At 32.1% G+C, this 72,089-nt stretch overlaps 3 protein-coding genes across 3 annotated transcripts in view; 1 reads left to right on the forward strand and 2 right to left on the reverse strand.

Moving 5' to 3' along the window:
* Positions 1-19,976: 19,976 nt before the first annotated feature.
* Positions 19,977-27,296, reverse strand: LOC112091396 (beta-glucosidase 12-like). Its single transcript, XM_024164932.1, has 13 exons — positions 27,155-27,296; positions 26,956-27,019; positions 24,421-24,479; positions 24,021-24,096; positions 23,854-23,931; positions 23,667-23,754; positions 23,301-23,553; positions 22,896-23,011; positions 22,571-22,791; positions 21,164-21,195; positions 20,927-21,029; positions 20,637-20,739; positions 19,977-20,166 (listed from the first exon to the last, which is right to left on the reverse strand). The coding sequence occupies exons 1-13, from the start codon at positions 27,293-27,295 to the stop codon at positions 19,977-19,979; spliced, it is 1,524 nt and encodes a 507-aa protein (XP_024020700.1). The 5' UTR covers position 27,296.
* A 27,950-nt stretch (positions 27,297-55,246) lies between these two features.
* On the forward strand, positions 55,247-62,313 carry LOC112091394 (beta-glucosidase 17-like). Its single transcript, XM_024164929.1, has 13 exons — positions 55,247-55,393; positions 55,540-55,612; positions 57,062-57,120; positions 57,886-57,961; positions 58,138-58,215; positions 58,346-58,433; positions 58,552-58,804; positions 59,169-59,284; positions 59,937-60,157; positions 60,238-60,272; positions 60,440-60,542; positions 60,867-60,963; positions 61,898-62,313. The coding sequence occupies exons 1-13, from the start codon at positions 55,253-55,255 to the stop codon at positions 62,118-62,120; spliced, it is 1,563 nt and encodes a 520-aa protein (XP_024020697.1). The 5' UTR covers positions 55,247-55,252; the 3' UTR covers positions 62,121-62,313.
* A 5,533-nt stretch (positions 62,314-67,846) lies between these two features.
* The window catches only part of LOC21412116 (beta-glucosidase 17), a 4,536-nt gene continuing 293 nt past the window's right edge, over positions 67,847-72,089 (reverse strand). The window contains exons 2-13 of the mRNA XM_024164933.1: positions 71,958-72,030; positions 71,796-71,854; positions 71,082-71,157; positions 70,847-70,924; positions 70,658-70,745; positions 70,287-70,539; positions 70,034-70,149; positions 69,733-69,953; positions 69,619-69,653; positions 69,365-69,467; positions 68,919-69,048; positions 67,847-68,066 (exon numbers count right to left, since the gene is read on the reverse strand). Of these exons, the coding sequence (XP_024020701.1) occupies positions 67,847-68,066; positions 68,919-69,048; positions 69,365-69,467; positions 69,619-69,653; positions 69,733-69,953; positions 70,034-70,149; positions 70,287-70,539; positions 70,658-70,745; positions 70,847-70,924; positions 71,082-71,157; positions 71,796-71,854; positions 71,958-72,030 (1,452 nt within the window). The remainder of the gene's footprint in view (positions 68,067-68,918; positions 69,049-69,364; positions 69,468-69,618; positions 69,654-69,732; positions 69,954-70,033; positions 70,150-70,286; positions 70,540-70,657; positions 70,746-70,846; positions 70,925-71,081; positions 71,158-71,795; positions 71,855-71,957; positions 72,031-72,089) is intronic.

Here is a 72,089-nt window from a genome sequence, read left to right on the forward strand (position 1 = left end):
GAGTTAAAGACAAATTCTAGGCAATTGAACTTTTGTTTCTAGCAATTCTTGGTATGGAGAATTTTTGTGGAAATATGGAGAAACCCTATAATTGTGATGTTATTGAGGATTAAATGGTATGAGAATGAATGTGAATTGTTTTTGATGGCAGAAACAACGGATAAAATGAGCTAAGGGTAGCTTGGGAAACCTAGAAAAATAGGCAGAATTCTGCTGAAATTTAGTTTGAGCATTTTGAACTAAACTAGATTTCATGAGGAATAAGGGATTAAGATGTGAAAAGTAAGTCAATTCGATAATCGGTGATATATAGAAATCAAACACAATGAGAATTCAGAGTTTTGGACCAAAACTGAAAATTAGGCCTATGATCGAGAAAGGTACATGGTTTTAATGCACATTCTTGAGATAGTAAATATTTTTGGATTGAATAACAAACAACGGGATTGTAGACCTTTCCAAATTAAATCTTAGTGTAGTTATTGATCTTAGATTTTGAATCTAACGATCAGAAATTTACGCAATAGGATCGATTAACGATCGAAGTCAGAAAGCATCAAGTGAGACAAATGACGCAACATTAGCGAAACTTCTATAAGTATCAGTAGTTTCTTTTTTCTACAACGCGAATAAACTTATTTTTCTATGTTGCTCAATCCGAGTATATTGCAGACTAAGTGTATGCTAGAATGTGAAAGATGTCTCCTGTATATTAGATGCACTGTTATGCATGTATTTACGAGACTTAAGTAGAGGTATAATTTTATTATGTGAAAGTATGTATCGACGTTAAGTCGAGGTCAAGTTAGGAGAATAAGTTAAACTTTAACGAAAAGTCAATTTCGTGATAAATTGTACAAAAATGAACAAAGTCATAAGATTTAACTAAAGTTACCGTTTTAATGAGAAAGTTGACAAACGGTAAGAAATCAAACATCCTGATTGTACCAGCCTTCGGAGGAAAGGTTATTATGATTATGAAAGAAATAAACTGTGACTAAGTTAGATTGGTTAGCTACCCCAGACCTCACTGGTTATGCGCGCTATAGTACAACCGAATAGAGCCCCTAAGAAGTAAAAGACTAGAAAATGAAAAACGAAGCCGTTCCATAAGGGTACGGTATTTGTAAAGAAGAATGGAATGATAGAAAAATAGAATATGAATATCGTTTAGAACATGAGAATATAATGTGAACGACTAAAAAGAGACGAAAGCATAACAAAGTATGTAATGAAAGAAGAAGAACATAAGCGATATACGGTCTAGAAGTACAAAATGTCTTAGGATATATGGCATGAATGCATATATGGGTATGTATAATTATTGCATTTATTATTACCTACTGTTACTTGCCGAGTGAAAGCTCATTAACTTTGTTTGTGTTGTAGGAAGCTTGGGTAAGGTACCGGCTCCCTGAAACTTATTGCTGGGCATGCAGAGATGATGTAGCAGCGGAGTGTGTGCAAGTGGGTGATAGACACACTGCAGATTTGAAGACACTGCTAAAATGTGTTTAGTGTAAATAAGAACTATGGATGTGTATAATTATCTTGATTATGTAGTAAATGTGAAGTTTATCAGACTTTCGAGTTATGTTTTGTAAACTTAAGTACGGGGTGTGTTCGAGTACCTAAAAGCCTACTATGATAGTAGCCTATGAATGTTGATGGCATGAGTAGAATAGTTTGAATGCGTGATTAAGTCTAGGAACTGATCTTAAGGTTTTATTATGACAAAGTATACATGTATGTTGTTTATCTTACCTTCGTAAGAAAAAGAAAAAAATGGGCATGAATTTTAGTAGTTTATCGTTCCAGAGGAATAGAGATTAGGAAATGGTTTAAGTATGAACGTAGGGTCGTTACAGTTGGTATCAGAGCAAAAGGTCTTGCCGCCCACCCGCATTCTGCTGAGCATCTGACTCTGCAATGTCCATGTAAGTTATTATTTCTTTTGAATTTGGAATTCAGTGTTTGAATTTGGTTTTCATAGGATATACAATATGGTTCGAACAAGATGAACTCAAACGATTCCACGTGGATTTCATAGAAGGAGTATCCGAGCTCCAGAAAGGAAAAGACGTCCACATAGTTTACCCTCTATACCAGAAGCATAGCCTATTCCTTTAGTGGTACCTCTGCAACCTCTACGACTTCAACAAACCCTACAACCTAATAGAATAGCTGAGCCACCCTCGATTCATAGGGAAGTGCAAGTAGCTATGATTAGAGACGCAATAGGGTCTAAGGTCTCTACAATAGCTACTTTTGCACTTTATCAATGACCCACCTACATCGAATTGAATATTTGATGGTAGCCTGTGATATTGATAAGAGTGATTAGGGGATTCTAGCAGCCGGCCTATTGGAGTATGATGTTAGACAATTTTTGAGAGGTGAGGTGGAAACAAGAAATGCACATGAGGTGCCATGGGGCAAATTTTGTAGTTTGTTGTTGGCTTAATTTCCACCAAGAGAGGAACCCATAAGGATAGCATCAGAAGTTGCCTCTACCTCACAGGTTCAATCACAGACCGCGGAGACAGAATTTATGAGAATGGAGAAATATATACATAAGGTCGATTGGTTTAAGATGTGACCTTATGATACCGTAAGTAACTATGCAGAACGATTTCTTAGTGAGATTATGGATGATCACACCATAATGTTAAAAGAACATGATCTATGTTTTGTATTTTGAAGACGGTTAGTAGAGAAATTAAAGATAATGATATTTTCTCAATGGGAAGCTACTTATATCCTTACCCAATTTGTAGAGGAAGTAACGCAGTTAGAAGAAACGTTGGCTAATGAAGAAGAAGAGAGAGACGACGTGCTACTGAACGACGGATGGAGTTTGAGTAGAGACAAAAGGAATACCGGCGTAGACGCATCATCGAAGTTGGAGAGGAAATTGTTCCAGCTTCTTTACAGCAAAGACAAGCAGATGTGGATACTCAAAACATTGTAAATACTAGTAAGGAAGAAGATCCGGAGGAGGATTTTACGGAGGCTAATAGGGAAGAAAATTAGAATTATGAAAATGTATAATATGATGTATTATTTTGAATATGATGTTACATTGTGATAATGTAAAAATGTAATATAAATGTACATGCTAATGATATTTTGTCATATGTGAGTAACAAATGATGGATGTATATATATGTTTGAGCGGATATGTGTATGTATATATGTACATGCATATAAATGAATCAAATATAGTAAAATGCGTTCATTTAAATGATGTATTTTAAGAAAGAAAAGTGTAGTTAAGGTATTACCACAAGAGACGGAAGTTGTATTACTTTAAACAACTTTATGTTATAAAATGTCGTTAAGATTATTTGGTAATATATACATATGCACATATCCAGAAATTTAACTATGATTGCCATTATTTTTCTGGTATAGATACAGGGAAACATGGTTCGGCCACATAGAGGACGTGTGGTACAAGATATAGATGTAGATCTAGTTGCAACGATAGCCAATCTACAAGCCAGACTAGAGGCCCAGGTGCACGAAAATAGGAATTTGCGAGAATAGTTAGAGGAAAGGAATTAAGAACAGGAGCAAAGAAGAATGCCACCTGTTCAACCTGAACCGGCACCACCAATGGCATCTACACTGAGACCAGAGCCTGTGGCGATGATAGAACTGGTGCCACAAGCTATGCTTGCCGCTAATCAGGAACCATTATATGTACAGTTTTATAGGATGAAGCCACTAGAATTCGAAGGATCCACTGACCCACTAGAGGCTGAGGAATGGTTTGTTGGTTTTCGAATCGAATTCAAATGCGGAAGCGTGGGGTTAACGGATCGTGTATAACAAAAATTTTCTTAAAACCTTTGAGATACTTTATAGATTATATTAATTTATGCACGAATAAATTAATCACATTAATTTATTAATTAAGAACTCGAATAGGAATTATACCTAGCGACCAATTAGGATGATAACTTGACTTCTTTGACCTCGAACAAACCTCGCTCTAGTGCTTTGATTAGAAAATTTGAACCTTCCTCGTCAATTCCTTGATTCTACGAATACGTGTGTGTGGGCACACCTGAAACAAAACGGGTTAACAAAACACTTAAGAAAACCCACGAACACCAACACATGCACGACGTGAAATTTTTGGAGAAAAATTTTCTTCTCAACTCTTGGAAGAATACGGCCACCCTCTAAAATCAAGAGCAAAAATTGTGTCAAAAACTGTTTCCAAAAATTGTGTCTCACAACTTTCTACTATCTCCTTATTTATAGAATAGTAGTTAGACTCCTAGAAGAAGTCTCATCTTTATCTCCAAGATAAAGCTTATCAATTATCTCCCATTTGAATTTAGAACAAATTTTCCGTTCACTTTATCCTAGTTTGGCCGGCCATAGGTAGGGAATCTTATCCCTGTGGTAGGCGCCAATATCAGATAGGGAAGGAAGCGAAAATCATCCTTTATCCCGTAGTCCAATTTTGACTCAAATTCAAAATCCAATTTAAGTCAAACTTAAATTAATTTAAATTCTAAATTGAACAACTTATCAAATAAGTTTAAATGGATAATTCTAGATGTGTCCACACTATGTGAACCTCTTCACATAAGTGATCCAGAATTGAAATTGAAATTTAAATAATCACATTATTTAAATAGTAATTAATTCTTAATTAATTGTCCTTGAGTGTTTAATTGTAGAATTCCGTAATTCTAAAACTCCCATTTTGCCTTTTAGTGTCTTGTAGAATTACAAGGATGATGTGGGGACTCATAGACCTATAATTTCAAGCTCCAATAAAATTAATAATCAATTAAACACTTTAATTAATTAACTAATATTATTATTCCAATAGTTACTCCACTATAAACTTGGAATTACACTCTCGTAATTATAGATATAAATTACTTCTAAACCGTGAAGTGTCCATGTGATGTAGTCACTGCATATAGATCAATCCTCCATAAATAATTCATAATTAAAGCTAGGTAACATCCGTTAACATCTCTAATTACATCTTTATCCTTGAGTACCATTGATTCTCTAATGGACAGTGATTCATAAAACACATTCATGAATCAGAGCTCCTACTGGTCCAAGTACTGAATCAACCCTCAAGAGAATTATTTATCTACTTATTTCTCAAGAATAAACGGTTTCCATCTCGTATAATGACATTCCCGGCTACCTACTTCATCATGTCTCTAAAATATAAGGAATAGGATTCAGGATCTCAGAATCCGTACCAAGTAAATAAAAAAACACAAATTCATAAATAAGAGTCTGTTAAGAACTCAGGATTAAGATCATTCTATATATGACCATTGGTAGACTAAATTTGAAGATATATACTTGACGGAAATTATTAAAAATTCATATTGTGTCTGTGTCCTGGTTCCCATAATCTCATTATGCGTAATATACTCTTTCAATATTTTGCCATATTAACTGATACGCAATTTTTTTTATAAATTTATTCCGCAAGCGTACGGTGTCAAGTTTTGAGTATAGGGTGAGTGAGTATCATCTCCACAGGGATTAGGTTTAGAATTGCCGTTAAATACCGCGATTATTGTAACTTAACTTTATATAGACAACCTAAGAAAATGATAATTAAGAAAAAAAGCAAGATAAATATAAAAATCAAAATAAAGTATCAATACACAAATGGTCTAGGGACTTGATTTCGCTTTATTATTCTTATGTTCATCCTATTATATAATCGCTAATCAATTCCATTCAATTCATTAATCAATGCTCTAATGTCATCTCGCAACTTCTCCCGAGTGCCTCATAGGGAATTATATTTAAATACCCAAAACAATATCCCTATTCGAAATGAATATTTAAACACAAATTAAGCTTCACCTTTAAAATTAGAAAATAGGAATATTGATTGCCTCCCAGCGTCACAATGACCTAAATCCTAATTTGATTATATAAGCATTGATCTCCTCCCGGTCTCACAACAACCTAGACTATGTTTCTCAAATTTAGATAAAGAACTCAATCTCTCCCGAGCATCAAATTCGCAATCTAAAAATCATCTAACTCAATGGCCAAATAAATTAGAAGCATTAAGCATAGAGAAACATAAATGAATTGAAAATGAAATTAAATTAACAATTAACAAAATATTCAAAACATAGCTCAAATAAAACTACATCAAGTCCTAGATCTAATGTCTAGCTCAACATGGAAAAATAGATGAAAGAAGATAAAACTCAAAATCCATTGAAGAGCTTCCCAATGACCTCCAAGATGAAGGATTTTTGGCCTCCTTTTGATGTTTTCTTGAGTTTTCGGGCTCCCTTTCTTAAGTGGCATCTCTTTCCTTTTATATTTTTCAGTTTCGGAGCTCAGGCTTCAGACGCGTGCTGTAGCCTATGCATGCCCACTACAACGCGCCACAATGAGGACTAGGGTTTTCCAGACGCGCGCTGCAGCGCGAGCATGTGCACGCTTAGGCGCGCATCTTCGATCTGGAATGCACGCTGTAGCTCGAGCATGTGCGTGCTTAGGCGCGCGTCTTCGATTTGGAATACGCGCTGCAGTGCGAGCTTGTGCGCGCGTCTTCGCCTGGAATGCGCACTGCAGCGTGAGCATGTGTGCGCTTAGGCGCGCATCTTTGATTTGGAATGCGTGCTGCAGCGTGAGCATGTGCGCGCTTAGGTGCGCGACTTCGATCTGGAATACGCGCTACAGCGCGAGCATGTGCGCGCTTGGGCGTGCATCTTCGATCTGGAATGCACGCTGCAGCCCATAAAAGGTGCACTGTAGCCTGCTTTCTTGCATTCCAAAGCCTCCTCTTTTGTGCCTTAAAATCCTCTTTCGCCTCCTCTTGCCATTGATTCACATTTATTTATTCTTCTTTTCTTCATGCAAAATCATCCAAGTTCGCATTTATTTATAACTCCTATAAAAAGCACACAAATGACATTAAACTAACAAAAATGCTTGAAAACTTACAAATATTCAAGCTTAAAAGTACTTGATTTGTTGGTAGAAATACCCGTCATCATTAATGGTGCGGATAACACTGTTCCATTCTAAATGGGAATTACATGTGTTAGTAATGTTTTAATTAAAGATTCCAAATTTAATTAAATTCATTACGAACACCGTTTTTTATTATTATCCTTAAACATTATTCTCTCGCATATGACACTTATATACAACGTTTAAGGTCGCATAAATAATCATGGAATTTTTTATATTCATAAAATATTCATAAATATATGCGCATAAAATAATGAATAAACTATTTTATTAAATAAATAGTAAATATCTTATTACATCTCATACTTCTAGGATACCATTCCCAACATGGTTAACTTCACTCCAAACGATTCTGGATTTCATGAAGCTAACGGAGCAAGAAAAAGTTCTCTGTGCTTCGTATGTGTTAAAGAAAGATGCTTACTACTAGTGGGAGATAGTGGTAATGAGAAGAAATGTGGCAAGAATGACTTCGAATGAATTCTTGGAGGAATTCAATGCTAAATACTATGATACTGTATGTCTCCGAGATCAACAAAATGAACTCAATAATTTGAAGCAAAGTGATATGTTGTTACGGATGCTTGTCGTAAGTTTGATCGATTGGCAAGGCTATACCCTCAGCTAGTGCCAATAGAAATGGAAAGGGTGGAACGAATATTAGTAATGTTTCACCCCGAAATAGCTATAGTAGTAGACAGTGGGGAAAGACCACCCACAACAGTGGCGGATTGTGTTGGTAGAGCAGTCTGAGTAGAATATCACCTGGCCCAAGTTAAGGAAGAAGGAGCCAAATTTTGGGAAGCCAAGAAGAAGGATTAAGCCCAGGCAAAGTAAACCCAAAAGGGGAATCAAAGCAATAATCAAGCTGGTCATAACAACCAAGCTAATAGAACTAGACTTAGGAATCAACCCCTACATAATCGTCAACTAAACAACCAGAACCCGAATAAGAGAAAGAGAAATTTTGATGGAAATCGAAACTTTAATTTCTAGAGTCCGCAATAGAGGCAAGATCGTAACACGAATATAGTTGAGTGTCCTAAGTGCGGAAAGAAACATTCGGGTGTATGCCGTTATGGAACAAACAGCTGCTATACATGTGGCAAAGAGGGCCCTTATTCCTGAAACTGTCTTCAGGGTTCAAAAAGAAATCCCACTAGCCAGGTAAATGTGATGCAGATAAGAGTTGAGGAAATGCATCCCCAACAAGATAGAATAAAAGCCCCGTCACAAACCAATGTTAGATTACTTGCATACACAAAAAATGATGCAGAGGTTGGCACATTAAGAGTAGTGACAAGTCAGCTTACTATGACTCAGCACTTAATATACGCATTATTTGATTCTGGTGCATGACATTTGTTTGCATCATATGGATTTGCTAAGAAATTAAGTTATGCTAAGAATAGAATTGGTCAGACATTTTAGACTACCCTACCTTCTAGGGAAATTCTATTGTCTGAATATAGACTAGAGCATGTACCGATAGTCATTACTGATAGGAAGCTATACACAGATCTAGTCGTATTAAAGATAATCGACTACGGCGTCATCCTAGGAATGGATTTCTTAGGAAAATATCAAGCTACTATTGATTGCCATAGTAGGAAGGTGATTTTCTGACCTGATGGAGAAGAAACTTTTGAGTATGTTGATCGCTCTAAGCGTACTCGCAGACGAATGATTAATGCAATGGAAGCAAGGAGATTACTCACTAGTGGTTGCGAAGGATATTTAGTTCATATTGTGGGTATGACTAAAACTGATAAGTTGTAACCAAAAGATGTGCCAATAGTTCAAGAGTTTTGGAAGTCTTTCTGAAAGAATTATCAGGATTGCCACTGGAACGTGAGATTTCATTTGAGATCAAACTTTTACCTGGAACGACACCGATTTCTAAGGCTCCTTATAGAATGGCTCTAGTAGAACTTAAGGAATTAAAAATGCAACTGCAAGAATTACTGGATAAAGTACTTATCTGACCAAGTTATTCACCTTGGGGAGTCCCTGTTCTATTTGTAAAAAAGAAAGATGGCACGCTAAGAATGTGTATTGACTATCGTGAGCTCAATAAGGTCATGGTAAAGAATAAATATCCTCTGCCTAGGATCGATGACTTATTGGATCAACTTAAGGGGGCAACAATATTCTCAAAGATTGATTTGCGATATGGATACTACCAATTGGAGATTATGGAGCAAGATATATCGAAGACAGATTTCAGAACGCGTTATGGATATTATGAATTTCAGGTAATGCCGTTTGGACTAACAAATGCCCCAACAACTTTTATAGATTTGATGAATCATGTTTTCATGGAATACTTGGATAAATTTATTATCATTTTTATCGACGACATACTAATTTATTCAAAGAATTATAAGGAACATGAGGAACACTTGAGAATTATTCTTCAAATGCTGAACATACATCATCTATATGCTAAATTCTCTAAGTGTGAGTTTTGGCTCAATGCATTCATTTCTTGGGGCATGTAGTCTCAAAATATGGAATCTCGGTAGACCCAGCGAAGATAGAAGTAGTTAGTAATTGGTCTGCACTAAGAAACGTAACTGAGATTCGTAGTTTCTTAGGTTTGGCCGGATATTACAGAAGATTTATGGAGGGTTTCGTAAAACTAGCTGCTCCACTCACTGCCCTCACGTGGAAAGAAAAGAAGTACGAATGGACTGAGAAGTATGAGGAAAGTTTTCAAGAATTGCAACGGAAGCTACCTACTGCACCAATCCTTACTATGCCAAATGATGGAGAAAAGTTTGACATACACAGTGATGCTTCCAAACTAGGACTGTGAGCCGTATTGATACAAAATGGAAAGGTAATTGCGTATGTGTCTTGACAATTGATAACTCATGAGAACTATCCTACACATGATCTTGAATTAATGGCAGTGGTTTTTGCACTAAAGATATGGAGACATTATTTATATGGTGTACAATTCTAGATTTTCACTGATCATAAAAGCCCCAAGTATTTCTTCACTCAGAGAAAACTTAATATATGGCAACGCTGATGGTTGGAATTAGTAAAGGATTATGATTGTGAAATCCTTTATCACCCTATAAAAGCCAATAGGGTAGCTGATGCTTTAAGTCGTAAGACTACCGAATTAAGTCATATGTCATTTGATGGATTCCTAACACTTTTACAAAAGGATATCCATTCATGAAAATTGGAGCTAATTACGGGGAAATTAGCCACTCTACAGATACAACCATCTATTTTTGATAGAATGGCAGAAGCTCAACATTAAGATTCTACTCTTAGCAAGTATTGAAAGGAAGCTGAGGAAGGAAAAGACATAGAATTCAAAGTCTCTTATAAGGGAATACTCACATTTTGAGGAAGGATTTGTGTTCCAAAAGATGAAAATCTTAAGAGTCAAATTCTTTCTCAATCTCATAATACCCCCTATTTGATACATCCAGGAGCGACTAAGATGTATCAAGATCTAAAACAACACTTTTGGTGGAGGTATATGAAGAATGACATCGTGGACTACGTTAGCCATTGCTTAACATGTCAAAGGATTAAACCTGAGCATAAACGTCTAGCTGGAGGGCTGCAACCTTTAGATGTTCTAGAATGGAAATGAGAGCATATAACCGCTTGTATCCATAAAATGACGGTTATGATGCAATATGGGTAACTGTTGATAGATTGACTAAATCTGCCCATTTTGTATCCATAAAAGTGACGTATACCCTAGAAAAGTTAACAGAGTTGTACGTCACCAACATAATTAGACTACATGGAATACCTTTATCCATTGTCTCAAATTGGGATAACCGCTTTACCTCAATATTTTGGGAGTGTACAAGAAGCCATAGGCTCAAAATTAAGATTTAGCATAGCTTTTCATCCTTAGATTGATGGACAATCAGAATGTACCATCCAAACTTTAGAAGATATGCTTAGAGCATGTGTTATAGATTTTAAAGGAGCATGGAATAAGAAAGTGTCATTAAAGATTGCATCAAGGAATGAAGACGGCACATGACCGCTGAAAAGCTATGTTGATAAGCATAGAAGACTCTTATAGTTTAGTGAAGGGGATTCAATTTTCTTGAAGATTGCACCCATGAAAGGTGTTATGCATTTTCGTAAGACCTTTCTAGATTATCAAACGAATAGGGAAAGTAGCCTATTGATTAGCTTTACGGTCGGAATTAGCTGCGGTACATGATGTATTCCACGTCTTGTGTTAAAAAGGTATATACCCGATCTATCCAATGTTATAGAACATGAACCGATTTAGATTCTAGAAGACATGACTTATGAGGAACAACCGGTGTAGATTCCTGCACAAGAAGGGAAGCATCTTCGGAATCGAAGTATTCCACATGTAAAAATACTGTGGAGGAATCAAAAAGTGGAAGAAGCAACGTGGAAATGTGAAGATGAAATAAGAAAGAAGTATCCCCATTTGTTCAGATTTTTAAGGGCTTAAATTTTTAAGGAGGGGTCATTGTCGTGACCGGGAAGTTTATTGAAATTATGGTATAAGATAAAATTTCATGAAATCCTTTGTATTATTAATATGAATATTTCTATGGTAAGTACTTCTTGATAGTAGTACTAAATAGCAAGTTATAAGTTAAAAATTAGAAATTTCTGAACTACGATGTAGTTACGGATTTTCAAACTATGTTCAAAAAAGAAGTCTGAAATGATGTGTTAAACCCACAAGTGGGTAAACACGTGAATATTAAGGTTAAGAAATGGAAAAGAGTTGAAAGACATCAATTCTAGGGTTTTAGAAACAATCAAAATGAAAAGTGGACAGAAAAAGGGGTTCGGAAGGTCGAATTGCATAAATTAGGGTTTCGACTGATTTAAGTGAACCGAGTCAAAAGTTGTTGACCAAGAGTTGACCTAAACGACGACCTTGAAAAGTTAGTCAAGAATGGTAAAAGTTGACTAAGTTGACCAACTGCCCAAAAAACACGTAATGGATATGAAATTAAGCTGAACCAAAATAGTATAATTATTAAATGATCAATGGATAAGATTAAAAGTAACAAAAGAATGGAAAGATGAAATGTGGACACATGGAAAGTGAGATGAAGAAGGATGGCTGGCCAAATGCTTAATGGAGAAGGAAAATTTTGACTAATCTTGCAAACTGGTCCTTGGTAAAGTTAAAATTTGCATTTTGAACCCTTGCCTTTTTGGATGGTTGGTTCATTAACGCAAAACACTAGAGAAATGGTCACTTTTCATGCACAAGAACAGAGGGTGACCAGCCAAGAGAGAAAGAAAGAAAAAAATTCACCAAAGTGAGGAAAAGTGTGATTTAAGCGGAAATCGACGGAATTACCAAGGAATAGCCTCACCGAAGCTTGTTCTTCATTCTCTAATATGGGATGTCAAAATTTCCCTATCATTTCTTCACCTTAGGGGCCGTGGAGGCATAGGAAGATCATGGAGAAAATTTCACCTAAGAATGGTGATTTGCTTGTAATGGTTAAGGAAGTTGATAACTAGTGAATTAAGGATAAATTGTTGGTTATTGAACTTTTGTTTCTAGCAGTTCTTGGTATGGAGAATTTTTTTGGAAATATGGAGAAACCCTAGAATTGTGATGTTATTGAGGATTAGATGGAATGAGAATGAATGTGAATTGTGTTTGATGGAGGAAACAATGGATAAAACGAGCTAAGGGTAGCTCGGGAAACCTAGAAAAATAGGTGAAACTCTGCCGAAATTTAGTTTGAGAATTTTGAACTAAACCAGTTTTCATGAGGAATAAGGGATTAAGATTTGAAAAGTAAGTCGATTCTATAATCAGTGATGTATAGAAACCGAACACAATGAGAATTCATAGTTTTGGACCAAAATTAAAAATTAGGCCCATGACTGAGAAAGGTACACGGTTTTAATGCACATTCTTGAGATAGTAAATATTTTGGGATTAAATACTAAATATAGGGATTGTAGACCTTTCTGAATTTAATTTTGATGCAATTATTGATCTTATATTTTGAATCTAACGATTGGAAATATATGCAGTAGGATCGATTAACGATTGAAGTAAGAAAGCATCAAGTGAGACAAAGGACACAACATTAGCGAAACTTCTGTAAGTATCAGCAGTTTCTTTAGTCCACAACGCGAATAAACTTATCTCCCTATGTTGCTCAATCCAAGTATATTGTAGACTAAGTGTATGGTAGAATGTGAAAGATGTCTCCTGTATATTGGATGCACTGTTTTGCATGTTTTTAGGAGACTTAAGTAGCGGTAGAATTTTATTCTGTGAAAAATATGTATCGACGTTTGGTCAAACATCCAGGTTGGTTAGTTACCCCACTCCTCACAGGTTATGTACGCTATGGTACAACCGGATAGGGCCCCTAAGAAGTAAAAGACAAGAAAATGAAAAATGAAGTCGTTCCATAAAAGGGCACGATATTCGTAAAGAAGAATAAAAAGAAAGAAAAACACAATATGAATGTCATTCAAAACATGAGAATAGAATATGAACAACTAAAAAGAGACGAAAGCTGAACTAAGTACATGTTGAAAGAAGTAGAACATAAGCGATATACGTTCTAGAAGTACAAAATGTCTTAGGATATATGACATGAATGCATATATGGGCATGCATAATTATTGCATTTCTTATGAGCTATTGTTACTTGCTAAGCAAAAGCTCATTAAGTTTGTTCGTGTCGTAGGAAGCTCGGGTAAGGCACCGGCTCCCTGAAACTTGTTGTTGGGCATGCAGAGAGGATGTAGCAGCGGAGTGTGGGCAAGTGGGTGATGGACACACTGCAGATTTGAAGACGCTGCTAAAATGTGTTTAGTGTAAATAAGAACTATGGATGTGTAAAATTATCCCGATAATGTAGTAAATGTGATGTTTTTCAGACTTTCAAGTTATGTTTTGTAAACTTAAGTACGAGGTATGTTCGAGTACCTAAAAGGCTACTATGATAGTAGCCTATGAATGTTGATAGCATGTGTAGAATAGTTTGAATGCGTGATCAAGTCTAGGAACTGATCTTAAGGTTTAATTACGACAAAGTATACATGTATATTGTTTATCTTACCCTCGTAAGAAAAAGAAAAAAATGGGCATGAATTTTAGTAGTTTATCATTCTAGAGGAATAGAGGTTAGGAAATGAGTTAAGTATGAACGTAGGATGATAATCAAAAGTTAGGGTCATCACACTTGGTCAACTTTGCTCAACCTTAACTAACTTCTCAAGAGTGACCTATTGGTCGACTCTTGGTCAACAAATTTTGACTCGGTCAACCCTAATCGGCTGAAAATCCTAATTTCCTCAGTTCGGCCCTTCAAAACCCTTTCTCGTCCGTTCTTCGTTCTGATTGTTACTAAAACCCTAGGATTGATGTTTTTTAATTCTCTTTCATTCCTTAAACTTAATATTCATGTAGTTGTCCTCTTATGGGATTAACACAACATTCTGAGCCTCTTTTTTTATTACAGTCTGAAATTTTGTAACTGCATCATAGTTCATAAATTTCTGACTTTTAGCTTATACTTTGCTATTCAATATCAATATCAACAAATACTTATCATAAAAGTATTCATATTTATAATATAGAGAATTCTAAAAAATTTCATTTTATACAATAAGTTTTTGACAAATTTTCCGGTCATGACATGCCTAGGCTGGGGCGGAGATGGTATAAGGTTATTTGCTCTCAGAACTTGATGAAACTCATCAAACATCCTTCAGCAGCCCATCATAAGTTGGACGAACACTATATTAATAAAAAAGATATTAATAAAGAGTAATAATTAAAAATTCAATATACTCACAGGTAAGTTCAATAGTTTTATTTTTGATCATGTGCGAAAATTATATGTATGAGAATGGTGGATCTGTAAAGTCAGCCCATTCTGTAGTTTATTGTCTGGCCACGACTTATTTCGGCTTCTGCGCTTTTACACAAATATCACACCCAACAACTTTGAATGGAGTTCATCATGAAATATATTTATAGCAGAAAATTCGTACAAAACACCTTTATAATACCAAAATGCCTTTGACATTATCATACCAAAGTAACTACAGTTACTAGCATGATACTTACGCGTACTCCAATGTGATGCCCAAATCTCATTAAATGGAGGAAGCCGATTGTGCTATTGGCGGTAGCGGACTGTGCTACTGGCACTAGTCGATTATGCCGCAACCATTTGTTTGTTTATTTTAATTTGAAAATACACACACACAACAAAAATGGGGGCAGAATGGGGAGATCTTTGGGGACCGGCATTGCGGGAGCGAAGTAATTCTCCAATGCAGAATGGGGGGTTAGTGCAGAGGTGCCAAATAGTATATACAAGTCGTGCATACAAATAATTTCAATTTAATTCATCATTGTCCTTAAGTAAAAGCCTAATTTAACACATTACTATTCTCATGTACGTGAGTAAATATGGTGCTCATCTCTTCTTTTGTTACAGCATCTAAAGAACTCCTTAAATTTTAGTAAAAATAACTAGAAAATTATTTTAACTGGTAACTTTTTGTCAAATCACTACAAGTATACTCTTTATTTTAGGTAAACATATTTATTTAATAAAATGTGAAGTGCTTAAGCTGTTCTTGTTAGCTATATTTGACTAGTGTGAAATGTATTCTTCAAAGTAACGAGTCATTTAGCTAATGGTTGGAGTGGAAATCACAAGCCAAAAAAAAAAGTTAAATACATTAGCCATATAGCTAAAAATATAAAATAGCTAGCTGATGAGTGCATAATTTATGCACTCATTCGTTACTCCTTTAGCTAGTTTTGGCGTGTTTTTTCTCAAGTTGTTATGTGGATTTGATGACTTTCCCTTGAGTGTGTAGGAAAGGGTGAAATCGCTGAGTTTTGAGACATTTTGGATAAAAAAAAGACAGAGAATGAGGCGATATGGCGCCTTTAGATGGCGATGCGACTCGAAAAGGAGCAAAATCGAGCAAACCTGTGCGAAGGACCAGAGAGGGATGCGATATGTCGCCTCCTTTGTGGAGATATGTCACCTCCTTTAGGCGATATGTCGCCTATTCTAGGGGATATGTTGCCTGATTTACCTGATTTTATTAGAAACATGCGTTTTGCCCTAGTTTGGTGCAGGGACTTTTATGGAAAGTGAGAATTAGCTTCTTGGGGATGTGTTGGACGTGGAATATAAGGAGGAGAGGCCGAAAACTGAAAAGAAGGAGGAGAAAAATGGTTTACAAAAGAAGAAAAACTGAATCGGAGAGGATTCGAGGGAAATTCCAGCAATTCTTCAAGAATTCCAAGCGTTCTTCATTCTCTTCTTATCTTTCTTCTTGTATTTTTCTGAGTTTTGAATATTATTTTGAGATTAAGAGCCACATAATGTGTGGCTAATTTTCTTATTTGTTAGGGTTTAGATGAATCTCTATTTGTGATTATTGTTTCGACGTTTTAATGTGCATTTAATTAAGCTCTTCATTTCTTTCGTGTTCTATTTTGAATTATTGCTGCTAAATTTATGATTTACATATTGGCATGCTTTATGAGATTTTGAATTGGGCAGATTTTTATTGTGAGGATTAATACTCGAGAGGGGAACGTTCAAGCAATCAAGAAACGGATAGAACAACTTAGGTTGATGTGAGATTGAGAGATAAACATTGCCTAGGTAACCGAAACAATTTTAGGTTGTGAAATTGAGAAGTGGAATTCCAGGAATTGTTTCTAGAGTGGAACTTAATGAAGGTAGGGGTGAATAGTTGTATAGAGATATAGGCTTGATATCACCTACACATTCTTTATGCGGCACTCGAGAGAGGGTATAAGGATATACATCACTCTAGGTTCTTGAGAACGTTGAGTTACGTTAGGCACATTACTACGGAGAAACATAATCGCAATAGAGTGAAGTCAAGACCCTAGCATTTTTATCATATTGATTTTCCGTTTTAATTTCAGCACGTATTATTAATTACTGTCATCTTTCCTTTTGATTTAATTTTCCTTTATTTATCACATCCAAATTTGATAGCTTAGATAAAGTTAAGATATGATATTCACAATAGTTAGTTTATATTCTTAACGTCAATCCTCGTGAGACGATATCGGTCTTCGGACCACTTTATTACTTGTACGACTTGTGCACTTGCAAGCGTAGTCACTAGCATACTTGAAAATGCTCTTAGGGCAACAAGCATAGCAGGGTTGGCATACTAATATATTCACATATAAGAGGTTAATCTAGGGTTGTTCATGGTTTGACCAGTCCCTAACTATTAAGTTTTTAAACCATACCGATTTTGACGGTTTAAAAAGGATTGAGACCCGACCAGACTGTTTGCAACGCGGGACCAAACTAGGCCAGACGATTTCATGTTACCTATGATACTCTAAAATTAGAATTATAATAGTAATGAGCAACAATAACATGTAATCTGAGGCTAAAGTCCATAACTATTAACTAATAATATTAGTCATCTAAAAGGTAACAAATAACAACAAGATACAATTCAAAGCAAAAGTCCATAACTAGTAACAATAACATGCAATCCAAAATAAAAATCCATAACTAATATGGGGAGAAGAGTGCAAAATTACATAGTTTTGCTCGAAGGTTTTTGTTATATATATATATATATTGAGAAAAGTACATGTGTGTATTATCCAACATGGAAAGTGGATGAGAATGTTAAGTGGTTTATATATACAGAAGGACCCAAGACTTAATAGATTAACCTTTTGGGTCAAGTTGGGCTCCTGAAGTGTGTTGGGTCAGTTTCACATATAGTGTCTCCCCAACAAGTGATATTAGAGCCGATGGTTCATATGGATCAAGCGATCACACTCGGTTACAATTTCCACGTTGCCTCCCGTGGAGAGTTGGTGTTCCCGTAGGTGCGTGGATGGTGGAGCATTTGGTAGACTCGCATGGTTTCGGCTCTCTTTCCCATGCTTGAGTTGGCTCCCGTTTAGAGTGTGCCGCTTGGATGTGCCGGTTACTTGAAACTTTAATTCGAGGGGGAGCTCGATGAACACACACATGGGGGGAGATTGTTGAGAAAAGTACGTGTGTGTTGTCCCACATGAAAAGTGGATAAGAAAGTGAAGTGGTTTATATACACAGAAGGACCCAAGACCTAATAGGTTAACATTCTAAGTCAAGTTGGGCTCTTGAAGTGTGTTGGGCTAGTTTCGCATATGGTGTCTCTCCAACAAAATATATATATATATATATAATAGTATGGTCCAGTCTGGGCCGTTTGATAGTAATTACAAACTAGCCTGGACCGTTAGTGAAGTGGTTTAGTCTGGTTTTAAACCGTTTAACTGTGTTGATGTGGAACCAAACCGACAGGCTAAAAACTGCGGAACTGATTCACACTGACAGTTTCAACCGAACCGTGCACAACTCTAAGTTAATCAATTAAATTACGATATTTATTCACCGACATCTAATATTGAGATCTAGGGTTCAAACTCCCTCACTTCACATTAAGAAAAAAGATCTAGCAATAAAGGATTTGCTATTCTATGAAGACTGTAGCATCCTTTTGAAGGAACTTGTTGAATCAGAAGGCGGAATCTTTCATGTGTCTTTGCAACTTGTTTTTGAAATCAACATAAGTCATGCCAAACCGGATAGCATAACCAGATTCCCATTCAAAGTTATCCAGCAATGACCAAGCATAGTATCCTTTCACGTTTGCTCCAGCCCAGAGAAGAACTCAGCTTGTTAGCATATCTGAATTTTCCTCATTTGAAGATCCAACAACTATATGTTAGCTGAGATCCTAACAAAGACCACTTACATTTGTTATTGTTTGAAAAGATAAAATAATAGATAATGTGAAATGGCTCGCATGTTCTTGTTAACTATATTGGGCTAGTGTGTAATGTATTCTCTAAAATAACGAGTCGTTTAGCTAATGGTTAGAGTGGAAATCACAAGCCAAAAAAAAAAAAAAGAAGAAAAGTTAAATACATTAACCACAGAGCTAAAAATATAAAATAGCTAGCAAACTTGGAAATGCTCTTCGGGCAACAAGCATAGAAGGGTTCGCATACTAATATATTCACATATAGGAGGTTGATCTAGGGTTGTTCATGGTTTGACCAGTCCCAAAGCATTAAGTTTTCAGACCATATCGTTTTTGACAGTTTAAAAAAGATTCAGACCCGACCAAACTGTTTGCAACGTGGGACCAAACCAGACCAAACAATTTCATGTTACTTACGATACTCTAAAATTAGAATTATAACAGTAATGAGTATTACTAACATGTAATCCAAAGCTAAAGTCCATAAGTATTAACTAATAATATTATAATAAATAACAACAAAAGAGAATTCAAAGCAAAAGTTCATAACAAGAAACATTACAGTCATCTAAAAGGTAACAAGTAACAATAACATACAATCCAAAATAAAAGTCCATACCTAATACAGGGAGAAACATGCAAAACTACATAGGCACTATATAATCGACATATATAGATATATATAAATATATATTCATATTGGTTTTTTAATATATATATATATATATATATATATAGGCCTCGTTCTCAATTTGAGTTTTAATTCGAGTTAAAATGTGATATTTTTTGAGAGTTTTTCACTGTAGTAGAGAAAGTTAGATGTGACATTTTCTGAGAATTTTTTACTGTAAAAACCTAGAATTGAAAACTCAAATCGGTGAAATGAACGAAGCAATAATGGTACGGTCCAATCTGGACCGTACAATTATTACAAACTAGCCTGGACCATTAATGAAGTGGTCTAGTTTTATTCAAACCGTTTACAGACAACCGACAGACTAAAAATTGTCGAACTGATTCAGACTGACAATTTTGACCGAACCGTGCACAACTCTAAGTTAATCAATCAAATTACGATATTTATTCACCGACATCTAATATTGAGATCTAGAGTTCAAACTCCCTCACTTCACATTAAGAAAAAAGAACTCCTGAATGCAATAAAGGATATGCTATTCAATGAAAACTGTAGCATCCTTTTTAAGGAACTTCTTGAACCAGAAGGCAGAATCTTTCATGTGTCTTTGCAGCTTGTTTTTGAAATCAACATAAGTCATGCCAAACCGGATAGCATAACCAGATTCCCATTCAAAGTTATCCAGCAATGACCAAGCATAGTATCCTTTCACGTTTGCTCCAGCCCTGAGAAGAACTCAGCTTGTTAGTATATCTTAATTTTCCTCATTTGAAGATCCAACAACTATATGCTGAGATCCTAATTTTCGGTAGTGCCTATTTTGGATGTTAGACTACATAAAAATTATATAAAATATATAACACAAAGTTTAAAAGAATTTAGTAGTTCAGATCGACATGAATAGGATTTTTCCGTACTCTCTGAATAAATCCTCATTTTACTTTATTGTGCTTTTTTCATTCCCTTTTCTTGATAATATATATAAGAAGAAAAACAATGTTTGATTCCATTAGTGAAAAGGAACGCAAGGCGCATTCGCTAGAGATTAAGCATTATATATATATATATATATTAGTTTTGTATGAATGCTAGATAGATCTGTGCACATGGAAAATAATATATAAGAATATGTTTCTAGTCTAGGAAAGAAAAAGGAAAAAAGAGATCAGTTTGAAATATAAATTTGTGGGTTTACTTGATAGCCTTTAAGAGATATGATAGATGATCACGGTAGCAGCTTATCCTTGAGCTATCATTCAAGGCATCTTCAAGTGTTGCGCCAGAATATATGCCAACTCCTGCAAATTATAGCCATGTTGTTTATATTAGCACGTAAGTTTAAGTGAACTTTTGTTTTCCCCGTTTATTTTTTATTTTTTACTTTTGAAAAATACCATTCATTATGTAAAAAAGATAATGTGATTAAATCGAGAAGCAAAAAAAAAAAAAAAAAAAAAAAAAATGCATGAGATCATTATGATTTACCATTCTCAGTGATGTAAATGGGGGGATCGTTGTATTTTCTTTTTATGTATAGGACCAAGTCTTTAAGTCCCTTTGGATAGACATTGAGCCATTTAATCGGAGTCTACACAAATGATCATGCATATATAAGTATAATAATTTTATTATCCTCAAAACATGAAACATTAAATTTATATTGTATAATCAGAATGGCTATTGTGTTAAGATTTCCTAATGATGAGGAGAGAGCGTCTATACCAGCTGTCCAATAGGAACGCCATCTTTCTCAGCTGTAGCAAAATATATGGAGGTGAGTACTTTAATTAAAAGGGTAAGAAATAAAACATATAAATTCTACAGGAGCTTGTTTGTTGGGGGAATTCAAAATCTTCTAAAGAAGTCTAATTAATCTTGATCCGTTACAATTTGAAAGAATTTTATTGATTTATTTATCTTTTTTTTTTTTTGAAAATGAAAGGATTAAAAAATACTTAATTGAAAATAGTTCCAAATTACTTTCTTGCCCCTTATTATTGAAGGAAATCCCGATTTGAAAGAATTAAGCATCAATGGACTCCTGACGTATGCGGAGGAGTGCAGTAGAAATTCCTACCTCTCTATATCTCTGAGATAGTATCAAATTCTTTGCCCTTTATCTATTAGATATACAGAAGAACGAGTGCCTCTTTCTCTAAGTTTTGTACTTCAATAAAGGGTATAAGTGTCAAACGAGTTAATTTCCTATTATTCACATCAATATAAATGTGAAATAAGATCAATTATATGAAATTTTAATTTTAATTTCAAATTACTCTAAATTTGCATGTCCAAATTGACGAAAAATGACACTTTTTTTTTCTCTCTATCTATTTTTAAGGCCAAAATTTATCCATTTTAGTTTCATTGTCTTTTCATCAAATTTTTTTTTTATACTAAAATTCAAATATTATGTCTTTATCTAAGAAAAAAGTTCAAGTTTTATAAGGGCAGTAATTTGTTAATTGTAAATGCCTAAATTCTCCTTTTAATCATACTTAAAAAAATGTACATGTTATTCATTAATGTAAATGTGAAAGATGGCCCACTTTATAAAATTTTAATTTTAATTTCAAATTACACTAAATTTACATGTTCAAATAGATAAGCAATGACAATATTTTCTCTCTCTATTTTTAAAGTCAAAATTTATCCGTCTTAGTTTCCTGTCAAAATCATTAAATGTGGTTTTTTTAACAAAATACTTTTGAATAGACTTTAAAACTTATATTAGAGACTTATTAAGACGCTGTAAATTCATTCCGACACTCTGATTGTTTATTAGAAAATTTTAAAAAAATTCTTTTAACTCATTAAGCTCTTTTATTCGAAGCACTTACGGATAAATCATAACTTTTATTTCTCTTCTTTAATTGAGTAAAGCAAAATCTCCGCCAAAATATATATTTCTCTAACCTTATCTACCTCTGTCCTTAATTCCTTTTTTTTTCTACCTCTCCCAACAAACAAAGGCTTTGCGCCGATTAGACTGTCACAATAGTCGAAATTGTCATCACAACAAAGTTTACCTTTTATCTACATGGTTTAGTCTCAATTTTTAAACTTTTAACTACAAATATCTTAAGTAGTTCAAAACAATAATAATTTGTCGTAATGAATTCCAGTCACCTGTAAGGACAACATGGCTATCTGATGTGTAGCTCAGATTGGTGCCACTTGACATAGTAGTAGATTCTTCAGCATAAAATGCAGTATAGTAACTCAAACCAATAAAATCAAGAGACCCCTTTAAGAGTTTGGATTCGTCTTCGGTAAATTTCGGCAATCTACTCTTTACCAAAGATCTCATGGTTCTTGGGTAATCTCCATGTATGATTGGATCCAAAGTCCTAAATTAATGAATAAAACTTCTCGTTAATTAAAATGGTATTCCTTGTAAACAATCATGTACATGCAAGCAGGATAAGTTTTTAATATGTAAAAAAATCTTTACCATCCGAGCAAAAAATCAAGAGCTCTAGAGGCAGCTTTGTAGCTATCAGATGTGTTGAATTTTGGAACATACCACTCACATTCCATATTTATTCCAATTTTCCCATTTTGAGGCACCTGAGAAGAAAAAATAACACTTTGATTTGATCCATTCTGTTGTAGGTTAGGATAAACAATACCGATCATGATATGACATGATTCCAAATATTATTAATACCCGCACACTCAAAAAACATATGATGCAACTACAAGAATTGGATTCCTGATATCTGGTTAAGTTATTTTTTACCTTTCAAAAACTAAAACTTTTAGGAACGGCAAAAAATATGCATCCTGACAAATTCTATGCAGCATTTTGAATAAAACGTAAAACAAAATTGTGAGATTGGTGTAAGCAGGAAGTAACCTGGTATTTCTCCCTATACAATTTAACTGCCGTGGCATGAGCAAGAAGAATGTGGTGAACTACCACGTACGGTTCAATTGCAGAGTTCCCCGCCGTGCAATTTCCGGCATATTTCGAACATCGTCCCGGTGCGTGTAGACCAAGATCATATCCATAACTACTAAAAATATTTGGTTCATTGAAAGTAATCCAGTTCTTCACTCTGTCACCAAATTCTTCGAAGCAAAAGTTCACGTAGTCCCGATAGTCATTCCTATGAATTAATTAAGATCCGTAATTGATGATTATTATTAACAAAATTGCTTGTCATGGTTTATAGTTACTTGGTTTGTTGATAGCAAATGTTTAATTACATATATGTCTTACACAATATTGAGGCTCAAGAATCCCCCGTATTCATCTTCAAGGACTTGTGGAGAATCCCAATGGAACAAAGTCACAAGAAGTGTTAAACCTGCTTAATTATACAAATCAAATGGAAACTTTATTAATTAGGAATCACAATATAAATTCTAATACAAGAAAATTATAGATTTATCAATGAAAATTTTACCCTTAGATAGCAGCTCATCTATGAGGTTGTTATAGAATTGTACTCCCTCCTTGTTCACTCCTCCACTTATTTTCCCTCCTATATAATTAAATCAAAATTAATTAGGTTATTAATTTAGAAAATTTATTATGGCAATTCTCAACCAATAATGTGAAAAATCAATTTACTTGGTAGTATCCTTGTCCACGAGATGGAGAACCTAAATGAGTCAAAACCAATTTCCTTCAACAAATCTATGTCTTCCTGTACATTTGTTCATATAATATTATTAGCGCAGAAAATCAAAATTATATACTTGTTAATATGATATAGCAATTATGGGCATTTACGTTGTATTCATTCCCAATAATTAGCGTATTGAAAAATTTGCCAACATGAGTTCTACTACGGCCGTTTTCAATCATCACATAGAGATCGTGTTCTTTTTGCAAGTTTGAATTGAGAATTTGAGTTGAAAAGTAAATTTATGTGAGAGAAAATAATGTAACAAAAAAGTTAAATTTATTTAAATTGTGAAAAGAACATGCCCACAAATCGAAAGTGAAATAATAAAGAACTAGTAGATACCTTATAGTGATAATAAAAGCCTGCGCCAATTGCACCAGTAGTGTGGTCCAAAATTTTTTCTGTCGAGGAACATACATTTTCTTTAACAAGCTAGTGATAATTTTTTTTTTTAAAAAAAAAAAAGAGAAAGAACGCTACTTTTTTCTACCCACATATCAAATAAAAATTGCGTGACCTTCACACGTGTGCAATTATTCGGCGACACGGCCAAATCGCTACACGTATAAAAGATTTCTTCCTCTAATTAATGTAGAGGGCTGAGGGTTGTTAATCTAACATCTCCACGTGCGTGTTCATGCAAAGAATAGAAAGCTATATATTTTTTCTAAGATAGAAATAGACGAAGAGAAACTTAGAAAGAGAGAAAAGAGGGTAAAAGGATAGAGCGTTGAGAAAGAAATATGAAAATTTCCACAGTAAAGTTTCCTTTAAAGGAAGGGGTGGGGGTATACTTCTGAATAATTAAAGTTTTGTTATATCAGTTTCTCAAGCTACTATGAATCCAATTTAAAATGAAACTCTAGATTTGTGTCCTATTAATAAAAATATTGGAGGCGGCCATACAAGTTTCGATAAAAATAAACTTTTTGTTCATTTTCGTAATCATTTATAAGTTATTGTAGAAACCACTTTGTTTAAGTTTAATACTTTATTTTATAAAATCCAGTCCACCATCATGTTACATTAAACTTGCTTCTGTATGAGCATGTTATACTAAAATGTCATAAGTTCTTACGAAAAATGTTACATTTATCGAACAATATGGTCGCTAGACTAAAATCTTTACCTAATATTATATGTCTTTATAAAAAACGAACATTTCAGTTATTTTTTTATTGAAATTAAAAATTTGCAGGGAGTTCATTGAAGAGTAACGTCCACATATTCATAAGATTAGTGGTCGACAAAAATACACTGTTGTTCCTTATTCTCGTCAGGAATGAATTTGAAAAAAAAAAAAATCTTTGTTGGTTCTACATCCAATTTTTTATGAAGAATTCAGAAAATTCCAGACCTCGCTCGAATCTGAATTTATGCATGAGCATTAGGAGGTCTAGAGCACAGAAAAAAACTTAATTAGTTGATAAACACACATCTATGAAGTTAAAGAAAAATACGAGATTGGTGGTTTTCAGGTGTCAACTTGTTTAGATGTGAATCTATTCCTTAATTTAAAAATAAAAAAATAACTGGGAATAATATCATCACAAATTTGGAACTTGGAAAATATTATATATATATTGTTAGGTATTTTTATTAGTTCGCAATTTATTGGCACTCTTATAAAAATTCAAAAAATAGGTTCAAGAAGATTTCAGATTGCGGAAGAAAAATTCGAATCAGATTTGAAGTCAAAGTTGCAGATTTTGTTGAGTTGAGATTTGGAGAGATAAAGATAAGACATTGGATATTTGAATTTAAATGGGATTCTAGAATGAGATAAGGATCAAAAGAGATAAGGATCAAAAAGATTATATGGAGATTTTATTGTAATGATTATTCGGTTTTTTTTGGCTTTTGGTTGGATTCGAATTTGAAGTAAATTCGAATTGTAATCATTTGACAAAAGAAAAATCTATATATATATATATTGGTTTTTGAATTTCACGTGGAGATGGCTGGAGAAGATTTTATCTAAGTGATTATATATATATATATATATATATAATTTACGTGAAGATATTACTTGGAGATATTGTGGAAGATATTACTTGGAGATAATTTACGTGAGGTGATCAATATGGAGCTAATGTGATAACTTAGCTATTGTGAAGATATTGTGCACGTGGAGATAATGAAGTAAATTTGTTTGATGAGATAAGATAGCATGCATATTACTTGGAGAAGATTGTGGAAAGAATTTGAATAAGCTATCTAGTTAGATTAGGAGATTTGTTATGGGGTATGTGATTAACGTGAAAGATGAAGAGTTTTAGAAGATATATAATTGAAGAAGCCTCAAGGTTGTAGTGGTGGTACAGGGGTTATATAGAATATTTTTAGAAAAGAGTTTTTGAGTTTTTGTGAGCCTAGTGCGTTATTGAGATCGTCCTTCGGGAGAGGGATTTGTTACTTTCGGGAGGAAGCTCTGTCGGTTGAAGGGAGTTCGCCGTACAGTTTAGAAGACGTGTGGTGAACGCTAAACAAATCACTGTGGAGATTTGTCACAGTGGCGTCGTTGTCTAGGAGGGAGTCCTTGAGTGAATAAGTCCATTCGGTGTCTGTAATTTCTGGAACATAGTGAATTATTTATTGTCTGGGCGTGGCCCCGCAGAGTAGGTGTACGCACCGAACTACGATACCATATTGCGTGTCTATTTTGATTTCTGCACTTTATTCTACTCGAATAATTTGAACAGTAAGAAATCCGGATCTTAATTAATTAAGTCATCTTCCAGATAATGTTTCAACATCATCTGGAACATCGGACGTAACATCAGATCTAATATATATATATATATTCAAGTTATATATGCACAAACATATTTCTGTATAATCGTAGTTCTAAAGAAGAGATTGAGATTGGAGAGAAACCAGGATGTGTTGCCGTGAATGTATCCCATATGTGGGGTCCTCTGCCATTGCCTGCTCCTTCATACTTCAAACCAAATAAAGAAAGCAAAACGCCAACAGATAATTAAAAGAAAAATACGACAAAGACGAAACCAAAAAAAAAAAAAAAGGTTCAATTATATATACATATGCATATATATATATATATATATATATGTACCTGATAAGCACTCGACGAGGTTCCAAAAATGAAATTAGGTGGAAAACTTTCCCTGCTCAGATAACCTTCGGCGCGACTGAAGAGCAAATAGGCCAATGATAGGAGAAGCAAAAGGAAAATCTCATCGCCATAAGTTCCCATATCTACCCACTCTTGCTTTTACACTATCTCTCCATAGACACACATACACATATATAGGTACAAAAATTTTCAAAAATAATTCTTTATTGTCGGCGGTTGGGTGGGCGGTTCGATGGGTAATTGGGCGGTTTATGGCACTTTCTCTTTATTGTTTTTTATATTTTTAAAATTTTTTTAAACAAGCTTGGAACTTAGAAAATATATGATATATCATAGTTATATATCCACAAACATATTTCTATAGAATCATCGTTCTAAAGAGGAGATTGAGATTCAAGAGATATAACGTCGGGTCCTTTCCCATCAACGTAGACTGCTCCTTCTTACTTCAAAGAGGCAGAACACGGCCAAGCATATTAATTTAATCTAATCTTATATAAAAGAGGCAAAGATGTTAGTCCTCTTTAATCACATGTCAATCTCTCATTTCTCTCTTTAGTCCTCTTTTATCAGATGTCAACCTCTCATTTCTCTCTTTTGTTTTTATTTTTTACATTTTTTTTATTTGTAATCTTTTCTTTTTTGTTTATTTTTACTTTTTCTTATTTCTATTCTTCTTTTGCATTTTTCTTTAGTGTTTTTTTTTTAATCTTTTCCCAAGTGCTCTTTTGTAATTTAATTTCCTTATACAATATTTCCACGATTTCTTTTTTCTCATTTTACTCTATTAAAAATAATTCATTTTATTTGTACCCCATGCATAATTTACTATGTGATATTTTTTCTTTTTAAATGTGCTCTACTAAACTTTTTTCTTTTCTTTACTAAACTCAATTATTAGCTTAGTAATAAATAAATGCACTTAAATGTTAAAAGAAATTTTATATTTTCATATTAAAAATATAAAGAATGCACGTGAAGAGCGCGTGCTTATAACTAATTAATAGAGAAAGACAATAAAAAAGAAAAAAAATGCAAAACGCTTATAATCTAATAAGTTCACTACTACAATTTGGCCCATTTATGACGAAAATATTTGCGGTAAGTAAATATTTGCGACGACATAACGTCACAAATACATTTCGTATAACAGAAAAATATTGTCGTTACTAAAAACTCACACATTGTCACAAATATGTAGTTGACGGTAAATGTTGTCTGGCGCCAACGTTTGCCACCAAAATAAAATTATTTGCGATGACTTGTCGTCGCAAGTAATTCAATATTTATGACAACACATGTTGTCGCAAATAATATTTCATTTATTTATTCTCCCCCGAGTAAAATGGGGTCCTTTTGGCGGTTCACAAAATTTATTTCCTCACATAAATAAACGGCGGGAAAATTGCGCAGTTCCTGAAAACTTATTTGCGATGACAATTATATGTGTTGTTGCAAATAATAATTCTACAACCTTCCTCATACATATTTAATAATTAAGTTATATATGCAACGGCATGTGTCGTCACAAATAATGTTTAGTTATATTTACGACGACATATTGTTGCAAATATGCTTTTTTGTCATCGCAAAAAATTCTATCTATATGCCCACGACCAGAGCCTCCTCTTCCATTTTTTTTGATCTCTTTCTCTCTCTCTCTCTCTCTCTCTCTCTCTCAGCCTCTACCCAATTTTCTCTGGTTTTCCGACCCTAAACTCCCAAAAATCTCCATCTATTCTCTTCTAAATCCTTACGAAATTAACAGTATTATAAGTTTAATTGTTTTTTCATAAAAAATCCTAAAATCTCACTGTCAAAGTCCGCCGCCGCCGCCGTTTGTCCCTCTTAATCATGCCATTTGCAGCCTCCACTTTAGTGGTTTGAACTTTGTAGGTTTTTGCATATTTATTGTATTTTTTAGTTTAAAATGTTTGAGTTTTTTGTTGTTTGACTTTTCTATAATTATGGATTTTAAATTTTAAATTTTGATTAATAGATTTTAGTATTAGTATATAATTTGAAGTTTGGATAATAGATATTGAATTTTAGATTATGAATTTTGAGATTGTCAAAATTTGTTATTGAGATTGTTAAAATTTTAAGATTATAATTTGATTTAGGTTAAAATTAAAAGTGTAATGACTGAGAAAATCTCAGACATTAAATAATACAATTTATGTATTTAAGCCAAGAATTTTCTTAGAAAATACTATGTTATATTTTCTGACTGAAGGATTTATGGAATTAACATTTGTATTCCTAAATTCTGTACCAGATTCCATGCTAAGTTCATGTTTTACGATCAAGTAAATTCGATCGATAAGTCCTCACCGTACTTTAAGGCAGAAGAATTTTCAGTACATATGTAGTTTGAGAATCTTAATTCCAAGAATCTCTAAGCACAACATGATGTTAGCAGCGTATGAAAAAAATACTCTGACATTTTAAAAGAAGAGAAAATCCTTAATTGCCAGACAGCTAGGTTAAAGTCACAAGATAAATACCTATAGCAGAAGGGTGCAATGTGAGCTCGGGAGTTGACACCGTCAGAAACAATGTCATTCCCGGAACATAACACAGAAAAGTTAAATTTAGAATTTGTTCAGTCTAGAATTAATTTTAAGACTTGAAACAGTTCAAAATATTACACGAGTAAGAATTTAATGTGATATCAAAGTAGTCGAGGATTTAACATTGAACTGTAAACAAACAGTAGAAAAGGAACCGTCAAAAATTAGAATTTCCTATCGGCTAAGTACTTCCTTACAGTCAGTATAATTTTATTTGATTTAAGGGAAATTTAAGAGATGAGACAAAAATACGAAGGGTAGGTTAGGATTTGGTAGGATGACATTATAAGATACCTTATAATGATAATAAAAGCCTGCGCCAATAGCACCAGTAGTGTGGTCCAAAATTTTTTCTATCGAGGAACATACATTTTGTTTAACAAGCTAGTGATAATTTAAAAACAAAAAAAAAAAACAAAAAAAAAACAAAAAAAAAACAAAAGAGAAAGAACGCTACATTTTTCTACCCACATATCAAATAAAAATTGCGTGACCTTCACACGTGCGCAATTATTCGGCGACACGGCCAAATCGCTACACGTATAAAAGATTTCTTTTACAAGAACATTTTTAGGCTTAGTTGTTTCATGACCAAGTCTAAATCACAAAACCAAAGTTCACATGACTTGTGGAAGAGATTGGTGCTTTAAAAATCATCACTTAAATTCAATCTAACAAAGAAACTTTCTTTCCTTTTTTTTTCTCTGAAAGCAAAAGAAGGAGATTTATGATACAAGGAAATCTTCCTCTAATAAATCTAGAGGGTTGAGGGTTGTTAATCTAACATCTCCACGTACGTGTTCATGCAAAGAATAGATTTGCAATTATAAAGAAAGCTATATATAGTAATTTCCCTTAATTATAATTTTGCAACAAATCTTTTCGGAAAATTAACATAATTAAGCTAAAAATGATGTCGGTAACATCTCTTTCATCTAAGCTTTTCTTATTTTTCTAAGATAGAAATAGACGAAGATAAACTTAGAAAGAGAGAAAAGAGGGGTAGAGTGTTGATCAAGAAATATGGTAGAGTGCATTATTGTTCTTGCGGACCAACACCTTTCTGAATTATTTGCTGATGTTCAAAATTAAAGTTTCGTTAATTAAACTTTCCTTTAAAGGAAGAGGTCAGAAAAGAGGGGTAAAAAGGATAGAGTTTCGTTTATGGTAGGGAAAATGAAAATTTCCACAGTAAAGTTTCCTTTAGAGGAAGGGGTGGGGGTATACTTCTGAATAATTAAAGTTTCGTTATATCACTTTCTCAAGCTACTATGAATAATTAAAGTTTCGTTATATAAAAGAGGCAAAGATGTTAATCCTCTTTTACCACATGTCAACCTTTTATTTCTCTCTTTTGTTTTTATTTTTTACATTTTTTTTATTTTTAATCGTTTCTTTTTTGTTTATTTTTACTTTTTCTTCTATTCTTCTTTTGCATTTTTCTTTAGTGTTTTTTTAATCTTTTTCCAAGTTCTCTTTTGTAATTTAATTTTCTTATACAATATTTCCATGATTTCTTTTTTTTTCATTTTACTCTATGAAAAATAATTCATTTTATATGTACCCCATGCATAACTTACTATGTGATATTTTTGCCTTTTAAATGTGCTTTACTAAACTTTTTTTTTTCTTACTAAATTCATTTACAATCTAAGATTAGTAATTGAAACACAATTTGACTCGAATTCGTAGTTTCATAAGTTATTTTCTTAAAGTGCGTATGTCGTTTTTCAAATTCTTAAAGTGCGTATGTCGTTTTACAATTTTACACATTTTAATCCTCCTAATCTTCATTGCAACCGGTTTTAGTTCAATTTTTCTAACCAAATTTCAGCAGAATTCTACCTAATTTTCAAGTTTCCCGAGCTAACCGTAGCTCGTTTTATCCATGATTTCAACCTTTCAAACACATCACATAATCATTCTCATTCCTTTTTATCATCATAAACATGCTAAAAACATAATCCAATACCCAAAAATATAACCTTTAAACAATAGGTTTTTTGGTACCACTCATAACCATAAGCCAATCATGATTCTTAACAAAATTTTCTCATGTTCTCTACTGTTCATGGACGTGCAGCCATGGTAGAAAAGGATGAGAAAATTTGAAATTTTACCTTAGAAGAATGTAGAACAAGTTCCGGTGACGCTAATCTACAGTGGTTTTCCGCTGATTTTGAGTAGAACTTGTTTTTCTCACTTTGGAAAATTTTTTTTCTTCCTCTCTTTGACTGATGCACTCTGTTTTCTTGGCATGGAAAATGAGCATTTTAGTTCCATTTTTTCCTTTAAAACCAATCAAAAAGAAAGATGAGGACTTGGTGTACTTTTGACATTTTCTAGGGTCCTTTTTGAAAGAAAAGTCAACTTTTCTTTTTCCTTCTTAAATAAGCTTGGCTGATCACTCCTTTTACTTTCCATGTTGTCCTAATCTCAGCCCTCCATCCATTAATCACTTTAAATCTAAACCATTCATTGTTAATAACTATTTTATTTCAGTTCAGTTTAATTCCTATTTGGTGCGTGTTTTACCCGCATTTTTTGGACAGTTGGTCAACTTGGTGTCATTACCGGGAAATTTCTTGAAATTCTTTGTATTATTAATATGAATATTTCTATGATAAGTACTTATTGATAATAGTACTAAATAGCAAGTTGTAAGTTAAAAATCAGAAATTTCTGAACTACGATGTAGTTACGGATTTTCAAACTATATTCAAGCAAGAAGTCTGGAACGATGTGTTAAACCCATAAGTGGGTAAACACGTGAATATTAAGGTTAAGAAATGGAAAAGAGTTTAAAGCCATCAATTCTAAGGTTTTAGAAAATATCAGAGCGAAGAAAAAGGGGTTCGGAAGGCCGAATCGCGTAAATTAGTGTTTTGACTGATTTAAGTGAACTGAGTCAAAATTTGTTGACCAAGAGTGGACCAAAACGATGCCCTCAAAAAGTTAGAAAATAATGGTCAAAGTTGACCAATTGACCAACTGTATAAAAAACGCGGATAAAACGCGCGCTGTACAGGAAATTAAGCTGAACTAAAATAGGATAATTATTAAAGGATCAATGATTGAGACTAAAAGTAACAAAAGAATGGAAGGATGATATTTTGACACACAGAAAGTGAGATGAAGGATGGCCGGCCAAATGCTTAATGGAGAAGTAAAATTTTGACTTTTCTTGCAAATTGGTCCTTGAAAAAGTCAAAATTTGCATTTTGAACCCTTATATTTTTGGATGGTCGGTTCATTAAGGCAAAACACAAGAGAAATGGTCATTTTTTATGCACATGAACAGAGAGTGACCAGCCAAGAGAGAAAGAAAGAAAAAAATTCACCAAAGTGAGGAAAAGTGTGATTTAAGCGGAAATCAACGGAATTACTGAGGAATAACATCACCGAAGCTTGTTCTTCATTCTCTAAGGTGGGATTTTAAATTTTCCCTCTCATTTCCTCACCTTGGCGGCCGTGGAGGTATAGGAAGATCATGGAGAAAATTTCACTTAAGAATGGTGATTTGCTTGTAATGGTTAAGGAAGTTGATAACTAGTGAATTAAGGATTAATTGTAGGTTATTGAACTTTTGTTTCTAGCAATTCTTCGTATGGACACTTTGTTTGGAAATATGGAGAAACCCTAGAATTGTGATGTTATTGAGGATTAGATGGAATGACAATGAATGTTAATTATGTTTAATGGTGGAAACAACGGATAAAACGAGCTAAGGGTAGCTCGGGAAACCTAGAAAAATACGCAGAATTCTGCCGAAATTTAGTTTGAGCATTTTGAACTAAACCAGATTTCATGAGGAATAAGGGATTAAGATGTGAAATCTAAGTTGATTCGATAATCGGTGATGTATAGAAACCGAACATAATGAGAATTCACTGTTTTGGACCAAAACTGAATATTAGGCCCATGATTGAGAAAGGGGCACGGTTTTAATGCACATTCTTGAGATAATAAATATTTTTTGATTGAATACAAAACATAGGGATTGTAGACCTTTTCGAATTAAATTTTAGTTCAATTATTAATCTTAGATTTTGAATCTAACGATCAGAAATTTATGCAATAGGATTGATTAACGATCGAAGTCAGAAAGCATCAAGTGAGACAGAGCACTGGATTTTATAAAGTATTAAACTTAAACAAAAAGGTTTCTACAATAACGTATAAATGATTACAAAAATGAACAAAACGTTTATTTTTATCGAAACTTGTATGGCCGCCTCCTATATTTTTATTAATAGGACACAAATCTAGAGGTTCATGTTAAATTGGATTCATAGTAGCTTGAGAAAGTGATATAACGAAACTTTAATTATTCAGAAGTATACCCTCACCCCTATAAAATGAGCTGCAAAAATACCTTTATATAAACTTGTACACCACATCAAAATCCCTTCGGAAATAACTTCTAAAAGGAGAGAAATAGCTTTTACTATAGCACAAAGTTTAGATATTTAAATTGAATAACATAATCTTAGTAAATGCGTATTTACTATTCTGTAAATACCAAGAGTGTCCCTAAACTATCAAAAATAAAAATTTCTTGTTCAAAAATTAGTAAGGTCAAATATAATTGTTCAAAACATTTTGTGGTGTAATAATTTCTTATATAAATATTAATTTTACGTTTTCTCAAATTTGACCGCCTTGGGTTTTGAAAAAATAGAATTTAATTATTAAATTTTATCCCTCAGTTTTTGAAAAATTACAATTTGGCCCCTCAAAGTTTTTAAAATAAAATAAGAATTTGATCTCTTAATTTTTAAAAAATTATAATTTGATTCTCAGTTTTTAAGAAATTACAATTTCACCTGAAATTTCTAAAAACTTTACCAAAACACACATATTGGCTGGCAAATGATGCATTTACCGAGTAAATTTGCCCTTAACCACATAAACATAACTATTGGCTAGTAAGTAAAGAATTTACCGACATATAAATGGTAGGTCTTTTATTTTCCAAAACCACGTTTTGTTTTATTAGCTTGTAAATAAAAGCTTTTTACCGAGTAACATCATTATTTTCTGAACTTTTAGTTGTTAAATAAAGGATTTACCAAATAAATTCATTATTTGTCGAATAAACTAAACTATTGGCTTGTAAATAGAGGATCACAAGAATTACTTGTAAATGACGAATTTATCTAGTAAATTCGTCATTTATCAGGGACTTATATGTAAAAATTTTAGGTCAAGATATAAATTTTTAAAATTTTAGGCGAAATGTAATTTTTTTAAAAATTGAAGGGCCCAAATATTAATTTTTAAAATTTTAGAGGTCAAATATAATTTTAAAAAATTTAAGGAGTTAAAATAAAATTTACAAAATTATGTGGTCAAAATATAATTTTTATAAAATTAATGTTTGGTAAATGAAACATTTACTGAGTAAAAACATTTACAACATAAACATTACAATAAGGGTAAAATTGGAATACCATGTACTGAAATTTTAAACTATACTATTTATTTTTACAATTTCGAATTATTCTATTTACTACAAATAATTTAACACAATGAGCTATATGTTACAATTTTCTACGTATATATATTCCTAAAAGTTTTTAGCACATTTGTCGATAAATTTATCGTGATTTAGCAAATTGCCTTTTAAATTTTTAATTTTAACAATCAACTAATGAACTTATTTAACTGTTCCAATTAATATCATTTAAGTAACGACTAATAAAAAATGGATGGAAATTGACATGTACATGTCACATGTCAGGTTCTAAAAGGTCAAATATGGTATTTTATTGTAATGAGAACAACTCAAAACGAACAACGTCTCGGAACGCAGCTAATCATCCAAGTTTCGATAGACGAATCCATTGATAAGCATAAATAAAGGTCACAAAGCATTGGGACGAAAATCAAAGAAAGAAACGTTCACCACAAAAATGAAAAGTAAAAGCAGAAGTGAAATTGAAATCACAAACTTGTTTATAACAGGAGCAAAGAAAAAAAGAAAAGAGGGCACCTAGAAATGCAATAAATTGAAGAAGCGATAACAAAAGAAGTGTTCGTGATTGTATGTTCTCAATTAAACATGGGATAGCCGAAGAGAAAGGAGGAACATAACTGAGAAAGATGGTAGCTTTAAGAGTCGCTTAGGTAACCACCTTCATTTTCTAGTGTCGTTTCCCGTAAGCGAAAAGATAAAGAAGGGGGATCAATTTCAAAGGGACAAGGAAAATCGAACCAAGCTCGGTGGAATAGATGGTTGAGATTCAAAGATTATCATCAATATCTTATTTAATAATTAGGGCGGCATACAAAATACCGGATTTGTCTTTTTAGAACCCTTGGCATGCGCGCACATGTCAATTTCCGTCTATTTTTTAACCGTCGATACCCAAATGGGGCTAATTGCAACTGATAAATTAATTTAGGAGAGTAAACAAAATTAAAAGTTTGGAAGATAATTTATTAAACTACATTAGAAAAACTGCCATAAAGCTCAAAAAAAAAAAAAAAAGATAAGAAAGAAAACGTTATCTGAAAGGCACATGAGAAAAACAATTGAAATAAGAAAAAAGGATCTACAATCTCAAGATAATTATAAGGATAAAATAATTTTAATATCCTCTATTACAGTGAAATATCGCTGCAACCCTATATTTTTTATAATATTAAAATGGTACCTTCACTGAGACAGATTTTTAATAAATTAAGAGAGAGTAATTGATAACAAAGAACCTTAATTAGATCAAAAACATGGTCATGTCAAAGCCGCGATCCATATTAAAAATTGTTAATAAAAAGAAAAATTTACAAAAAATAAGAAAGATAACCTTATACGAAAGGCACATGAAAATAGCAAAAAAAAAAAAAAAACATAAAAAGATCTACTATCTCAAGAAAATAATAAGGATAAAATCATTTTGATATCATCTATTATTGTGAAAATATCTCACTAGTATCCCATGTTTTTAATAATATTAAAATGGTACTTTTACTTTTAAAGAAACGTTGTTTCGGTACTGTGAGACCGATTTTTAATAAACTGAGAGATGATAATTCATAACAGAGAACCTCCTTCACCTTTAATTAAACGTTCTTTCAGTACTCTGAGACCAATTTATATCATACAACTTGGTCAGATCAAAGCCCTGGCCCTGGCCCTAGCCTATACAAATTTATTAATTAAAAGAAAAAATTACAATAAATGTAGAAATTATAACTAGCCATAAAGTTCAATATAAAAATAATATAAGAAAGAAAACCTTGTATGAAAGGCACATGAAAACGACAATCTAAATAACAAAAACAGATATACTATCTCCGGAAAATAATAAGGATAAAATTATTTTGATGCTCTCTATTATAGTGAAATATTTAGCTGGCACCCTATCTTTTAAAATATTAAAATGACACTTTCACCTTTAAAGAAACATTCTTTTAGTACTCTGAGAGTGATTTTCAATAAATTAAGAGAGGGTAAATGATAACCGAGAACCTTAGTCATATCAAAAAAACTTGGTCATATGATTAAAGCCCTGGCCCCTATTCAAATTTATTAATAAAAATAAAAATTTACAAAAAATATAGAAAATATAACCAACCATAAAGATCAATAAAAAAAGGTGAGAAAGAGAACCTTATACGAAAGGCACATGAAAACAACAACCAAAATAACAAAAATGCTCTACTATCTCATGAAAATAATAATGATAAAATCATCTTGATACCCTTTATTATAGTGAAATATCTTGCTAGTATCTTGTATTTTAATAATATTAAAACGGTACATTGACCTTTAAAGTAAAGCTCTTTCGGTACATTGAGACCTATTTTAAGAAATTAGGAGAAGTAGTTGATAGCAGAGAACCTTATTCGTATCAAGCAACTTAGTCCTATCAAAGCCCCGACCCCTATTCAAATTTATTAATATAAAGAAGAATTTATAAAAAATAAAGAAAGTACAACCAGCCATAAAGCTCAATGAAAATGAAGATAAGAAAGACAATCAATTGTATACGAAGGGTCATGAAAACAACAACCGAAATAAGAAAAAATGATCTACTATCTCAAGAAAATAATAAGAATAATCATTTTGATACCATCTACAGTAAAATATCTATTAATATTAATATTGTATTTCATCTTTAAAGAAACGTTCTTGATTTTTCTGAGACTGATTTTTAATAAATAAAGAGAGAGTAATTCATAACAGAGAACCTTAGTCATATCCAACAACTTGGTCATATCAAAGCCCTGACCCCTATTCAAATTTATTAATAAAATGAAAAAATTACAAAAAATAAAGAAATTATAACCAGCCATAAACTGTAATAAAGAAAGAAGATAGAAATACAACCTTATAGAAAAGGCACAAGAGAACAACAACCGGAATAACTTGAAATCCTTCCTATCTCAAGAAAACGGTCTTACGTACGCAACTAGAAATCCTTCCTACTCCAAATACTCCATATTCAAGATCAATAGCCACAACTTTTTGCAAATTATCCAGCTAGCTCCTCCGCTTTATCCTAAGATAGTGAGATAATTAACAATCTTACCAATTTTTGCTCTCGAGCAATTCTATGTATTAACTATTTTATCAATAGCAATTGCTTGACCTAGCTATTGTACGTAAACAATGAAATAAAAGGAAGTATAAAAAAAAACAAAGAGACTTAACGTGGTTCGATAATATGCCTACATCCACAGATTAAAAAAGGGGAGAATAAATTCACTCATAAGGAGCACTATGAAGGAGGCTCCATATAAATACATATTGTAAAGCACATAATCAAGTAAGTTATCTAAACCATTAAATCTAAAGATTTCCTAATATGAAAAGTCAAACTATAATAAAGGTAACATTAATTTATGTAATATGTCCCCGTAAGATTGAGCTGCAAGAGGAGATTTATTCTTGGAAGAAATTTTTCTTGTTCCTTTTTTTTTTTTTTTTTTTTTTTTTTTTTTTTTTTAATACAAATAGTTCCATAGAAATGGCAATCTCCAAAGATAGGAGACAAGAGTGCACTTATGTGCAAAGGCAGCAACCGTCAAGAGAGAAAATAAGGTGGTGGGGTGCTGGGATGTCAATCGTCAAGATCGAGACAAGAGGGCACAAGAGAGCTGCTGGAGGCGCATGGCCTAGAGGTTTAGAGGCGCACAACGTAGAGGCACAAGGCCGGGGGAAAGGGAGGCACAAGGCCTAGTTTAGAGGCTTTTGGCGTGAGATAAGAAGCGTTAGTCATAGAGGATCAAGCACCTCGTTAGAATATGAAACTTTGATACCACTACTACAATTTGCTCAATTTGTGACGAAATTATTTGCGACGACATGTCATCGCACATAATTAATTATTTGTGACGAAATAACGTCACAAGTACTTATCATTTAACAGGAAAATGATGTTGTTGCTAATAATTCCCTAGTCATTGCTAATATGTTGTTGGTGGTAAATGTTGTCTGGCGCCAACGTTTGATGCCAAAATAACATTATTTGCGAGGAAATGTCATCACAAATAAGGAATTATTTGCGATCATAATTCTTTCATTTATTGTTCTCTGAGTCAAAAGGCGGTACATTTGGCAGTTCTCAAATATTATTTATGACGACACGAATATGTGTCGTCACAAATGTTGATTTTGTACTCCCTCGCGAAAATAAATGGCGGTGAAATTGGGCTGTTCCCAAAAACTAATTACGACGACAATGCATAAGATCGTCGCAAATAATAATTCCAGAAAATTCGTTATAAATACTAAATAATTAAGTTTGATTAATTGGATTATTTGCGACGACTATGAAATAGTGTCGTCGTAAATAAATTCCTTCAAAGTGCATAATGTCATCGTAAATATTTATTGAATGTCGTCACAACAAAGTTTGTCTATATACACGCGACTAGAGCCTCCCCCTTCATTTTTTCCGATCACTCTCTCTCTCTTTCTCGGCCTCTCCCCGGCTTCTGACCCCAAACCCCCAAAATCTCCCCCTATTTCCTTCTAAATTCTCACAAAATCAGTATTTATCATAAGTTTTAATCATTTTCATTGTTTTTTCATCAAAAGAAGTATAAAAAACAAACTCCTTGTCCTCGCCGCCAAATTCTGCCGCCGTCGCCACCCCTGCCATCGCCTTTTGCCCGGTTCTTCCACCTAATTCCACCGATTTTAGCTCCCGTTTTAGTAGGTTTTGAACTTTGTAAGTTTCTTGCATATTTATTATATTTTTTAGTTTAAAATGTTTGGGCTTTTTGTTATTTGAATTTTGAATTATAGATTTTGAATTTTGAATTTTGATTTATAGAGTTTAGAATTAGTATATAACTTGAATTTTGGATTATAAATATTAAATTTTAGATTATTAATTTTGAGATTGTTGAAATTTGGTATAAGTGTGTGTGAATCTCTTAGGGTATTATTTTATGAAATCTGTTTGTAATTTGATTTATGTTAAGATTAAAAGTTTTGATGATTGTCCTAGGCGGCACATCTTGCAGTTATAGTGTGCTGAAATCATTTAAAAGCTATTTTTTGGAGGTTTAGATTTTTAGATAATAAGAAAAAAAGTCGTTATCCTGCAAAAATTTTATTAAAACCTGTTAATTTTATGACGAGTTTTTTATGACGACTAATTTACGACGACATGTCATCGAAAATAAAATATTTACGATGATAATATAGTAATTTGCGACGACGGTCCATCATCGTAAATAAGCTTTTTATTGTAGTGTACCAAAATTAATGACTAAACAATAAAATAAAAGGAAGAAGAAGAGAGCATAAAGATTTCATGTGGTTCGACAATATGCCTACATCCACAGATTATGAAAAGGGAGAATGAATTTACTGATAAGGAACACTATGAAGAGGGGTCCATATTATAAACACATATTACAAAACACATAATCGCGTGAGTTATCCAAATGATTAAATCTAGATATTTTTTTATATGAAAATAAATACATATAAAGTCAAACTATGATATAGGTAACTTTCACCAATACTACAGTCTTTCTAGTTTCTTTAAAACTACAATGTTTTTTTTCCCCCTCTTTTTTTGACTTATTTTTCTCTTCTTACAATGCCTTAGGCCCTAATTCTTCATCTTGTTTTAATTTTAATTTTTTTTTAATAATATTTGAGTGGAGAGTTTGATATATAATTGGGTGTCTTATGACAGTTAATCAAGTTAAGATTTGATAATTATCTTTGATATCAGTTATTGTTTTCTCGTCGTTTTTTCTCTTCGTAAAAGAGAGTATTTGTTTCTCAGGGGGGCATTTTGTTGCCCCCCGTTTTGTCGCATGTTTTTTAATTTATTTTTTAATTTATTTTTCTTTTCTTTTCATACCTTATCTCTTATATTGACCTTTAACCTTTGGCTTTTGTGTATTTTCAAATAAACCTCCTATAAATACTTTTATTACGGCTATTTAAAATATTATTTTTTCTAATTACCATGCTAAATTAAAATTTTAAAATGTTTCCTTATATAAACATCTTTTTCATGTGATTCTCATAAATTACAGCTTCAATTGTGAAATATTTTTTATAAGTTTTGTTCTTAAGGGCACGTTTGGAACTCGTTCCAAAATGATTTTATTTTTTGTATGAAAATGAAAATGAAAACGTTTCAATCTCAGACAGAAATTATTTTTGAAAATGCATTTGGTAATTTTATCAAGAGATCGTTTTCAGTATAAAAAAACTCATTAATGTCTCTCTCTTTGCTCAAGAGAGGAGAAAACAAAAACAACAAATGAAAAATGATTTTTCATTTCTCTCTCATTTTACACTAAATCAAAAAATTATTTTCATTTTAGTATTTTGTTTTTATTGCGCCAAACGCAGTTTTGGAAACGTTTTTATTTTTTCTTTCTCAAAAAATGTAAAAAATAAAAATGGGATCAATTCTAAACACTGCCTAAGTCTTTCTTTTGTCATTTGCTTTATATCTTTTTTCCGCTTTTATTTTTTTTTCTTCCTTTTTTTTCCGGCGATTTGTATAATCGTTGTTTAAAATGAGTTACACGCACTCCACACGCGTTTGTGACTAGTTTGTTGAAAGTTGCCTACATTTAAAAGGCAACTTTCAACAAACTATTTGAAATGTTTTTTAAAGATTTAAAGACTTATAAACCGCAATCCCAAGACTAGAGGACTTCTTTTGTAGAAGGTAGATGAAGAAGCAGGTTCTTCAATTAGTTGCTCTCTTTTTGTCCATATTTTTGTCTTAACTTTTTTAGCTGATTTAGATTTTGTTAGATGTGTCATTTTTTTTTTGTTACAAATTAACATTATCTTGACATTTGTTTCCTAGACAGCTGACATAATTATGAGTAATAGTCTTACAGTTATTAAGGAATGAGAGAAAATTCTCATAAATAAGCGTGATATATAAATATGAATATCGTTTTTTTTCCCAACAATAAGGGAGTCGAATGAGAATTCTTGATCAAGGTCCACATAAATTAAGAATCTGCGCATAATGACCATATTCTCCATCAATGGTTGCTTTGTCAATTTTTTTTGGAACCTCCACATAACTAGAAATTCTCAGTAAAGTTTTGTGATGCCATAATTTTCAATTAAAAGCCCGTTTGATTTATAAATTTGAACCCAAAAATATCAAATGTTTGTAAGAAAAAAATAATGCAACGAAAAAATTTGAAGTATAATCCATAATTATAAAACAAATGCACCATAAAATATTATAATCAACTCCACACATGATAGCTCATGTTGCCCAACAAAATTTCTTTCCTCTTCAAACTTGAATTGTAAGTTGTAAGAAATTAAGAAGTTGAATTTCACCATATTACGCTGTTACTCTTTGTACTTAAGTAGTTTCTTTTTTTTTTTTTTTTTTGGGTACTTTTTCTATATCTTCTAAACCATTAGACACAACGGATATTGCTTTAGCTTTTTTATTTTTTTATTTTTTTATTTTTTTATTTTTTTTTTGAGAGTACTTAACAATTATAAATTTTTGTGTTCATGTAGGTTTTCTTTTTTCTGCTCTTTGTACTCTAATTTACATAAGATTAAGATCCCAGCGAAAATTAATTAACTTATACGATTTTGGTTCACTAAGATATTAAATTTTTGGGTTTAAATTATTATACTATAAGGTACGCGTCTAATGACTCATTAAACACCAATTATCCCACAAACTATCTGTAGCCATGTTATTGTCACAATATTTAAGCTCAACATTGATTTAAGATTTATTAGTCTGCACTATTTTCTAGTATGCTATTGATAATTATTCGCGATTTATTAGTGTTGGATATTCACAATATTTTGTCTCTAACTCTCTCTCGGTTTTAATTCTTGTTGGTATATGGTCCTTGCAAGCATTAAATTGCAAGCCAATATCAATTTAACGTTATTTGGTATATACTCACTACAAGAAAAAGGGGTTTTTGCGACGACAAAAATTCGTCGCAAAACCCCAATGTCGTCGCAAATACTAGTTTTTGCGACGACATGTCGTCGCAGATATGTCGCCGCAAAAAAATAGTCGCAAATACTTTATTTGCGACGACACAGTGTCGTCGCAAATACATTTGCGACGACATTTTTCTTTTGCGACGACAGTCGTCGCAAATACGCCGTTGGTTAATTTGTCGTGATATAATATTTTTTGCGACGAGAATTTCAAAAAGTCGTCGCAAATAATTCAAATTTTTTTGCGACGACAAGTATAAAAATGTCGTCGCAAAAACTTAAATAATTTTTTTTTCAATTTTTTAAAAAATGGCAATTAATTAATTTTTAATAATTTTAATTAAACATTATTATGTTACATACTAAATATAATTTATTAAGATACATTAAAAATAAAATATAAATTAATATTAAAAACAATAAATCTAAATAAATTTATAAAATATATTATGAATACTACATGAAGTGCATATATAATGTTCAACAAAATATAAAAGTCTAAATAAAGTGAAAAATCATACAGAACATATAACATAACTATTCCTCTAGGTTTGCAGCATCGCCAACAGCTGAATCATCGTCAGAACTGTCATCATCTGAAGGAGGCAGAGGAGCGTCTAGGTTAACTGGTTCTGGATGAGCAATCGTAGGTAATTGGATGTTGGGCTGCAATCTAGACACCAACTCTAACATCTTTACCTGATTGTCATAAATATTCATTTGTTCCCGGTACGATTTCTTTAAATAACGATCCATACGCGCGTCAGGTTGAGCCGATCATAAATCTTCATTGTCATAAACAAAGGAAATCATTTTTACAAAGGTGATATAGACAATGAGCCTAGCTTGATATTCAAATGGAAATTTATTTCTCCTATTTTTTTATGTTTTATTTTTTAAATGGGCAGAGCGGTAACTATGCTAAAGAAGCTTAGCATCTAGAAAGTAAGAGAATTAATACAACATAAACAATAATGGAAAAGGAAAAAAAAATTCAACATCTGCTAAACATCTCGAACCGTATTTAAAGCCCTTACTCAAATTTATAATTAAAAAAAAAACAGAATATAAAGAAATTGGAATCAATCACAAAGGCAGACAAGACTAGAAAGTAGGAAATACATAAAAAAGAAAAAAAACGACCTTAAAAAAAGGAAAAGAATGAAAAGAACAACAACAATAATAATTGTTAGGTATTTTTATTAGTTGGCAATTTATTGGCAATCTTGTAAAAATTCAAAAAATAGGTTCAAGAAAATTTCAAATTGCAGAAGAAGAATTCGAATAAGATTTGAAGTTAAAGTTGCAGATTTTGTTGAGTTGAGATTTGAAGAGATAAGGATAAAGGCTTGGTCAAAGGAAGATAAGACATTGGTTGAGATTTGGAGAGATAAAGATAAGGCATTGGATATTTGAATTTAAATGGGATTCTAGAAAGAGATAATGTGGAGATTAAGTTGCTATTTTAAAGGAGTGATTCGGATTTAAAAAGAAGATGTATTATCCAAATGTGCATTAGTTTGTTTCAATTGGGTCACTACGATATATACTTCAAAGGCATTATCTCTAGGATATATATATATATATATATATAGGCTATTTTGGATTGATGTGAGGTTATATATATGAAGCCAATAACTAAGCGATTGTGGAGATTATATTGGAGAAGATTTTGGAAAAATATAAGAGAATCGGTGTTTTAGTTTTTTAAACCAGATTCTCGTGATCTTCTGGAAATCTTATTAAAGGCTTTGGTTTCAGCTAGAGAGATGAGGGGTTTTATAGAATACTTTCAGAAAAGAATCTGTGAGTTTTTGTGAGCCTAGTGTGTTATTGAGATCGTCCTTCGGGAGACGGATTCGTTGCTTTCGGGAGGAAGCTCTGGTGGTTGAAAGGAGTTCGCCGTGCAATTTTGAAGACGTTTGGTGCACGCTAAACAATCACTGTAGAGATTCGTTACAGCGGCGTCATTGTCTAGGAGGGAGTCCTTAATTGAATAAGTCCGTCATGTGTCTATAATTTCTGAAACATAGTGAACTGTTTATTGTCTGGGCGTGGCCCTACAGAGTAAGTGTGCACACCGAACTGCGATATCATATCGTGTGCATTTTATTTCTGCATTAGTGTATTTTCTTAGTAATTAATCTGAATAGTAAGAAAGCCGGTAGTGTTTCAACATCATCTAGAACATAAGATGTAACATAAGATCTAACAAGTGGTATCAGGAGGTTCACTGACCCTAAGTTCGGTGAGATCTTGGAGAGTTGATCTGTTATGTTTGGAATGGATTTTTTAAAGGAAGAAGGTTCAGTTGTATGTCCCCCTCTACTTGATGCTTTAAATTATTCATACTGGAAGGCCCGAATGAAGGCTTTCACCAAGGCTCAAGATGAGAAGGCCTGGCGTGCTGTTTTGAATGGCTGGAAACATCCAGTAACTAAAGATGCAGAAGGAAAAAAGACTCTCAAACCCGAAGAGTCCTGGAGTACTGATGAAGACAGGTTGGCCATCTATAACTCTCATGCTCTCAATGCAATATTCAATGGAGTTGACATCAACCAATTCAAGATGATATCTACATGTGAATTGATAAAAGAAGCATGGGAGATTTTGGAGATTGCTCACGAGGAAACTGCTGCCGTCAGACAATCCAAATTGAATATTCTCATAACCAGCAAGACCTTGAGATCTTTACCACAAAGATTCGCCTACAAAGTCACTGCTATAGAGGAGGCGAAAAACACTGAGACTATGAGACTTGATGAATTGATGGGATCACTGAGGACATTTGAAATGAATCTAAGTCAAAATAAGAAGGAGAAGGAGATTTCTCAGGGGATTACTTTCCAAGCCGAAGTGGAAGATAATGTTGAAGAAGAAGATGAACACTTAGCAGAGTCTCTTGCTCAATTGACTAAAAATTTCAATAGGGTGATGAAGAAGTTCAACGAGAAGAACCAAACTCCAACTTTCAACAACTCCAACAATTTTCAGAAAAATAAGGGAGCTACAAATCCCTCCAATGATAAGAAGAAGAATAGGAGAATTCAATGCCGGGAGTGCGATGATTACAGTCACATTCAGTCTGAGTGTGCTAACACTCTCAAAAAGAGGAAGAAGTCTCTCAATGTCACATGGAGTGATGAAGATTCTGAAGGTAACCAGGAAGATGAAGATCATGTGAACAACTATGTTGCGTTCAATGTCTACCAAGATGTTCCGAACTACAGTGTTCCAGATCGTGTCACAGCTCATGTTGCAACATCATCGGCAACATCATTTGCAACACACTCTGGAAAACCAGAAGAAAACGAAGATTTTTCAGATTCTGACGGTTCCAGCGATGGTGAAGAACTAACTGAGCAAACAATCCAGGAGGCATATGAAACCATGTTCAACAAATGGATTTTGGTGGTTAAAATGAATAAGTCTTTGCAAGAGCGAGTCGATGAGCTTATTAAAGAGAAGGATGTACTTAAGAGGGCTGCTGTAAACTATGAATTTCAGGCTGTTGAAAAGGAGAAAAAGCTGCAGGAAATAATAGCTGAATTGGAGCACACTAAAAAAGCATTGAAGATGATGAATTCCGGCACCACAAAATTGGATCACATTCTCTCAATAGGAAAAGCGAGTGGTGATCGACATGGCCTTGGCTATACTAGTGAGAGCTCAACATCCAAAACAGTATTTGTGAAGAAGACGCCTGCCCCTAAGCCTCCGACTTCCTCCAGTAAGAAGGTTACTATCTCATCCCCTCGACATAGAAGGTTTATTCCTACATGCCATTGCTGCGGTATACCTGGCCACATAAGACCAAGATGCTATAAGTATTTAAATGCTTTGAAGAGAGGTATGCTCATTAATCCACTAAATTCTGCATACTCAAAAAGGACACCTAGCGTGAAGATTAATGTGAAAAATAATTTGTCTAGATGTGTGTGGGTAAGGAAATCTGATTTGAGGTGTCATAAGGCTTATACTTCTTTAGAAGCATGTACTAATGATTATGGATGTAGTGATGGTGGTTGCACTAAGACAGGTGTTAAGAGCATTATACATGGAAGAATGCTACATTCAGGGGGAGTAAGACACAGAGAAGATTGAGGGGGAGTAAGCTACAGAGATCAATGCCCTCAAAGATAACTAGTGCGAAGTATTGCACCAAGTGTTCCAACTAATGTTACAACATGATCTGCGACATCAGCTGCTGAAGATGTGTCTAGGGTGTGAATTTGTTTTTTTATTTTATTTTTTTTCGTTGTGTCTTTGGCTTATTTTTGTCAAAAAGGGAGAGAACAATGTAATTTTTTTACGTTTTTGAATTTTTAGGATCATGTGTTAGTTTTTCCAAAAATGCCAAAGGGGGAGATTGTTAGGTATTTTTATTAGTTGGCAATTTATTAGCAATTTATTAGCAATCTTGTAAAAATTCAAAAAATAGGTTCAAGAAGATTTCAGATTGCAGAAGAAGAATTCAAATAAGATTTGAAGTTAAAGTTGCAGATTTTGTTGAGTTGAGATTTGAAGAGATAAGGATAAAGGCTTGGTCAAAGGAAGATAAGACATTGGTTGAGATTTGGAGAGATAAAGATAAGGCATTGGATATTTGAATTTAAATGGGATTCTAGAAAGAGATAATGTGGAGATTAAGTTGCTATTTTAAAGAAGTGATTCGGATTTGAAAAGGAGATGTATTATCCGAATGTGCATTGGTTTATTTCAATTGGATCACTACGATATATACTTTAAAGGCATTATCTTTAGGATATATATACATATATATATATATATATATATTGGCTATTTTGGATTGACGTGAGGTTATATATATGAAGCCAATAACTAAGCGATTGTGGAGATTATATTGGAGAAGATTTTAGAAAAATATAAGAGAATCGGTGTTTTAGTTTTTTAAACCAGATTCTCGTGATCTTCTGGAAATCTTATTAAAGGCTTTGGTTTCAGCTAGAGAGAGGAGGGGTTTTATAGAATATTTTCAGAAAAGAGTCCGTAAGTTTTTGTGAGCCTAGTGCGTTATTGTGATCGTCCTTCGGGAGAGGGATTCGTTGCTTTCGGGAGGAAGCTCTGGTGGTTGAAGGGAGTTCGCAGTGCAGTTTTGAAGACGTGTGGTGCACGCTAAACAAGCACTGTGGAGATTCGTCACAGCGGCGTCATTGTCTAGGAGGGAGTCCTTAAGTGAATAAGTCGTCCTGTGTCTGTAATTTCTAGAACATAGTGAACTGTTTATTGTCTGGGCGTGGCCCCACAGAGTATGTGTGCGCACCGAACTGCGATATCATATCGTGTGCATTTTATTTCTGCATTATTGTCTTTCCTTAGTAATTAGTCTGAATAGTAAGAAAGCTGGTAGTGTTCTAACATCATCTGAAACATCAGACGTAACGTCAGATCTAACAATAATAAAAGATCTACTGCTCTCTCAATAAAATCATAAGCAACGTGAAACTCTATCTACTTCGAGCAAGTAAACAATCAACCTTTTTCATTGTAGGATTAGCATTCGCAGCTTTTCACAAATGACTATCTCTATTTCTTACTTAACAATTCCATAACCGTCAACTTTCATGAAACTATCAGATTTAGAGTCTTTCCGTTTACTTTATTTTCATGATTTTTGGAATGAGCTAAATCAGCACAAGACACTTTAACAAGCGCTATATATTATATTTGGCTTCAAATTTCTCCTTAAAGAAATAATTATGACATTATTCGCAACTAATTAATTAATTCATCTTATTTAAACTATCATCATTTAATACTGAAGTCTTGTGATTATCCAAACTAGGAGTCTGAAAGGAATAACTCTCAAACATGCTTATCAACATCTAAAATAATTTTTAGTGATTTAAAAGATTTAAAAACTACCATACGAATACTGGATCAGGACTTATCTTGTGGAAGGGCAGTAGAAGAAGTGGCATTTTGATTTTGTTTGTTGAGCTATATTTTTCCCCTTTTTGTTGCGTGACATTTGTTCCGTAATCAAGTGGCATAATTATGTCCAATTAATAGACTTGTAATCATTAATGTAGAATACTGACAAATTTTCGTTATACAATGTGATAAGTGAGGAGGATATATTTTTCTTGTGAATTGTTAAAAATATCATCAATAAAGTAACACTATTTTACTCATGTCATTATTATTAAATTTATCTTATACCATTAATAATTTGTAAATTATCTTTTCATAGTTTATAGGTTATTTTTCATAATTTATAAATTATTTTATATAGAGGCATAATAATAGAATTAAAAAAAAAACAATAGTTAAACTTGAAATTCTCTCTATCTTTTTTTGTTTCCCACAATAAGAAAGTCCATAAGAGATTTTGCTTTTTAGAAAGGAAATATTTATTATAGAATAATATTATAGACAATTAACTCAAATTCCAATTTTTACATATGAACTGATTGCATCTACTAATAAAAAAAATATAACAACTCACATATTACATCAATTAATACACAAAAATTAGAATTTAAATTTGGATTCCTAACATTACTCTTTATTATATCAGGCTTAACTAATTCACTGACTTATAAGAAATACATTAATGGCTGCTTTATCAAATTTCAAGAGAGGCCCCACACAACTAGAATTCTCTTATGATTAAGCTCATAATTAAGCTCAATATTGATTTAAGATTTATCGGTCTTCAACATATTCATATATAGTATGTTATTGATAATTCGCGATTTACTAGTCTTTGACATTCACAATATTTAATAAGTACCAATCTAATTAGAATGTGTAAATTAAACCAAACTACTTATAAACTGTTTGGTATTGGTTTTTTTTTTTTTTTTTTTTTGGAGGATTGGTATGGGCACTTTTGGTGTAAGTCTAAATTTTTTTTAATCCTTTCTTAAACATTATAAAGCTGTACATCTATAAAATTAAAGATAACAATAAAAAATTTACGTTCTAATTCAAAAAAAAAAAAATGAAATGTCCAAAGTTCACCAACCAAAGTTTTGATAAAAACCAAAATCAAATTAACAAGTCACAAGTACACAAAGCAAAGTTCACCAACCAAATTTTTTTCATGTCTAAAGCTCATCAACCAACGAAGTTTTAATACAGAGAAACAAAAACTACCTATATCAGAAAAATATAAGTTTAACTGTTCAATATGGTTTCGTATATTTTATTAGTGTGGACATACTTCAAAATTAATAAAAATTATCTTTATTAAAAATATTTTTAAAATATATAATTATATAGTATATTTTTAGGCGATTGGAGCAACTTTAGAGCAAAAGAAATTGTGAATTAAGCCGTCCGTCAAATTGACTGCAAAAAACCGCCTAAACAGTACATTAATTCAAAACTAACTATGATTTGATTCTGTTTGTTTTGGATTGGTCGAGTTTTGTGGTTCAATGGTTCTTACATGCCGCTAATGACTCATGAAATACTAATCATCCCAAAAACTATCCACGCGTTTGTTCTCACAATTAAGCGCAGCATTGATTTAAGATTTATTGGTCCTGAATATATTCATAGCATGATTAATTTGCAATTTATTCGTCTTTAATATTGGCAATAATTAGTGGTAAAGATGAACTTGCTACTGGCAAGTAGAGAGTCTAATTTTCTTGTTGGTTATGGTCCTTGCAAGCATTAAATTACAAAGTAACATCAATTAACATTATTCAATTCATATTTCTCATTCTATGTACTAAGGAAATGATTTAAACACCGAAAGAATATCTCGTAGTTTTTTCAACTGGAATTATAAGACTTGATTTTGTTAACAAAAAAGAAATATAGGAATACTCCTACATATATGTGACAAAAATAATATGAAGATATACAAGTATAAAATAAATAAAAACCAACTAGTAGCGCACAGATGGTCATATAACTTGATATGATATCAAAATAAAATAAAATGTGCATTTATTTTTTCTAATATGTATAACTGTACTTGAAACTATGTAAAAAGACATATAGTAATTTTTTTTTTTTTTAGCAATTGCATATATTTGTCATGCAACTTTCACCAAACCATCTGAAATGGCATTATTTGAGTAAGTCTCACAATTATTAAAGAACATGAGATATTCTCATGAACAAACGTGATAAACAAAACTATCGTTTTCTCCCCACAATAAAAGAGTACTCGAAAGGGAATTCTTGGAACCCTCATACAATTATCAATTTTCAGTTAAAGTTTTGGGATGCGAGAATTTTCAATTAAAAGCCGGTTTAGTTTATAGATTTGAACAAAAAATTCAAATTTTTATAAAAATGAATATATAATAAAAAAGTTTAAGATATAATTCAAACATATAAAACAAACACACCATAAAATATTATAACCGAGTACATCAACTATAATCGAGTCCACTCATAAGTGTTGATAGATTGTGCCTTCTATGGGTTAAAAGTTTTAATTTCTTTCCTCTTCAAAATTGAAGTGCAAATTGTTGGAGCCCCTTCCAAATGAAATTATTCTCAAAATAACCTCTGTAATTTCCTCTAGTAATAAAATTGAGACAAATTTGTTAAGAGATTAGGTAATTTCCAAGGTTGCTTCCCTAATTTATCTATAAACGTTCTAGCAGTCAATGAAGCCTAACAAACTGAAATTCTTTGTTGATCATAGATATATATCATCACAAATTTTAGTAGATAATAGCATTTCCCTTCCATAGTATAGGAGTCTGAAAGGAATAGATGGGTATTGAACCTGAGCAATAACAAGCTTATCAACATCTAAAATGGGTTTTAATGATTCAAAAGACTTACAAACTACCAATATACCACGACCAAATTTACCAATTCACCAAACAAATTTTTGATAAAAACCAAAATCAAATTAACGAGTCAGAAGTACACAAAGCAAAGTTCACCAACCAAATTTTTTTCGTGTCTAAAGCTCATCAACCAACAAAGATTTAGTACAAAGAAGCAAAAAGTACCTATATCAGAAAAATATAAATTTAACTGTTTAATATGGTTGTGTATATTTTTTTAGTGTGGAACATACTTCAAAATTTATAAAAATATTTTTAAAATATATAATTATATACTATATTTTTTAGTGATTGGAGCAATTTTAGACCAAAAGAAATTGTGAATTAAGCCGTCCGTAAAAATGACAGTAAAAAACCGCCTAAATTGTACATTAATTAAAATTTAATAATGATTGGATGCTGTCTGTTTTGGATTGGTCGATTTTTGTGATTCAATGGTTCTTACATGCAGCTAATGACTCATGAAATACTAATAATCCCAAAAAATATACACGTGTTTGTTCTCACAATTAAGCGCAACATTGATTTAAGATTTTTGGGTCCTCAATAGATTCATAGTCTTTAATTTGCAATTTATTAGTCTTTAATATTGGCGATAATTAGTGGTAAAGATGAACTTGCTATTGCCAAGTAGATAGCCTAATTTTCTAGTTGGTTATGGTCCTTGCAAGCATTAAATTACAAACCAACATCAATTTAACCTCATTCAATTTGTACTAAGGAAATCATTTGACAAACCAACGTCAATTTAACTTGCAATTGCATATATTTGTCATGCAACTTTCACCAAACCATCTGAAATGGCATTATTATGAGTAAGTCGCACAATTATTAAAGAACATGAGAAATTCTTAGGAACAAACGTGACAAACAAGACTATCGTTTTTTCCCCACAATAAAAGAGTCGAAAGAGATTAGATAAAATTGAGTCAATTTTTTGTTAAGAGATTAGATAATTTCCAAGGTTGCTTCCCTAATTTATCTGTAATCGTTCTAGCAATCAATGAAGCCTGACAAACTGAAATTCTTTGTTGATCATAGATATATATCCTCACAAATTTTAGTAGATAATAGCATTTCCCTTCCATGGTATTGGAGTCTGCAAGGAATAACAAGCTTATCAACATCTAAAATAAATTTTAATTATTCAAAAGACTTACAAACTACCAATATACCACGACTGGATTTTTCATCCTTTGGTTGTTACTTTTGTCCGTATTCTCATCAAAATTTCACTTTTCGGACAAATTTAGATTTTTTTTATTGAGCTATATTTTTCCCTTTTTTTTTATTTATTGCGGAACATAATGAAGGCATTTGTTCCATTGACAATTGGCATATTTACGGCCAATAGCATTGCAATTATTAGAGAATATTGACAAATTTTCATTATCAAATGTGATAAATGAGAAATATATAGTTTTTTTAAGGATGAAAATATCGATATTGGTGAAAATATTAGTACTCCAAATTTAAAGAATTTTCTAAAAAAATATAGATATCGGTGGAAATGTCAAAAAAAACATTGTGCAATCTAGGAAGATTTATTTTAACGCTTAATATTTCTTTTTAATATCTTATAAAATGATAAACATAAAAAAAGTACATAAATAAGAAAAATTGTACAAAAACAATATAATAGAAACTCTACAATGTTGATATTTTTACCGATATATTCCGATATTTACTGAAATTTTTCCAAAAGCTTGCAAAATTTCTATAATATTTCGGAAACTTCCACCAAAATTTCATAATTTTTAACATCCCAAAATATCTTTTAGGAATAAAAAAAATTTCTCCCAAAATTTCTAGTAAATATCAGAGAAATTCTTTTACATCTAAAAATATTTTGGGACCTTAAAATTACGGAAACATCGGTAAAAATTTTTGAAATATCGGAAAAAATTTCAGTCATGTATGAAAGTGCGGAGGAGAATTATGTTTTTTTATAGGAAATATTTATTAAATCACGCCAACTTCAACTTCGCTGACTTAGCAGCCACAATATTTGTGTCCCGAGTCGGAGGATTTACAACCTTGCGTGGAGTGCTGGTTACATGGGCCCACATAATGAATTTATTTTGTTTATTCATTTTAATTTCTTAAAATAAAAAATGTTAAAGTGATAATTCGCGATTTATTAGCCTTTAAAACTCTCGGTTTTTATTTGTTCTCGGTATATGGTCCTTGCAAGCATTAAACCAACGTCAATTTATACTAACTCATTAACATTATAAACTAAGGAAATCATTTCAAAACGGGATATAGACTCCAATGGCCTGGCTTCTTGTAACGCCTTAACTCCTCATGGAGTCTACGTTGCCGGCTCCAACATAGTCGGGTATTATACTTGTTACTCATATGTACTATCTTCTATGAACACTTAGTGACCGTTAGAGATTTTTTTGCGTCCCCCTACACTTGAACCTAAAACCTTCCTCCTTATAAGATTCTTAAGTCAATTGTTTGTATCAATTGACCTTCAAGATCATTGGTACAAAAAATTAACCTCAAGATTAATTGGTAAAAGAAAATATAGCAAAGCAATGCCACAGGAGTTACAAGCAAATTAAAGAGAAGCCGATACTTAGTGGTTAGAGTGGGAAAAAATGCAAAAGAGAAGCCGATACTTAGTGGTTAGAGCGAGAAAAAATTGCATTTTTTTAATAAAAGTTTTAGAACTTTAAAGACTGTTTTGTTTAAGTTTATTATGTTGCCCCCTAATTTGTATAAAGCAGTCACTTAACCCACATGTAATTGAAAATGTGAAAATAAAATTCACATTTCGTGGACATAAATATTAAAGTTGCAACGTATAAAAAATTTAAGAGTTAATTTTGCGCCATTTTAAATTTTAGAAGGCAAAATGAGACTACCCTTATTCTTTAAGGGCCACATTTAAAACTAACCTTTAATTCCTAGATAAAATAAATCTGTTGTATGTAAGCTAGCATAGTATTATCTCATTGAAGAAAAAAAAAAGAACCATAATATATTCACAATTAGCACGTGAGATATGTATATATGCCAGCCTTCTAAAATTTTGTCTTGTCTCATGCAAATGAATAAATTAATTTCGTTGGTTGTGTGATTTTATTAGCACCAATGCTAATTTAAAGCCCGCAATAAAACAATTTAATATATAAAAAACAATATTCGTTAACAGTTTTTTTTATTTTTTTTATTTTTTTTTACTTTAACATTGTTTTCTATCAATTGTAATTTCACACGTTGGAGGTGTATAAATAGAGCACTTCACAGAACGCAATATCATGCAGATTTAAGAATGGCAACTCACCAAAGCCTTCTTTTCAATTTGCTGGTTGTGGCCTATTTGCTAACATGCAGTGAAGGAGTACAAGAACAACTAAGCAAGAATAGTTTTCCTCCCGGTTTCGCATTTGGAACAGCATCGAGTTCTTATCAGGTACGTTATCGAGATTTCGCAATCATATATTCTCCAGATTTTTCGCACGCTTACGAACATTTCCTATGTTTCATACCATTGCTAATATGTGTCATTGATGACATTCTTTTGTAACGTGCATGTTTAATTTGTTTCCTTTGTCAAAGTATGAAGGAGCAACAAGTATAAAATATGGCAGAACAGCCAGTATATGGGATACCTTCACGGCAGAATTTCCAGGTCTATACAATATTTGTTAAATTTTTATGATTATATTAAGGAAATGATGTTGTAGTACTAAGTTGATACTTAATTATATGATAGATCTTCTATAAACAGCACGAGTTTTTTTTTTATCAATATATATATATATATATATGCGTATATATAGAGGGACCTACAGAATCCATATGATAAATCTCAGTACAAAGTGAAAGTTTCGTAAAGGCTTAAACACGAAACGAATTCTTTCAATATTCAAGCAATATTATTGATACTATATTTTCAGGAACAAAATATTATTGGTAGCATGACTACCATTCTTTTTGCAATATTTCTTTTGGAAGGTTTCTCATATTCACTGTTATATTTCCCAAAATTTCATAGAAACAATTTACTACAATCTCCTGTGAAATGAGCTTCGGACTATTGTTTTATTCTTATTTTGGCCTTTTTTTAATGTTGTTTTCTGTTTTTTATTTTCAAGATGTTATGTCACAGTTTCTTTTATCTTATGTAATTTTAAAACTTTCTTATTAATAATATTCGAGTGATAGACTTGGTAAAGGAAAGATTTTTAGAGGGGTGTCTGTCTAGTTCGGATGTCTCACCGAATCTAGATACTAATTGTCTATTTTTCTCAGTTTATCAATATATATATATATATATATGTATGCATGTATACTACAATCTGAATAAAATAAATATTTTTATTGATAATTTTTCCAATTTCACCTAAATATTATTTTGATTTTTTTCAGAAATTTTTACGGCCAGAAAATATATAAATATATATATATATATATGTATACTACAATCTGACTAAAATAAATATTTTTATTGATAATTTGTCCAATTTCACCTAAATATTATTTTGATTTTTTGTTCAGAAATTTTTACAACCAGAAAATATTTTTGGACCTTGAAACTTAAATGAAGATATCAGTAAATATTGAGAATATTTTAGCCCATTGTCGCACTTATGAAGAAAAACTTAAGCCAGGAAAACACCCTAGATTATTATCATCAATAATTTGCTTTTTTTTCATATTTTACGATTTAACAAATTAGCTTTTTATATTTTTCATTATAGTTAATAACCTTTTAAATTTAATAAAGTGTTGCAAAGCACACTTAAATTGATGTTGACTTTTAGAATTCGGATGAAAATGCTAAGTTTAAGGACACCCAAAAGAATTTCGAGTGATGATAATGTACCGAATCTCAACTATATTTCCTCCTATTAACAGCCATCTATATATGAGTTTGGGGATTTGCAATATTTTATGAAATTGAAGGTGTAATCATTAAGTTGAATTCACTAAACTTAAGTTGAGGCGGCGAAAATACTAAAAATTCTATTTATATTTATTTCTGATAATATATAACAAATATATATAATATTGATTCCATTATTGTTTTTTTGCTTGAAAATTGATTCCATTATTTATTTCTCTATAAAATTGACAGAAAAAATAGCTGATGGCTCATCTGGAGAAGTTGCCAACGATTTCTACCATCGTTATAAGGTATTAAGTGTTTATTGTATAAACGTGTCCCAATTACGGCGACATCGGTTTTTTTTTTTTTCTTTTTTTCTCTCTTCTTATTGAAGAAATTGTACCAATACACAGATAGTACTCATGTGAACTGAGAGAAGGAATAACTATATCAGAAGATGGTACTCATATGCACATAGACATGACTAAGACAAAATTATAACAAAAAAAAAAAGCTTTCAATTTTAGTTTAAACCCAAAAATTAACGCAATATAAGTATTGTATTTACCCACTTTTCATTGAATTTAAAATGATACAATAAGAATGGAGACTTTGGTACAAGATTAGATAGTAAGTGGGTGTCAATCATCCTAATTGGGATATACTAATTACTTTTTATCAGTTTTTCCCTCTTGAAAATTATTTAAAAAAAAAATTTGATTGTATAATAAGAACTGTACAATGAGCATTGCTAAATCATTTTTACAAAATAGAGTTTTTATTTTATAATAAGACATGCATGTTGAAAGAAGTAGAGATGATCGTCTCTACTCCAAATCACATTTTTATTACAAGTGGGTTTTTTTTTTTAAGAAGAGATTAAATAATATAATATTTGTTACTTCATCATGCATCTTCATAGTAAAAATAGACAAAAAAAAAAAAAAAAAAAAAAAAAAAAAAAAAAGCATGGGCGAAGGTCGCATTGTAAAATACATTGATTTTGTTTCTTAGATACTAAATCTATTGATTATAAACTCATCGGTATAAATAAAATATTGTGATTTTTACAGGATGACATACCTGTGATGAAGGAGATCGGTTTTGACTCTTTTAGACTCTCATTTTCTTGGTCTAGAATATTACCAAGTAAGTCATTAGGTAGCTGATGATATAGTAAAATTTTAATTTCCTTTTTTGAACTTTGAACATACAATAAAATTGTAAGAAACCATTGATAACTCGTCTGTATATGTATATATAGAGATTTCTCCTTATAAAACTTGCGAATATTTCCACAAACTGAATCTTAATTTTGTTTATAGGAGGGACAATTAGTGGAGGAGTGAACTTTGATGGCATCAACTTCTATAACAACCTCATAGACGAACTCTTGCAAAATGGTTACGTTCCATTGACATCTATAGCATTTAAATTCACGACTTGTCAACATTCTCAATAGATGCAAGCCATTTAATTTCTTTTGCACATTTTTTCTAAATTTTTTTTGCTGATTTTGTAACGATTATGCAGGTATAGAGCCCGCCGTGACTTTGTTCCATTGGGATCTTCCACAAGTCCTTGAAGATAAATATGGTGGATTCTTAAATCCGAGCATTGTGTAAGACATACAATATTCATAGTACACATTTATGACTTTCTACACAGAAATAAACATACGTACGTACATATATATGCCTGTAATTTTCATCAAATATAATTCAATTTATTTATAATAGGGAGGATTATCACGATTATGCGAACCTGTGCTTCGCACTATATGGTGATAGAGTGAAACACTGGACCACTTTCAATGAGCCATACATTTTTTCAGCTCAAGGGTATGAGCGTGGTGTTATGGCACCAGGTCGTTGTTCTGATTATGCTGGAAATTGCCCATTTGGGGACTCGGCAACTGAACCTTATAAAGTAGTTCACCACATACTACTTGCACATGCGGATGCGGTAGACTTGTACAGGAAGAAATTCCAGGTTAGTCATGTTAATCTTAATTAAAAGAAAATAAAAAAAAAATGAAAGTTTCTCTGGTAGGATCCAAAAAATAAATTATCAATAATTTTCTACTTTTAGCTGTCATATATATATATATATATATCTCTCGTAGGATCCAAAAAATAAATTATCGGTAATTTTCTACTTTTAGTTGTCATATATATATATCAAAAATTGTCTATTCTATACTTTTTTCAATCTAACGTGACTTTAACTAGATTCAAATGTTAGAAATTAACCGTACTGGCTGGTGTCGGTAAGGAGAGTTTATCGGAGAAAGTCCCAAATAAATTACATGGTATTAATTAAGAATTATAAAGCCTATGCTCTTTGCTCCTTTCAGGTAACTCAAGAGGGAATCATAGGAATAGGGGATGTAAGTCATTGGATGGAACCAAAATTCCAAACGCCCGAAAGCCGCGATGCTGCTAAGAGAGCTCTTGACTTTATGATTGGATGGTAAGATTTCTCACGCATAATCATATTCTCTAGGCATCTTACGAGTACTGATGCTTACTTGAAAAATTATTGAAATTTCTACTCATTCTAGACCTAAAAATTGGGGATCGAGCACCGTTTCAGCTTAGGGCTAGTTCAGCCTGACCCAAAACAAATATTTTATAAAAACTATATATATTTCTAAAACAAAACCTTAATCCGGCCACGTCGGCCCATTTAGGATTTTATACATAAATCTTCGATCTTGTGTCTTCTATCATGAGTATTAGAATCTCACATTGGTTGAAGATATTAGCATGATCCACTTAATAAGGTAAGGGCAATCCTCTCCTAACAAATCGATTTTGTTAGGTTGAGTTAGGCCCAATATCCTTTGATTTCTGTAAAATGGTATCAGAGAAGATCCAGTTTTGCAATGTTGGGTCCCCCAATATCGACTTATTCGCAACGGTTTGGCATAGTCCACACTGTGCGTGAGGGGGCGTATTAGAATCTCACATTGACTGGAGATATTGGCATGATCCACTTAATAAGGTGAGGGTAATCCTCTCCTAACAAACCGGTTTTGTTAGGTTGAGTTAGGCCCAATATCTTTTGATTTCTGTAAAAATGAGTTACATGATACATGTATATTTTGATTATGTTTATTCAGGGTTTTTGATCCAGTAGTGTTTGGAGACTATCCAAAAACCATGCGATCTTTGGTTGGAAGTCGATTGCCTAACTTCACCGAAACCCAATCAGAACTTTTAAAAGGGTCATACGATTTCTTGGGTTTAAATTACTATACTGCAAGGTATGCCGATGATTCCAATGACGACGCAAGCAGTCGTCCTCCAAGGCCTGCAAATGATATGCGTGTTAATCTCACTTGTAAGCTCAACAATATTGACAAATACCTGATTTATGATTTATTAGCATTCTTTAATATTTTATAATATTTGTTGAAACAGTTGAAGGGAGCGATGGACGTCCTATTGGCCCACCGGTAATCTTATTCTCCCATTTGCTCTTATTTATTTATTTATTTATTTATTTTGGTTGATTCTTTTAAGCATACACACACACACACACACACACACACACATATATATATATATATATACACTTCTCATTCTACGTACTAAGAGAATCATTTCACAAATGCTGATCTAGACTCCAACATCCTGGCTTCTCATCTATCCAAAGGGATTTGAAGACTTGGTTTTGTACTTGAAAGATAAATACAATAATCCTCCTCTTTACATCCTTGAGAATGGTACGTAAGACAGATTTAAATGTATCTTTCTAGTAGTGATCCCTCTTGAATCCCCATATACATATATATATATATATATATATATATGTATGTATGTATGTATGTATGTATCTCACGTTAAAAGAAAGCAATGGCAATCTTATGAAACGAAACTTAAATATAGTCTTCGAAAACTATACCTATGCCATAAGTATATGTTTTCTTTTTATATCCTTTCTTTCAAAGAAACTCGTGAATTTATATCAGTTTGAATTTTTATCTTACTCTAATTTTATTTTGCTAGTATAATATAAACAAATTAATCCCTATGTTTTATCATTGTAGGAGTTGTGGACTCCCGTGATGATGATTGGTTGACCGAAGATCACGTGAGGATAAAATACTTTCAAGACCATCTGTTGCATCTGCTAAACGCTATAGAGTAAACTCTAATATTTGCTTTCAAATCAGTATTTAGGATTCGGTTTTTTTTTTTTTTTTAATCGCTTTTTCGGACATCAATAAAATTAAGTATCTTTAGCAAGAAAAACGACATCAACAACAACAATCATAATAAAGTATCAGAGATTTGCTTTCTCAAAAGTGGACATGCGCCTTTCGGTTTAAAAATTAATTTTTACTATTTGGTACATTTACTGCTTATTTAGACGGATAACTATAAAGTATAAAAAGAAGAACCTGCAGAAAAATCAATAACTATAAATTCAACTTTAATATATCCTATATTTGTTGCACCAGACGTGCACTGCCTTCATATATATATATATATATAATATTTATATGTGTGTTTTTCAACCATAGAACATGTTTAACTACTGAAAGGTGCTATTGTTTTTAACCATTAGATTTCCGATTTAGAGTTCTAGTAGTTTTGTGTCACATCTGCAGATTTTTAATGTGTAAATTCATAGATTAGACCATTAAAATTTCAATCTAATATATAGTTAAAACAACAATACCTATCAGTAGTTTAAAAACAAAAAAAGTCTTTCTGTAAAAGTTCTCATATATATATATATATATATATATATATATTATATAACCTGTTGCAAATTGGCTATGACAACATAATGCATAATGTATTTTTTTTTGTTACTAATCTATGCTTGTAAAGCTAAGATTGTTGAATAATGTTCCTTTGTATTGCACATTGTCGTAAAATATACTACAAATCTCTATCACATGAAAATATTCATTTGCATTTGTTTGATAGAAGCTTCAAGATGTACTGACCTACTGACCTAGTTGGGATGTCTTGTTTCTTGTTGATGCTAGTTTGCTTTTTATCGTCATTTATTAAAAAAAAAAAAAAAAAAAAGGAAATATACTACAAGTTAATAATGTTTTTACTTCAGGGCTGGAGCAGATGTGAGGGGATACTATGCTTGGACATTACAAGATTGTTTTGATTGGAATTCTGGTTTTACTAGTGAGTTTGGCCTCATCCATGTCGACCGTGAAAATAATTTGACGAGAACCAGAAAAAACGTTTCGAACTGGTTCCAGTATACCTTTTTTGGAAAATCAGAAAAAGTATTGGATCAGATTCAGCTGCCCACTTTGTTAGCATCCGCATAATTATTATGCTTTACGACTGCTAAGAAGAAAGACCTGAAAGTATTATAAGTAAAATAATAATCTATGCTACTTGCATTAAGTGAGTGAGAATAAAGGTCTTTGCATTGGAAATATGTATGTTCATAAAAATAAGTAGAAAAAAGTGTGTTGTGTAAGAAAGAGACTTAATGAAATAAAATATCTATGTTGTTTCCAGATATGATTATTTAAGTGGTATATTTTTTTCTTTTACTAAAGGTTTTGCTTTACCTACTTATGTTCCGAAGTTATTGTCATTATGATTTTTTTTTTTTGTCAAGAAATTCAGAGGAGAGAAACTAGCATATATAAATGAACACTAGTAAGCGAATCCTAATAATATTGGCACCCACAAAAGTTCTCGTCCCATACCGGGCACAAGTTCAATTTATAAAGGAAAAGAGAAACATATAAAATTAAATTAAAAAGAAAGAGTGAACTAGATAGCTAGTCAGAAGGACCATGCAAAAACAAGTTGAAAAGCGTTACAAATAAGGCATAAAGTTAAAAGGAAAAATATAGGCCGCTTTCAATTATTCGATTCGAGTTTCTAATTTCAATTTGTTACAGTGAAAAACTCTAAAAAAGTCACATTTAACTTTTTTTACTACAATAAAAAAACTCTCACAAAAAACTCAAATTAAAAAAAATCAAATAACTGAAAGAAGCCATAAACCTTCTATGGTTCTGGAATAATCCCACTTGAATAAGGAAATTAGATGACCCACAAATGAGAAAGTAATTGGGAAAGACCACGAGATCGGTCCAAAAGGTTGTGTTTAGTGACAGGTAAGGCTTATTGGTGGATCGGGATTCAATATTAGGATAATTAGGGAGACTATTATGTTCTCCATGTGCGGAGGGAATTCTGCCATTCTAAAAAAATAATAATCGTATTTCTAATGCTACGATGTTACATTACAATATCACTACAACAAATATCAATATCAGTAGCAGACTAAAAACACTATTAATCACTAGCAATAGCGTTTTTTAGAGCGTTAGAACAACAGACGCTATTATATGTCCTAAGAAAACATAACGTTTCAGGAGAGTTATAGAAAGCGCTATAGAATTGAAGTATTATAGCATTTAAGACAAGTTATTTTCATCCTCTTACAGCTCTTTAGCATGGCTACGATACAGATTAATAACTTTTTTTCCTCGTTACGTTCATATTGTTGTAACTTTTTAAAATTATTATTGATATCCTTTTGAATTCATTCAAATAAATGATAATTCCGAGATATGTGATATATCTAAATAGGAACATTCAAATTAAAACATAAAAACATTCAACATATCAATTGTTATCAGTATCTACCAAGTTGGCAATAAAATTACGTCTATAACATAATTCATACAATGTCTAAAACCTTAACGTTCAAAACAAGTAAAGAAAACAGAGAAGTCATATCCAAAACGTCTAAGTGCAATGGTGAAGTAAATCCTTCCATCTTGACAAAATGCTTCAACAAAAAAGTCATCTCCACCGTTTAACCTGTAAGAAAGTGATCCACGATCAAAACAATAATCAAACTCAACTAAAACTTCCACCATTTAACCTGTAATTAAAGCAAGAACTAGTTACACCATTCACAACTACATAGCCACATCCACATATGTTTTGCAGTGAATTAGAGAAAACATGGCTTCAATGATGCACTAGGTAAAAATTTAATGTCAAACTTATAAGACAGAGTATCTTACATATATTGTTATGTAGATCGAGAGATCGTACAAAGTAATCATAGGAGAGAAGGTGAAAGTTAGAGACCTTTTGCAATAATACAAAGTAATCAAAGGTAGTGTTTGCAACTTTATAATCAAAGCTTCCATTGATAAACATCATACAACTAAACAGCAGAACAACTTTTACTATAAAGGCAGAAACTTGTGAGCAAGAGCACTTGAGTTTCCCAAGACATTAACAAGTGCCTACAAGTAAACTCATATTTCATCTTCATTGCCAAGTAATAACACAATTAAAATTCTAATGTCCAAAGTAGGAATACTAACCTTTGAGAAGCTACGTCAAAATCTTTGAGAAACTACACTAAAGATTATAGATTCTTCACGGCTACACCTTAAGACAAGGCACCGCGACACTAATTTAAACATGTGTGGCAAAATAAGCAAATGTTAGCACTTATCACTAAATAAACCATTCACAAATTAAAGCTACAAAGAATTTCATTAATCAAAGGAAGAACTTCATTATCACAACAAAGGATTTAGCAAGGGACCCAATTAACTAAAAGAATCCAAAAGTACATGAGCAAAGAGTAGTCCTTTAAATCTGGTTTGAGTTTGACTTTCTCCCAAATTTCCAAGCTATCTTAAAATTCTATTTATCCGGAATTGGAGAGATGCTAAAATAGAGAATAAAAGAGAAAGGAAACACAATTAATGAGTTATCAATCTTAGGTACATCTTCCTCAGAACTTAGGAGTAATCAATTACTCTTAAAATAAAGCAAACTGAAACAACTAATAAGGTAAATTCTTACCAGTTTATAGTACTTGAACTCAAAGAAGTCCCAATAGTTTTTCTACTGTCAAAAAAATATAAAAAAAAAAAGCACTACAAGGGAAGAAAAAAAAAAAAAACTTCATATCCATCATATATCTACCTAAGTAGCTTTTTTTAGGTTGAATCAATATCTAATAACACAGCTAACTATTTGAATTCCCAAAATCCATAGAGGTAATTTACAAACACTAACCTTATGACTTGTTAGACTGAGGTATATGAATGAAAATGAATCACAAATGAGAAAGTAATTGGGAAAGACCACGAGATCGGTCCAAAAGGTTGTGTTTAGTGACAGGTAAGGCTTATTGGTGGATCGGGATTCAATATTAGGATAATTAGGGGGACTATTATGTTCTTCATGTACGGAGAGAATTCTGCCATTCCAAAAAAATAATTGAGGTTAAACCATTCCCGTAATACAATATAAACATGTTAAATGATTTTATTATATTAAAATTTAGATTAAATTAAAAAATAATAAAGTTGAATAATTTATACCAACAGGCGCTGTTGAATTTCTCTCTTATGCTGGATGTCCACATCCTTCTAGGCATCGTGGAAAGGCTTACAGACATCCCTAATATGGATTCCAATGGCACTATCAAACCAGGTGTCGTAGTTTCCATTAGGTATTAGCGACGACATGTCGTCGCTAATATGCCGTTCCATTTTAGCGACGACATGTCATCGTAATTATATAAATTTTGTGTAACGACATGTTGTCGTAAATATTGAATGCGATGACAAGTCGTTTAAAATTTTTTTTTTCTTGTCGTCGCTAATACTGTAATTTTAGCAACGATAAATGTCGTCGCTAATAACCCTTTTTATTGTAGTGAATAGAGAAAATTCTATTTTTCATATTAAGCAGTTTGAGGTAAGTAGATCTTCTACTGCATCACTTAAATAGTAATATGTTTTAAAGGGAGTTTACAGTTTATATATATGTTAATATTGATGTGCTTATATCAAATTTTAAAAGTATTTTATTAGTATGATGTGAACTCTTGTGTTTGTTGTGAACCAACTGAAATATGATAATGGTCAAATCTTTGAAGAATGAGATATTTCAAGATAGGGGACAAGTGAAATGAAAGTTAATAATACAAGACTAACGTTATACAAGAGGGTCCCAATGTAGAAATTAAAGAGATTATTTTAAAAATAGAAATTACTTATAAATTCCTTACTGAACGCAAGGCCATATAGTTCTTATGATACAGGTAAACTAAATATGAAATAAAAGTTTTAGTTAATTGAGTGAAAATGATCGAAGGTTTAATGATGAGTTTAGAGAGCTTATGAATTGAAATTGTAATTTTAAGAATGTGGTTTGAGGATTGTTTAAGTAGTAGACATTAATTTTACATTATGCAATACTATTTTATTTTAAGTGAACGTTTTGGCGGAGTTTTTAGCTGTTAGTTTGAGAGGGCCGTTATATTGCGCCATACTGGGGACGTTCCGCAGCTTTCTCTCCACGGCGGGAAAGTTCCGTTCCATGTCGGAAGCGCTCCGCTCTATTGACTTAATATTTCCTTCGCGTTCCACATCTTCATGTTCCTGCTTATGGGACGGGTCTTGAGCATCTAACTTTGGCAGATAAATCTACTTCATTGTTGGCTCAATTTACAGCGTCCTTTGGAACTCAATCGTTTTCTCCTAGTGTTTGACTTATTGTGACGACAGTTTGAACAGAATTCCGACAAATTTGATCCGAACGGATTGGTGCTCCCACTCCCCTGGCAATTTCGAACAGCTTATGGGGATCCCATGCCAAGTCGTAGAAGCGGACCCATAGATATGAGAAAAGTGCATAATTTATTAAGATTGTATGAGTCTGATTTTTTATCCCTATTAGTATCCTTTCGTTTGTATAATTATTTAACTAAAAAAGGTATTAATAAAAAAAGTAAAAAATATAAATCTGGACCCGTGCATTTTTAAAGGGCATTTATCATCTTTCTCTTTGTAGATTTCTACTTGAAAGGATTAAAGTCCGGGCTCCATTCAGCGTATGGTTAATAGGATAAAAACTGGCCGACTATAACCTGTTCTTTCCCATCATTGTAGGGAAATTAAGTCCCCGTTTCAAATTTTATTGATTTAACCTTTTTTATTTGAACAAAAAAATTTGAACTGTTTGATTTAAATTGTAGTTTAAATTGACGTTTTGATATGCAGTTAAAATTTTAATTTAAATAGAGAATCTTAACCGTAAGTGGCAACGGGAGGTCGGAAAGTAGAGAAAGTCAACAGAAGAAGGCAAAAAAAAAAAAAAAAAAAAAAAAAACACGCAGACTCTAAGTACATACTCATAGTTTTCAAAAGTGTTTTTTTTTTCCCTTTTAAGGCACTTACTAAGTTTTATTTAAATAGAAAACAAAAACAGAAGTACAACGTTTTTTTGTTTTTTTTAAATATTGGTAATCGAATGAAAGAAAAGAGAAGCATAAAACCAGAGGGAGAAAAGTAATAGTAGGCCCGAGAAAAAGACTTTCTATTAAAAAGATTGATTATTTTAAATCTTTTTAATGACTTGGAAGTTTAATGAAGTTCACAACTTTTTTTTTTTTTTTTTTAAATTTGATGTCTTATTTGTAAAACTTTTCAACTTGTTTTTGTATTTCCCTTCTTACCAGTTCACTCCTTCTTTTTTATTTAATTTATTTTATGTTATATTCTTCTTAATAAATAGCGAGTACCCGCAGGAATAGGAAGAGAATTTTAGTGGGTGCTAATTTATTAAAACTCGTTGAGGTTCATTTTATCCTATTTTTCTTCTCTTTGTTTGCTGAAAAGAAAATGAATGATGATAATAGCTTCGGCACACATTAAAAGTAGGTAAAGCAAAATCTCTAGAGAAACCTTTTTTTTTTTTTTTTTTTTTTTGCTAAATTAGTGGTAGAATTAATATGCTTAAATAAACTTATAGGTTGATAACAGAATAGATATTTTATTTCATCAAGTCTCTTTCTCACACAATACACATATAATTTCCAATACAAAGACCTTTATTCTTACTCACTTGCTGAACTAGGTAGCAGTGATTATTATTTTACTTACAATACTCTCATGATCAGATCTTTTGTCTCAGTAGTCTTTATATATATATATATATATATATTTATAGATATATATATATATATATATAGCACATTCTACATATGGAGTTATGCAGAAGCCAACAAAGTGGGCTGCTGATCCAGTATTAGTGCTTGCGATTTTCCGAAAAAAGTGTGCTCGAACCAGTCTGCAGCTCCTTTCCTGGTTCTCGTTAAATTATTGTCACGGTCGATATGGACGAGGCCAAACTTACTGGTAAAACCAGAATTCCATTCAAAAACATCTTGAAATGTCCAAGCATAGTATCCTCTCACGTCTGCCCCAGCCCTGCAGCCAAAATATTAGTTATTGTGTTATTGTATTAGTTTTCACATGTTAATATCAAATAAAAATAATGAACATTCAACATTCTCCGCTTTAACACCAAAGATGATTAGTAATTAACCAAACAATACAAGTATGTGCGTGTGTGTGTGTATATATATATATATATATATGACATTATGTTGGCACATATAGCCAAAGTGAAACAGACTAGGAGTTCCAGTTTGTAATATATATGGTGGGCTTCAGCAATTTCTCAAAGTGACAAAGGATGTTGGGGACAGATGACACCAACAATGTTTTTTTTATTTTTTGAGACTATATATATATTTATACATTCTAATATATATATATATATATGAGAGTTTACAATATTATATTCCAATCGTGGTGTAATATCCTAGTTTCATTAAATGTCATAAATATTTTTATTTAATTTTTTAATTTTTTACAACCGCGCAGCTAAATATCTTACAACTAAAATAATAATACTGTAAAAATTAAAGTAACTATTAAAATAAAACCATATATATATGTGTATATATAAATATATATATATATATATATAGCTAGTGCACATAGCAATTAGAGTGTATTGTACTTCAAATATGTGACAAAAAGTGTCTAAATAAATATTGATGAATATTGGTCTATATAACCAGTGAACCGACTAAATAGAGTGTCTAAATAATACTTCATGGATGATGTACTTTATTATTATTATAAGTACAGTTGCTGAGGTCATTTTGTTGCTAAATATTCTTAATTATGTATGAAAAAGAAAGTACTGATTAAAAAAAAACACAGAGAGAAATCCTAAATACTTATTGAATGCAAATATATATTGGAGTTTACTTTATAGCGTTTAGCAAATGCGACAGATGGTCATGATGGTACTTTATCCTCACGCGATCATCAACCAACCAATCATTTGGAATGAAAGTGTCAAGAATACCCCTTTTAACATCAGGGGTGTCGACAACTCCTGCAATGATAAATCTATATGTTAGGTAAAAATTTGTTAAAATAAAATTAGAGTAAGATAGAAATTTAAACTCATTAATCATATAAATTCACGAAAAACACATATACTTGTGGAATGCATACGTTTTTCAAAATGACTATTTTTTTTAGGTTTTGTTATTTATAAACCGTGCACTACCAAAAAGTTACTAATTAATTTGTTATACGTTCGCATACGTTTGCACTTGCATATTCTTTACTTTTTACATCTTTATCTTTTATATATTTATTTTCCTAATCCTATGTTGTTTCCCAAAAAAAAAAAGGATATGTCTTACCATTCTCAGTGATGTAAAGAGGAGGATTGTTGTATTTCTCTTTCAAGTACAAAACCAAGTCTTCAATTCCCTTTGGATAGATGAGAAGCCAGGATGTTGGAGTCTGCATCAGTGTTTTTGAAATGATTTTTTTTAGTATGTAGAATGATAAATATATAAAAATTTAATAAATTAGATAAATATTGGTTTGCAATTCAATCCTTAAAAAAAAAAAAATCACCCAAAAAAAGGAGAAAATGAGAGAATAAGATTACCTGTGGGCCAATAGGACGTCCATCGCTCCCCTCAACTGTTTCAACAAATATTATCAATATTAAAGAATGCTGACAAATCATAACTCAAGTATTTTTTAATACTGTTTAGCTTACTTGTGAGATTAACATGCATATCATTTGCAGGCCTTGGATTGTGACTGCTTACGTTGTCATTGGAATCATCTGCATATCTTGCAGTATAGTAATTTAAACCTAAGAAATCGTATGACCCTTTTAAAAGTTCTGATTGAGCGTCGGTAAACTTAGGCAATCGATGTCCAACTAATGATCTCATGATTTTTGAGTAGTCTCCAAACACTATGGGATCAAAAACCCTGAATAAACATTATTTTTCAAGTAAGCATTATTTTCCGAAATATGTCTAGTGAATAGGATTATATGTTAGATTTCTTACCATCCATGCATAAAGTCAAGAGCTCTCTTGGCAGCCTTGCGGCTTTCAAGTGTTTGGAATTTCGGTTCCGCCCATTGACTTGTTTCCACTAATCCTATAATTCCGTTTTGAGTTGGCTGAAAGGAATAAAGAAAACGTAATGTTCTATTAGTTCTTCATTAATACCGTGTATTTTATTTTGTTTTCTTTTAAGTATTAAACAATGTATCATATATGTTGTTGGTTCACAAATAGATTAACATGACTAATTAACCTGAAATTTCTTCCGATACAAGTCTACCACATCCGCATGTGCAAGAAGTATGTGATGAACTACTTTATAAGGTTCGGTTCCCGAGTCCCCATTTGGACAATTTCCAGCATAATCAGAACAACGACCTGGTGCCATAACACCACTCTCATACCCTTGAGTTGAAAAAATGTATGGCTCATTGAAAGTGGTCCAGTGTTTCACTCTATCACCATATTGTGCGAAGCACAGATTCGCATAATCGTGATAATCCTCCCTATTATAAATAAATTGAATTATATGAGATGCAAATTATAGGCATATATATGAATGTATGTTTCTTTCAGTGTACAAAGTCATAAATGTGTCCTATGAATATATATTGAATGTCTTACACAATATCCGGGCTTAAAAATCCACGATATTTATCTTCAAGAGCTTGTGGAAGATCCCAATGGAACAAAGTCACAATAGGTTTTATACCTGCATAATATATTAATGTGCAGAAGGAAATTAAACAGCTTGAATATTAAGAATGTTGACAAATCGTTTAAATGCTATAATAGATGTCAATGGAACGTAACCATTTTGCAAGAGATCGTCTATGAGATTGTTATAGAAGTTGATTCCATCAAAGTTCACTCCTCCACTTATTGTCCCTCCTATAAACAAAATTAAGATTCAGTTTGTGGAAATATCAGCAATTATAATTTGGAGAATAGTGTGTATATATATGTGTGTGTATATGTATAATACATATATATATATATATATATATATTGGTTTCACTGTATTGCCCATTGTCAGATAATTACTTACTTGGTAATATTCTAGACCAAGAAATGGAGAGTCTAAAGGACTCGAAACCGAGCTGCTTTATCATGCGGATGTCATCCTGTAAAAATTGCAATCATATTATTTATATCGATGACTTTCGGATTTACTACCTAAGAAAGGAAATCAATGGTTTTTCCAATGGGACACCGATGATTTTTTATTTTTGTTTAATTTTTGCGACGAAGATATTTGATGAAGTAACAAATATTATGTTCGTTAATCTTTTAATATATATTAAAAAAAACACTAGTATTAAGAACGTGAGTTGGAGTAGAGACGATCATCTCTATACTTCGTTTAACATGCATGTCTTATTATATAATCTGACCACTATTTTGTAAAATAAGATTTAGCAAATGTTCAATATTATACATGTCTTAATAAACAATTATCCTTTTTTTAAAATAATTTACAAGATGGAAAAACTAATATAAAAACTAACTAGCACATCCCAATTAAATTGAATCTACTAGCAATCTGATCTTGTACCTAAGTCTCTACTGTTATTAAATTACTGTTATTAAATTTTTGCTTTAAATTCGAAGACAAGAAAGGTAAATTTTTACAAGATGGACAAATTCGGTTTTTACTTTAAATTTGTCTTAGTCATTTATATGTGCATGTCTTCAATAAAAAGAGTAAAATCAAATAAAGCGTTGGTATTCGTATGTTTGTTATACAGTAAACATTTCATACCTTGTACCGATGGTAGAAATCATTGGCAACTTCTCCAGATGAGCCATCAGGTATTTTTTCTGTCAAGTTTTTAGAGAAATAAATAATGAAATCAATTTTATGTATGTTTGTCATATCTTATAATTATAAATATAATAAAAACAACGTTGATATTCTGCAGACCTGGATGTTCCTTCGTGAACGTATCCCAAATACTCGGTTCTTTGCCGTATTCTTCACTTGCTGCTCCTTCATACTTCGACAAGAAAAATCAAATAATACATTAATTAAAACAGAAAAATGAGTAACACGTAT

The sequence above is a fragment of the Morus notabilis genome, unplaced genomic scaffold (assembly GCF_000414095.1).
Source record: "Morus notabilis unplaced genomic scaffold, ASM41409v2 Scaffold555, whole genome shotgun sequence".
Classification (NCBI taxonomy): domain Eukaryota; kingdom Viridiplantae; phylum Streptophyta; class Magnoliopsida; order Rosales; family Moraceae; genus Morus; species Morus notabilis.

What these genes read in the sequence shown, in the direction of transcription:
- LOC112091396 (XM_024164932.1), bottom strand. Translation starts at nt 27,295, where the DNA reads ATGGGAACTTATGGCGATGAGATTTTCCTTTTGCTTCTCCTATCATTG. An exon ending in ATTCACGGCAACACATCCTG is followed by an intron (nt 24,480 to 26,955) that starts GTTTCTCTCCAA and finishes GTTCCTCGACAG; the next exon opens with AAAAAATTTTGGACCACACT. An exon ending in TTCTTGAGCCTCAATATTGT is followed by an intron (nt 23,554 to 23,666) that starts GTAAGACATATA and finishes ATTAATTCATAG; the next exon opens with GAATGACTATCGGGACTACG.
- LOC112091394 (XM_024164929.1), top strand. Translation starts at nt 55,253, where the DNA reads ATGGCAACTCACCAAAGCCTTCTTTTCAATTTGCTGGTTGTGGCCTAT. An exon ending in ATTTCTACCATCGTTATAAG is followed by an intron (nt 57,121 to 57,885) that starts GTATTAAGTGTT and finishes TGATTTTTACAG; the next exon opens with GATGACATACCTGTGATGAA. An exon ending in GACGTCCTATTGGCCCACCG is followed by an intron (nt 60,273 to 60,439) that starts GTAATCTTATTC and finishes ATGCTGATCTAG; the next exon opens with ACTCCAACATCCTGGCTTCT.